General features: G+C 40.2%; 2 protein-coding genes and 1 long non-coding RNA gene across 3 annotated transcripts; all 3 read left to right on the forward strand.

Annotated features, from left to right (window-relative positions):
• Positions 1-2,417: 2,417 nt before the first annotated feature.
• fam149a (family with sequence similarity 149 member A) lies at positions 2,418-14,395 on the forward strand. Its single transcript, XM_069194293.1, has 13 exons — positions 2,418-2,533; positions 6,581-6,691; positions 8,830-8,962; positions 9,052-9,194; positions 9,640-9,762; positions 10,552-10,719; positions 11,587-11,765; positions 12,515-12,663; positions 12,866-12,969; positions 13,433-13,717; positions 13,858-13,981; positions 14,169-14,297; positions 14,387-14,395. Exons 1-13 carry the CDS (start codon positions 2,418-2,420, stop codon positions 14,393-14,395), a joined length of 1,773 nt encoding a protein of 590 aa, XP_069050394.1.
• A 376-nt stretch (positions 14,396-14,771) lies between these two features.
• LOC138241028 (uncharacterized) lies at positions 14,772-20,178 on the forward strand. The gene is made up of 3 exons (XR_011190233.1): positions 14,772-14,850; positions 16,003-16,152; positions 17,926-20,178. It is a non-coding gene; the product is annotated as an uncharacterized lncRNA (long non-coding RNA).
• Positions 20,179-20,943: 765 nt separating this feature from the next.
• LOC102683375 (cytochrome P450 4V2) lies at positions 20,944-33,055 on the forward strand. Its single transcript, XM_006629975.3, has 11 exons — positions 20,944-21,396; positions 22,270-22,382; positions 22,855-22,940; positions 24,358-24,548; positions 24,833-24,902; positions 26,375-26,501; positions 26,893-27,084; positions 28,851-28,953; positions 29,069-29,203; positions 29,881-30,060; positions 31,870-33,055. Exons 1-11 carry the CDS (start codon positions 21,213-21,215, stop codon positions 32,028-32,030), a joined length of 1,542 nt encoding a protein of 513 aa, XP_006630038.2. The 5' UTR covers positions 20,944-21,212; the 3' UTR covers positions 32,031-33,055.
• Positions 33,056-72,089: the final 39,034 nt, after the last annotated feature.

Raw genomic sequence — 72,089 nt, forward strand, 5'->3', positions numbered from 1 at the left:
AATTAACTTAGAGACAGTGAAGTTTTTTTATATTTATGGTTAGTGATGTACAGAGGTACAAAGATAAAACCGTGCTGGTGTCTATTTTTTAACAGTAATGAGAAGTCTTTTAAAAACAGTGACTTTATGAAGTCATAAAATCAACTGGCCTACTTGTGGAGACTCGCAGATAACAACTACCTGGTGACAGATTAACTGGCCTTGAGATATCTTTATGCTCTATAGTATATATTCCCTGTCCGATAGTATGGTTATGTTGTTGTTTTGACATTACCAGTGCCGTGCCTGAGGATGATAAGTAGGTCAGGACAATGAGACTGGAAATGAAAAGCATTAAAATGATTCGAAAATATGGAAATATCATTTGTATCTGTATTGATATGGAATGTCATTTGTGCTAAACTTTTATGGTTTTAATTGATTGTGTGACTTTTTCATCATTGCTTTAAATCACAATATCACAGTGATTAGATGAGGTACAATTTGCATCCTTTGTCAAAGATTACTGACCATTAGTTTTGATATGTTATATTCTAACCAATAGAACTTGGTTAGAATATAATAGAATAGCCAAATAGAAACCAGTAGTTTTATTTTTTATTATACATTTTAACTTTATTTTAAATGTTGAAGAAGCTGTTCATTTTCATCGTTGTTTGGGGGCTATTTTATTGTTATATTGCGGGGATATTCAAACAGATCTTTTGCTCTCTCAAAGGTAGTTTACTGTCCTTACAGAGCAAAGTCATAATGATCAGATAAAATCTCTATGCTGCTATTAAGTGCCTTGAAAAGCTTAGCAGATCTGTGAAACTCATAATATGATATTAAAGGATACCATCAAGTGTTGCTGCTTAACACAACCTGGAAGTATGAGGTGAAATGAGCTCATAAATATCCCTACAGTCTCTTACTTCACCGTGTGGGGAGATGTGTCTCCTGGGCTTTGGAGAAGGGACGAGTTGTCAATTCGCCTGGCTCAGCAGCCTCTAATCGTGATATTCTCAGTTGGTAGCCACTCAGTAGCTTCTTTTCTATAGGGCTGATATATAGATATAAAGAGAAAAACAAGGTATTGACCCCCATTGGATTTCTGTTCCTTTGAGACTGACATCATTCTTACGGCAGAGAGGCGATCTTTCTCAGCTTCCTTGGACTAGATCATATGCAAACATTGTTAATAAATATAGAGGGCTATTACAGTTCTTATTTGGTTGTTAAAAAAGGAGAAATAAAAGGAATGCTCAGAAAATGTGCATTTAAAAAGGCGTACACATTTTTATGTAGTTTAATTAACTACATGAACATCATTTATTTTAATATATATATTTTATTGACATCTAAAAGAGCAAGGGTTTTGAATAATATATTCTATTCATTGCAGGAAAATGAACTTGTAAATCAATATCTTTTACAATCGTGACCTGAGAGAGAGGGAACGCTTCACACAGATGCTGTAGGAAAAACACTGGAAGCACCACACACACACACAGGTGCACAGTGTTGTGAGCACTGCCACACAGACGCTCCTGATGCACAGATGCCCACAGGAGACTTCCACTCCCGAAGGAGAAAAGGAGATACAGCAATTGGTACAAGCCCACAATGGCAAACAGCAACCAGAACTCCAAAATCCTCACAATCGTATTTTCCTTTTCAGCTGTTCACTGCATGTAATGAGCAGAGCCGAGGCTGAATTCGAGTCCAGTGTTTCCCTACGGGCATCCAAAGAGCCGTCTGAAATATAATTACTGTAGCGAAAACAACACTCCTCGCTGCCCTTTGATTGTTACCTGAGGAGAAAAGCCGATCAAACATGGACATAAGCTAATTGGATCTTACACCGAGAGAAGGGTTGTTTTTTCATGCTTTTTCAGTTCCACCTGTAATTGCTTCCTGGTCCGTGGTGTCGAGAATCCCTTCCTGCTTATGCTGTTCAGCATTCCGCTTTCACAGATGAGCAGGTCACAGCAGCTTCTGCCAGCTCAGCTGTTGCTTTGGTGTGGACATTTTAGGTTGGTGGGTGGAGACAGGCTCCCAGGATGGTACTGAAACCCTACCTCATGCGCTGTGGCGTAGTCCAAGCACCAGTCCAGTGAGTCACAGTGGGCTGGCTCCCAGCTGCAGATGCTGGAGCGCAGCGGGGCCGCCCTCAGGAGCTAACGCAGACCGCAGTCGCAGGGATCTCCGAGAACTGGAGGTGATGAGCTGTCCGCTGCCGACTCCCCCCCCCGCAGCCGCTCCGTGTCTTCAGGTCTCTCAGAGGGAATCCACAGGCCCGTCCTGCAGGGCCTCTGCTCAGGCCAGCTGACTGCTGGTGAGCGTGGAATGGCAGTGGTGTGTAGGGCGCTGCGGTGCCGGGCAGCGGGGCGAATGACCGAGAGGGGCCCCTAGCCTCTCCTGGACCCTCTGCCCCGATGCGTCTCGCCGCCACCAGCCTGGTGTCCTGCCTCGCTCCTCATGTCCGGCTGCCTCACAGCGACGGTACCGGGGCAGGGGAGGGCCACGCGGACCTTGGGCTCGTTGTCATCGGGTGAGTGGCTTTGATTCTGGGACGGCGGGACTGGCCCCCTGTACCCCAAACGTACATGACTGAAGATCGTATTCGTCTCTTTCTTCCCAGTTAATATTATTTGCTCTGAGGTTCTCTGTGGAAGATTTTTCTTGAATTTTAAACGTATCACGCAAGTATTACTCCTTTGACTTTTAATCACCTTAATGTGGCATCTGTTGCACATTCATCAATGTGATTATTGTCAGTAGGCTTTTACTTACTGAAGCTTTTATTCAAGGGATCTCATATCTGTACCTATTTATACAGATGGGCATTTTACTGGACCAGTTCGAGATAATTTCTCCACTCAGAGGTGAATGAATTGCACTTTGAGTTTCTTTTCAACAAGTCTTTGTAGTTTATCCCTGGTTATTTCTTTTAAAGTTATTTTTTTAACATATTTTAAAAAATATTTTAAAAAATGATCTGAAAACTCCTAACGTATTCTTACCAGGCTGTGATTAATTTTCAACTACTTTATGTATGCATTGGCTGACAAATAGGCGCCGTCCTTCGGATTAGACATAAAACCGAGGTCCTGACTCTCTGTGGTCATTAAAAATCCTAGGGCGTTTCTCAAAAAGAGTAGGGGTGTAACCCCGGTGTCCTGGCCAAATTTCCCATTGGCCCTTCACAATCATGGCCTCCTAATAACCCCCATCTCTGAACTGGCTTCATTATTCTTCTCTCCTCCCCACTGATAGCTGATGTGTGGTGAGCGTTCTGGCGCACTATGGCTGCCGTCGCATCATCCAGGTGGGGCTGCACACTGGTGGTGGTGGAGGGGATCCCCATTACCTGTAAAGCACTTTGAATGGAGTGTCCAGAAAAGCTCTATATAAGTGTAAACAATTATTATTATTATCTAAATGTCCAAAAATAGGTGCATAGGTCCAGAAAACACTGGCTGCTTCCCAGAACTTTTCAACAGTCGCAGGTGTTGTTATTTACATTATTCATCATCTGCACTTAATTGTGCTCCTGCCTTGTAATGTTTGAATTATTCATGGCGTAAGAGCCAGGTGGAGCATTTTCATTGAGTGAGTGAAAATCGACATTTGGCAGGAATAACAGTTTGTGCACTTAGGCAGTTCATTGTGTAAATTTCCAGTTAAATATCACTTTTTGCTTAAAGAGCATTTAGCCTGTAGAGGGGTAATGGTAGCCGGGCTAAATGAGCAGCACAGCGTTCTGCTGGTGTTAATCTCAGCAGTTCCCTTTAGTTTCTGTTGTTAGATAAACAACCAGACACATTGCCAGGTTTAACAGAAAGTCCTACACCGACAGACTTCAGAAGGGAACTTTTTAGTCTTCAGTCTTTAACCTTTCAGTGATCAGAGAAGACTAAAAGGAGACCTGCTTGACGTTTTCAAAGGCACTGATGAAGTCCACCCAGATTCAACAGTGAAACACCAGAACCAGAGGGCACAGCTGGAAATGATGGAGAATTTAAAACGGAGAGCAGGGGCCACTTTTTTACCCACAAGTGGTAGAAATATGGAAGCTGCCCAGTCATGTTGTTGAACCTGATACCCGGGCTTCTTTCAGAAAGAAAGCTTTATACTTTCAAAGCAAATGGGCTGAATTGTTTGCAGTCTTTATTATGTTGTGCCTAAGATGAATTTCTGTACCTCAGGCACTATTGCTGTTTGGGATTTGCTGTTATTTTTGGTGTTTCTATACCAGTAGCACTATAATTGTGCGAGAATATTCAGAGTCACACAAGATATTTGTAAAACAACATTAACAGAGATAAAAAGGGTGTGTTCATACAGATTTACAGAATGTTTTCGTTTAACTAGAAGAAGAATCCTTGTCTGAAGCACTTTGACAGAGCAACACAGGAGATCATCCCAATTTTAACCTCTTCATTTGTTTCAGCCTTGTAAGAACTTCACGGTACTTTCACTTTTGGGAAAGAATCTTTCGAGACTAAAAAAAGTCAACTCGTATTAACACACATTTCACTATCCAATTTTAGTAGAATGTAATGTCCAGCTTTAAAAATCTGAATCTTAATCATGACCATAATATCTATTGCATGTGGTTTTTTGAAACCCTAATACCACCTGTGTGTTGCTTTCATATCATTTTACCCGAGTGTGAAATGTACTGCTGGTTTCTATAACTAAATATAAAAGGTTAAAGGCACAAATGTAGCAAGAGAGCAAGGGATAACATAGCAGTGGAAAGGTACAAAAGTGCATGCCTTCAATTAATGTAAAAAAGCTTGCAACATGCTCATATACACCATATGTACACGTTTCTGTGTAATCTTTTTTTAATCTGTAGTTGAATCAGTGTGATGTTTCACAAGAATCAGTCATTGATTTGAAATTTGTAGGATGTAATTGGATGTAAATGAATAGTGTAAATGGCAAGAGAAGAACTGAAAAGGACTACACAAGTGGGATAGGCTGTTTGAATTGATGTGCAGCTTTTTTCAGCAAAGATAGACACAGCTGTGTTTCACAGGGTTAACCAGCTATTGAAATCCAAGCTGCACTGTTGACTTTGCTCCTTTCTGAGAATTCAACCACTTGCAAACCTTTACTAACAGCATTTTCTGAAGTGCAGTAGTTCGTATTTCAGAATAGGTTAGGTATATTAAACACTGTACAATGAGCAGTCTTTAGACAAATATTTATATATACTGCAGCTCCACACATAAGGTCCATGATTTTAAGAAAGAGGTTTTTAATGGTTGTGAGTGAGCGTGTGTTTGTGCTCTGTTGTGGACTGGCGTCCTGTCCAGGGTGTATCCTGCCTTGTGCCCTTAGAGGGACTGGTGTCCTGTCCAGGGTGTATCCTGCCTTGCACCCATTCTTGCTGGGATAAGCTCTGGCTCCCCCGCAACCCTGTATGTGGATAGAAGTGGTTAGGAGATGGATGGGTGTGCCATTCATGCGACGGGTAAACAAAGACTACAGTACATTGCATGCAAGTGTAGCGAAAAAAAAGATTAGATAAAAAAGGTACAATAAAACAACTGAAAGTGCAACCTTCTCATGTGAGGTATTTGAATCAGGTTAATAATAATAATAATAATAATAATAATAATAATAATAATAATAATAATAATAATAATAATAATAATAATAATAATGTTTCTTTATTAGCCATATACAATTTCCTGCATTAGGAATTCGTCTTTTCGCATACCCCAGCTTTTCTCCATGGAGACACAGACACACAGACAGGGAGAGAAGCTTGGGGTCAGAGCGCAGGGTCTGCCATTGTACGGCGCCCCTGGAGCAGTTTTTGAAGAATTCAATACCAGTATATTTGTATGCCTGTTTGCTACAACACAAATTCCTTGCATTTATATAGCACATTTCACCACAAATTATTCCACAGTCCTTTATACTGCATATAGGAAGGGTCCCACATCACCAGTTGAATTAAGGTGGAAATTTACATGGTTAAAATGGCGTCATTAGGCTCGTATGACATTTCAACCCAACCTATTTCAGTGCTGAGGCTTGTACAATAGCCTATCCTGATCGAAAGCTGAGACTCGTATGATAGCCTATCCCTATCGAATACTGAGGCTTGAAAGGTGGACTAACCTGACCTAATGGTGAGGTTTGTACAATAGCCTATCCCAACTGAATAATGAGGCAGGCACATACGATAGCCTATCCTGATTAAAAGCTGAGGCACGTAGGATAGCCTATCCTGAGGTTTGAACACTGAGATTTGATAGGTGGACTATCCTGACCTATTGCTGAGACTTGTACTATGAGTTATCCCGCCTGAATGCTGAGGCTTGTCCGATAGTCTGTTCTGACTGAACTCTGAGGCTTGTACTATGGCTTATCCCAAATGAATGCTGAGCCTCGTAACGATGGCCTATCCTGATCAAACACTGAGGCTTGTACGATAGTCTATCTGAAATGAATGCTGAGGCTGCTTGTACCTGATGGAACACTGGAATCACTACACCTCTTAACATTGAGAATTAAATCTGAAAAAAAAACTAGTCTAACAAATCTTGTGTCTCTGCTATTTGTATTCTTATTTCAGAAAAAAACTATCAAAGGAAATTCCTGGGCCAAGTTATCCTGAGAAGAACATTAGCTGTCTCCCCGTTCACATCACCAAGAGTGTCGTTGGAGCCATCGAGAGTTACCACAGGTATTCACGCCTACTTTGGCAAATCTCTTAAGATGTGGTGGTAATAAAAATGCTGCATAAAAATGTTTAGTTTTAAGTGTAGAAAAACATGCAGTGTAAAGAGGTCAAGAGTGAACGAATGTTTCAGAGGGATAATGACAACCAATTCATGTTCACCCTTGCAATTATACATCATAAGTCTTCCTGATGTTAGTTCTTGACAACTACATATATAACATACATAAACCTCTCTCTTCACGTTCATCTTATGCTTGGACCCTGTTCCCAGCAATTTTATTCTTACCTGCTTTTTACTGCTGCTGGGCCACAGCTCCTGACTCATCTCCTCCCTGTCTTCCACTGCTGCCCTTTCTGTTCTCGGAGACTAGCTGAACTGCAGCGGACTCCTCACAAGCAACGGAATAAATGAACAGGTTTGCAGAAATGTACGTAGATCACTTAACCTTGGGCTGAAGGAGGAGCTCAAAACAAAACATTTAACACCCTAGTTGAAGCACTCTGCTGGATCCTTTTAAATAATTCTGAACCCCTCTTTCTCCTTCATCTTCCTGAGGATTTGCCCAGCACACCCCCCAGGGAACATCACTCACTTTGATTTCCTTTTTCAAAGCCTGGGTGGTGCTTGTTGCCACGGTCAAGGCAACCGATGATCGGTTACGTTTTCCGCCTTCCAGGTTCACGTCCAAGCACTCGTCGTTGCCCAATTACCTCAGCTATGCTAATAGTAATATGAATCATCCCACGAGGTCGGGCATTCGTCTCAGGTCTTGTCTTACCTCGGCTGATCAGTCTCCTCCTCCCGTTACCCCATGACCCTCACCCCACCTTGACCTGCATGGCAGATCCTCGACTGGGACGGCCCCACTTTTATAATGAGTTCCTGTCGTCTCCCAGAAGCCTTCAGCCATTGTAGGCACAGACCCTCCCACTGGCCTTGGATGCCGTTATCATGTTCTCAAACTCATTGGCTCGTAGCGCTCTGGCAGTCCTCTCTCATCTTCTGAGTATTGCTCAACATATTCAAATTCCACGCAACTGCCATGGCTCTCTTTGGGGCTACAATTGGCAACAAATATCCATTCCCATTCATTCAGACAGCTCTGCGGACATCCATATCACCAAACAGGGTATTGTTCTCCAAAATCCACATTCTCCGCACAACAATTCTCTGGCCAGTCATTTAGGATTGACGAAGCAGCTTTGTTTCGGGCATGGGTGGCATTAATGTGTACTGTCCATCAGAACCAATTCTGACTGCCTAAAATGAGAATTGACTTTCCATCTAATCCTCCACAGGAGTACAACCAGTCAGACCATGCAACCCAAGGCCATAAGGTTTCCTCATCTTTCCATTTCTGAATTGATGAATTTTGTGTCCTGTTTGATTCGTTTGGGAATCCTGGCTTCCCTGTCGTATGGACTGATGCTAAGCCACATCTCATTATATCTATTAATTAAGCCAAATCTCACTATACATAAGCACTCAAATCAACATCCCCCAGTGCATCTAATTCCTGGGTGGCGTTAGTCTTCATGCAGTAAGGATAGTCAAGTGTGTGTGAAATTGTGAGATCGTGTAGTTTAATCCTGTCCAGGAAGCTAGAGGTAGATGATACAGTAATTCAATCAGTTAGACTGGCAGAACAGGTGAGAGTGCACAGAGCTCACATCGGTGCCCCAAGAGGAGATGAGGAGACGAAAGAGAGAGAGACTATGTGGGGACAGCAGAGTCTCACTCTCTTCATTTCAATTGGCAAGAAATCAATATGGTGGAAACAGATTTTGGCTTAAACCGTAAAACCTGTGAAGTCTCACATTCTGCTTTTTCTTACTGAAGAGCCAGCTGCAGAATTGGATTGGATGATAGCATTTATTATTACTTAGTAATAAAAATTTACAATGTTTTTGAAGATGAATCTATTACAGTGAGCCACTGTGTCAGTTCGTAGGCTGTAGAAGGAGTAAGTGGAGATTAACTTTTACTTTCTAGTATATCAAAAAACAAAGTGTCAAAATCTGAAGTATGAGTTACTTAATGTTAGGTAATTTGAATGCAAACGACTTTGTTCATATCATGAGAAGACATTAGCTAGGACATCTATTCTTTCAATTAATTGCTCCTGTGCTTGTTCCGTCAGTATCCGCACTTTGTCCCAGTCATCCAGTGGTCAGACAACACCGACGACTCCCAATAACTCGTGGTCGGGGATCCAGAGCTATGCAACAGGACTCTCAACAGAACAGAGCTCGGTCTTCTCCTGGAGAGACGATGTACGTGCAGCGGGCGAACAATTCAAACAGCCTAGTTTACACCGATGCTCTCCTCGGCTCGGCTTTTTACTGGAGCTCGTGTCTTCCAGGAGTTTGACAGAGTCAACACCCAGCGGGTCTGTCAGCTGTTCTGGGACATCGATGAGATGCTGTACGAAGGCAAGGTCGACGCCAGAACGCGGGGCTTGCGAGCCGAGTGCGGAGAGTGGAACCAAAACTCACCCCATCTTAGGTACGGTGGCCGTGGAACCCGCTCAGGGACTCCTGTGGCCGCTCGTTCTTGGGTGGTGTGTGCCGTCAGGCCTGGGATTTGAAACGTGGTCCCTCGCAAGCTGTGGGGCAAGTCCGCAACACCAAAATCTTGGCCCTCATGGCCCCCCATCCTGTGTGTATCGAAACTGAACTTCTTGACACTGTCGTGTATAGTTAATGACATTTTTAGCTTGGTCAACCGTTCCGTATTTAGTACTGTGGTACTTTCATTTGACTTCATTCGACAGTCTTTAAGAACTTTGATATCACTTCCAAGTCCATCTAAAGTCCATTTATTATTTCTAGGGACTTATTAGCATGCAGAGTGTCAGTCTGTCTCGTGCTGTAACTCAGAAACATGCAACAGAAGACCAGTTTGTTTTTAACACCTTGCTTTCATGCCTCTTTTTGCTGGCTGCATACAGGATATTGGGAAGTCAGATAGCAGAGCCCAAAGACGAAGGATTTCGGCTCTTTCAGAGAAGAGCTTCTATTCCCGAGAGTGCACTCTTGCACCCTTGCCAGGACACCATGGCAGAAAACAAAGAGTAAGGCCCTGTGTTTTGTTACCGTTGCTGAAAATGCATTTGATGCTTATTCACAGATCGCTTAAAGTAAGAGAAAGTGGTGTTTCTTGCCTTATTGAAGTCAATTGTTTTACTCGGCTGCACTGTTTTATCCTCCAGTCTAAGCATCCTTCTCGCCTCTATATGCACTGGTTACATGTATGCGGAGAGGTAGCGGAGCGGTTCTGTCAGAGGAAGATCCAGGGCGAGTGCTGGGGTCAGCGAGAGGTTAAAAACCACCAGGCCTTTCCTCGGGGAACTGCAAGGACGATGGCTTATGATAATTTACAAAGAGGCCTTATATTTTTAAAGGCTTCATGTTCTGTGAACAGATTGCTTCTACAGTATGTCCTGTTGCTGGAGTTGTGTTACAAAATATCGAATTTCATGTTATTCACATGACATAATATTATGTAGTACGGTGTGTATGCTGCTGGCTTTTTTGGAGGATGTGAGAGATAAAGTTATACAATATTTATCAGTATTACCTTGCCTATAAATAATGTTGAAATATTCATATAGTATCATCTTTAACAATTAGTATTGAAAATAGTGTTTGCTTGAGCTGAGCTGGCTGAAGGCTCGGTGCCTGTTCTGTAGCAGAACTAGAGACCGATTTGCTAGAGTGGACAGGAAGAGTCCTGCGGCAAACCCACTGCTACAGATCCAAGTGATCCCATGACTATATCCCAGTTTTTTCCAGTAACTCAGATATGTTTAGGAAATACACTCACTCTGGAGAAAATCCTCTTTCCTGTCTTTTCTCCCTAGTATGTCTGTTGTGGGGAGGAAGCTGGTTCCTGTTACTTCACCACTACATGGTACGCTGGGCTGCAGACGGAGTCCTTCAGAGCCTTCTCCTTACGCCTTCCTTGAGGAAGAGACTTATGAAGCAGAAGGACAAATAGAGGAGTTCTTCGCCTACGACTTGAAAGAAGTGTAAGATAGTTGTTTGTAGCTTCATACTCATGGATTTCCCATTAGGCACTGTAGGCACAGTCCCTAGGGCCTAGAGCAATTTTTGGGGCCTATGAAGGAGGGAAACACTAGTGACTAACGAAAAACAAGCTGAAACAACATGCTTGCGATTAACTCTAGATGCTCCAAATCAATAATCATGCGCTATCTAGCAGCCGTTCTAGAAACTAGAAGTATCGAAGTGATGGTCGCTCAACTCACTCCACCAATCGCATGCTTTAGCATTAGAACAGCTTAAATTGCATCATGTCCGTCGACGTCATTCAATTGGCGTTTACCCCTCTTTTTGCACATTTCGGAATAAAAGTGCCTAGGGAATACGAACACCAAAATCCGGCCCTGATGAAGTCACAAAAAACAGTGGGTGCGGACTTGTGCAGTGGGCCACCTCTCACTTGGAGGATTGCAAGTTTGCGTACGTACAGCAGTAATCAGAAGTGGCGCCGACGATGATGTATCTAACCCAACCAGCTAATTGTGCCCTGGCTCTTGGGGATCCCGGTGACCAATGGCTAATGGCCAGCTTAGTCTGGTGCTTTCTGGACCATAGAGCTAATCTTATGCTTTGTGCAAGTTTATTAGTCAAACCACACTGGAGCATCTTACATCACATTATCCCAAGTATTGTGTTACAATGAATTTTGCATTCCACAATGCACAGGCACATACACACATACTTTATATATGTACAATATCATACTAAATATGTTTGCAATATCAGTCACTATTGTATTTACAGCACTATGAACTGTTTTCCCATCTTGCTATGAACCATTAGAAACATATGAGATTTTGACCCGATACCATCAAATTGCTCTTTACTTCTAGGGAAGAAGATGGTTGGGAATTCAGGAAAGCTTTGAAGATTAACAGTGGTGTCCCTCCAGTTTCTCCCCATGCTTGCATTAAGGATGGAGTGATTGGAGAGCTGTTTGATGAAGTCTGGAAAGATGTTGTGCACTTTGTAATGGAGCTCATACAGAAACATTGGGAGAGTGATCTCACAGGTATTTATCTGGACATAGATTTACAGCTTAAAGAATGATTAATGGAATTTTAGGTTGTAGTTTCCTGTATGTCTGATAAATTATGTATACAGTAATACAGAAGGAAGAGGACAAGTTAAGAAATATGTGTAATACAATAATAGGAAGGCATTCTTTACAAGAACATCCAGTTTCGGATTAATCTACTTCCATGTCCAACCTGTATGAATATATTGATACACATCTGAGGCTCATCAGTGCAAATTAAGTTCAAGTAAACATGGGCAAAAGATCCAGTCTGACTTTCAAAATAGTCAGTATTACTCCACTGAATGCTTTGTCCCCATTTTTGCTAGTGGTTTACAGGAACTGAAACAAAAAATATTTTTAGTAAATCTGCATTCATATATCATGCTTGTTCCCACTTAGAGCTTTTAATGTTTAAACATTTTTTGTACTTACAGTACCTTTTGAAAATGAAGAGTGAATTCTGCAATGCAGGATTTTACTGAAGGAAACTGGAGAAGCCCTGACTGATTTATTAAAAGAACTTCTGTTTAACATTTTAAGAGGTCACCAGTGTTGATCATAATTTGCAACTACCGAGTTTCTTTTTTTTTAAAAACAAATGCTGAAATACACAATTGCCATTTAGTTCGTTTTGGGATTATGTTCATCTTAATTTATGGGACCTCCATGCCATCCTGTTCAGGTGTCAATAACCTGTATGGTTACGGCTTTTCTACCCTCTCCTCATTTCCACTGTCCAGCCCTTGCAGGGAAGGTCATGGAGACAGCCGGCTTGCAGCACTGTGACAGAGACTTCTCCGAGTCTGTGTTCCGCACTCCGGTGAAGGCTTTCAGTGTTTCTCCCTCCAGGGGCTCGGAGACAAGGAGTATGCACACCTGCTCAACGCAGGTAAGGATTCTTAAAAAGAAGAACCTAAAGAAATAGCTAAACAACTGAAACAATAAATATAAGAGTCTTTTAGCTTATTCTTTGGCGCAGCTGATCTAAAAAAACGCCTGCTTTGCAGCAATCTCACCAGCCTTTAACATCAATATCACTCTTTTATTTTGAAGAGACCTCTTTCATCTTTGCTCTGTTTCTGCTCTAATAGGCCCCTCGCATCCCAAGTGCCTTAAAAAGGAATTTGAATGGAGTTATGACCATTCAAGCCAAACCTCTCCAACACAGGCACCCTGGATTGGGGGAGAAGACACAGTAAGTTGGGTCACTAGAAAATAACAATCTAACAGTATGATCCTTTTAGAGTATGAAGATTTTACAGTAGAAAAACATTTCCATTGTTGGTGGCTCTTCCAAAAGGTAGTTTGGTGCTAAATCCAAAAAGTAAAACTAGACAAAATTATAGTATGTATAAAAATAAAATACCTCACCCACTGCCACTTCCTTCCTCAATTAACAGGAACTTAAATCAATACCCCTTCCGGTAGCTAATCTGTCTGACTGTACAGGCTCTGAGGCAAAACTGGAAATTCAGTAAAATACTGTAGTAAAGATTCTTGCAATTAAATTATAAAGACCGTGTCAATTCCACTCTTCAGCGAGTAGCATCCCAGCGTTACAGAGTTACAACTAAAAAAATAAAAATGATTGCAAAAGTGTAATAAATGATAGTGATAATCATAGTAATGTGGCTGCATACTCTCGCACTGCTATACAGAAACGAGACAATGATGGCGGCAGAGGAATTATGCTGTCGGAGAAGGTCAAAGGAATCGATCTTTATCAAGCAGCAAGGCCCCTCGCGACCTGTGCGTCTCGGCAGGTGTGAGCACCGTGACCCAGCCGGCACGGGCCAGGCAGCAGAGACCGGGCACGCCGTCCCCTCCCCCTCCAGAGCGCCGTGCGTGGGCTCGCGGGGGCCGGCAGCCCAGCGCAGGCTGCCTAGACCCCCGCCAGACTCGGTGGGCTTCCGCAGAAGCGCGGTCCTCAAGGGCACTAAGCTGTAAGCAGGTTCCTCAACAAACACCTCGCAGTCCTCGCACCCTTTTCACTTCTTCCCAGAATGTTGCTTAGTGCACGTCTTGGGCTGCTCCAGAAACCGCCCGTGACACGACTAATAAGTGTTCGACCTCACCGTTCCAGGTGCGCCCTCCCGGAGGGGTTGTCCTTGTCACCCGAATGTGCCAGGCGGAACAGGAAATTTCCACCCATTCATTCCGAAGTGCCAGAGCAGAGTCCTTCAGTGCCTGCTTCCAGACACCTGCAGGTTGGACTAATAAATGTGTGTGTATGTACTGTAGATACTGTATGCACAGTGCTGTACAGTGTATGAACACGTGGCTGTGTGTAAAACAAAGCTTTCCTATACTGGCACGAGATTAAGAGTAATCCTGCAGATACTGTTACCTGTTCCTGCTCCAGCTGGAGCGCTAATCTCGTCTTGTCCACTCTAGAGGAGAGGGAGGGACTTGTCCAGCAGAGTGTCCAGCGCAGTGCAGGGAGACTCAGGCCCTCGTGCTCCCAGGGGGCAGGCCCTGCCTCTCGAACCTCTCTCCAGACCCAGAACGAGCTACACATTCAGGGTAGGCACTTCCAGTCTGCACTGCAGACAAACATGTTCTTTTAATGAGACTTCCCTTTTACTGAGTCAATATCGGTCGATTTTGTTAAGTCAAATTGATTGCATTAACAATAACGTTTAATGAGAAAGTGCCTTTCCAAACCCAAGGATGCTGTGCACAGTGATAACGAAAAAGAACAAATGTACAAAATAAAAATATACAAGAGCATAGAGGGTTATATAGATGGAATGCATGGCAATCTGACATAGACCCTGGCAAAAACAAAAGTTTGAAGTTTGAAGTTTGCCTTAGAGAGAGAAAAGCATCTTAGAGCTGATAGCTAGTACAGTACTGGGCCAGATGAACAGAACTATTTATTTTAGGGTCTTTCTGTTTTCTGGCATACAGCATGTGTTATGTCAAGCACTGTGTACACGATGTAATGGTGAATAAACCATATCATCATAAAAACAAACGTCTCTCTTTCCCTTACAGTCAGATGCATCCTTTAAAAGACTGTTTACTCCTGTGGATTTTGTTTGTCAAACTCGGATTGGAAGAGGACCTTTTGCAGGTAACAGTTAAATTCACATTCCCTATCGGCTGTGAACTGTAGAGATGATCATTTAGTAGGTCTGAAAAAAAGAAGCAATTTGGAGTGAGTCTTCTCAGATTGCTTTATAATTGACCTCGCCTTACCCCTTTTGGAATTTGTACATTTCTGTCAATAGATGTAAAGTATATAAATCTCTTAGATATGAAAAGCAAAGTATTCTTCATTTAGAATTAAAAAATGTTTAAGTTGTTTAGGGTACAATTGGTATCAGTCTCCTTTATGGAGTGACTGTATTAAAATCAGAAACTGAATATGAATTTTACAGATTGCACAGTGAACAGTGAACTTTCCAAGAGGGGTGCCCAAAGTTTGCGGCTGTGTTTATAGTGGTCTCTTTGCCATCGCCTGGGATAAGCGGTACCTGTCATAAATTTGCCAAACTGTGTGATCAGGAAATCAGTCTTGATCAAAATTTGTACATCCCTTCGGGACAGTATCTTTTGCAGCTCTGACATACTCTGAAAGCACAGGACTTTGCATTGTAAAAACACCAGTGTGAGACTATACATTAACACAGTTATAAACAGCAGTGTAATCTTCAGTGTAACCTGTTTAACCTTAAATTTTGTTTATAAACCTTTCATATATTTCTCCCTTTGAGATGATTTTCCTGCGGGCGACTGCCTCGCTTCTCCTATCTGACATCTTAACGGGAATTAAAAGGTCAAAGTTTCCTAGTGTGAGTTCACACTCCCCCCAACCCACACCCCTTCACCAGAAAAAGGGCAAAACATCCTCCTCCACACGACCAAAGGGCGGTCGCCCGCGGTGTGCTTCCCACGATTCACGACTCGATCAGCCGATTAAGGGTCATGGTCGAAGGTCGTTTCTTAGAGCGATCGCGTTTTTTGTTTTTTGTTTTGGACTACGGTCCAAATGAAAGGTGTGTTGCAAGACGTCACCTCCACACACTTAGCATGACGGACACATCAAGCATCAGAGTCAGGGACCTTCACAGATCCACGGCGGGGGACTGCCCTCTGCCCCTGTGTACGGTATAAAATGCGATAACATGCTGTGTATGCTGTAGCTCTGGGGACGTTTTCTAAGCCGCTGTCCTCTGCTTCTTCCTGTATGTGCCCCCCGCCGGCCCTGCTTGTGAACCGGCAGGAGGGGGCTCCCGCATCGGCGTGACTGGGGTCAGCGTGGGCATCTCCTGCTCCACGGCGAGCAGCCTCTCCGACTGCGCCGCCCCCCACAAGGGGCCCTGCAGCCACCCCCCCGGCGGGGGAGCGGCAGGGGAGTGCCAGCCGCCCTGGGGTAATTACAATCTCCGCGCTCCTATCACAGGGGTCGCTCCCTGCGTAGACAAACAGCCTCGTCCAAGTCCCGCAGAGCCAAACCTGCTGCAGCTTCAGTAACCTGCCGCTTTCTGATGCAAGGTGGGCGAAAAACAAACTGCGTCACTGTCACCTGTGACTTCATCGGTAAGGCTGGACCGAAACCATTCCGCGCGAAGGGTCGTGGCCACATTTTAAATGGTAAATTTGTTGAATTGTAGCTCTGTAGGGACTGTCCATAAAAAACGTTCTCGCTGTCCAAAAACAGCAAATAAAAAAAAAACATCAATATAGAAATCATAAAAATCGCCTTCTAAGAGTCCTTTTAAAAGCTGTGATGTGCATTGAAAGTTACAGTTACCAAAACAAATGCAGGGCCTGTGACTCTCTTACAGGCTTTATTATGATATTTATCAGTATTGGTTAGTTACTCCAGCTGATGGACTGCCTTATTCTGCTGCTTGAATTATGTCTGACTGTGCCACTGTGCAGACCTTGCTTGTTGAGTCATTAAGCTTTTCCCACTTCCCTGTCGATGGAACAGAAACCCTGTTGAGGGTTTTAACTTTGTATTGTACAGTACAGGCTTGCTGGCCACATGGACTTTGCTGGGAACAGGCAAAGTAGTTTAGGGTCATTACCCTCTGAAACATCCACCCCTGCATGCAGAGCCTCTTATCTAATGCTGTAAAATATGCAATAGGAGCCCAACACAAGTAGTAATGTTCAATGCCATTAATAAAAGGATTGATCTTTAGTAGAATTGCAACCCCATAGCAAAATGTGAAATGTCTTAAATGTTCATGCGGCACAGTATTCGTTTCCAGCTTTCACCTTATACTGTAGGTCGTTCCATTATTGAAATTAAATAATGTTTATTGCATTGCTAGGGACCTAGTTTACACATGTATTGACCACAGTGTCACATGCTTCAGGCCTGCTGTTCAGTAAATAGGAACTAAAGAACAGGTACAAGCAAGAGGAGGCCCTTCAGCCCCTGTAACCAGTTCGCCAATTAGTAAGTAATTGATGTGAGCATCCCAGGGTCAGGGCTTCACTTACATGACTGAGCAGCTTGTTCCAGACTCCCACGACCCTCTGGGTAAAGAACGAGGGAGAAGAGGAGCTCTCCTGTTCTTGGTTTTAAATACACTTCCATGGCGTTTCCACCTGTGTCCTGTGCTTCACGTCACACTGCTCATTCTGAGGAAATCCACTGGGTTTACTTTGTCCCTGCCTCTGAGGATTGTGAATGCTTGTATCAGGTGCCCTTGCCATCCCAAGTGTCCGAGACTCAAGAGATTCAGTTCTTTCGGCCCACCAGCGTCGGGCATTCTCTGAAAGTCCCAGAACACATCTGGTGGCTCTTCTCTGAACTGATTCCACAGCAGCAACATCTTCTCTATAACAGTGACCAAATCTGTACACAATATGTACAGATGAGGCCTTCCTCAACAGTGTCTTACACAACTGCTATAAAGTAGTGTGGTAACTGTAATCGGATCACCTTGTTGTGTTTTTCAAGTCTATTGTGTCACTCATGGTTTGGGGTCTGACATGTCTTTAAAATCCTTAAAAGATTCACGGCAGCACAAAGCATGCTAAAACGTTTTCACTGGGGACTACGGTTTCAAAGCAGAGAAGCAGTCCTCCAGATCCGTTATAATTACAACATTAGAAAAAAAACCTCAAGTTATGATGGCAACAGAACTGTATATTTTTACCGTAGTGATACTTTTTTTTCCCCCTCCAGGTCCTCATCTTCAGCCTAGAGCTTTCAGTAGGAAACCAGCGACTGGCAGAAAGAAATTCCAGATGGGATCCTCATAAGAAATATTCATTTTAGGACACAGTAAGCAAAATGAACACTATTCCGGAGCACAGGGTCTTGAGAAGCACCGGATCATTGTAGGGAAACCCCTCAGGTGTGCTGCCATTCACTTACACAGCAGGCCGCACTGGTGATTGCAAGGCAGGACTAAGGAAACATGACACACTTTTCGGTTACAGCCGTGTCAGAAGGTCTGGAAAAATGTCGTTCCAAATATGACCCCTTCCTGTTGGTTGTTTTTTTTTTTCTCTGATGGACACTGCCTGCAAATCCTTGAGAACAAGGATTCACCACGATTCATCCACCTGGTGGTGGAGGGGATCCCCATTACCTGGTAAAGCGCTTTGAGTGGAGTGTCCAGAAAAGCGCTATATAAGTGTAAGCAATTAATTAATTATAATAATAATTATTATTAATGCCTGGAATCACACGTTAGTCAGATCAGCTGTGGTCACCAGGCCTGCTCCGGACGCACAAGCACCAGTCATTGTGCCTCCTGGGGCCTCACTCACAGTGCCTCTGCTGTCTTTACCTCCCCAGCACGCTGAGAGGAGGCCCAGTCACAGGGCGTACTGTCCAGCGCAGCCCTTCGAACAGACTGGGTCACTGCTATGGGACCTACCATTCGCTAATGTTTTGTTAAGAGCAGTGTGTATTTGATAAATCAATTTGTCTTATACTGTTTGATCGGGTGCAAACTATGCAAGCAATCAGATTTACCTCATAGTTAATGTGCAGCTGGGTAAAAAAAATTACAGAGTTAAGTAGAAACCTGATGTTTGGAACCTGTGAATGCCACATCCTGTATTCACTACAGGATTTCCTGATATGATATGATTCCTTTGGCAGAATGAGAGTCAGTCACAAACACTGTGTATTTAATATAAACGTGATCAGCATGCGGTGGTTTAATTATGGATTACAGATTTTCTTTGTGAATAGTTTGTGTATTTACAGGGAGACAAAAGTGTATCTGTCTGATTTATACTTTTGATAAACGTACTGGGAGTTTGTACCAGTATTATGATTCACATCAGCTCAGATATTTGTTCCTTGAGGGTTTTTATTAATTGGAAGGGCTGCTTAGCATAAAATCTGCCTAATTAGTAGCACAACAACGGATAAGGGTTTGTCTAGTTGGTTGAGAGCAAAAGTGTGAGAAAATGAACAAGAGTGCAGTTCAACCAGACCACTTTTTGTTTAAGTACTGGGACACCTGATTGATTTTTTTTTACAGTGTGCTCAGTAATACACAAGGGAACAAGGACAGAGGCCTTTCGAAAGGAGAAGTGTGTGGGACTGGACATACTGTACGTTTTGCTTTACACAATGAGTGGTGGGTGTCTGATCAGGCTAGTGAATCTGGAGCACCAGGATCATTCCACATAAGTTTGGCCTCTTTAAATACTTTTGCTGTGTAAGCCAATCCAAACAAAACCTAGACACCTGCAGCATGGCGTCAGGGTTCCTTAATGTAAAACCCATCTTTGATTGGACCTGAAGCAGTATGGCAGAGCCACACTAATCTATCAGCTTATCTTGTCAGTTTAAATTTAGCAATTTTTTTAAATGTTGAAGCTCAAGACATCTTTATACTCAAATTCTTAATCTTGCACGTTTTTTTGGTGAAATTGGTGAAATTTCCCATCCAGCCAGTGCTGTGCAGGATCACACGGGGTTGTGTTTCAGGAAACCAGCAGTTGTCCCAAATTCCCAACCAAACTTGAGCCTGAAGCACTTTTATCAAACTGGAGTACTGAGGTAAATAAGTTGATTCACTCTCCTGAAATGGTTAGATTTACAATGACCTGGTGAAATCTCTGAGATTCTCTTTTCTTTTCCTCAGTGAAGAAACAGAACTGCCCAAAAGAGAATACTGCTTTGTAGTGTCTATGCGTTTATAAACTGATGTATGCTGTAATGCCCTTTCTTGTAATAATTACTGGGGACTGTTTTAGCTGTGACTTTAGTGGATGAAGTGAGGTGTAATTGTTAAGTATGATGACCTACTATTGGGAAAACAACTGTTATACAGTAGCACTCATTTGTTTTTACAAAATGAGAGTAATTTAGTTCCATGTGAATTGCCAAATGTCTTTTGTATTACTGTACATGTATGATCAGCATTTCTTATGTTCAAATATTTTGTATGATTTGTATTATTTATCACAAGCCATAAAAGCAGTTTTGTATTATAATAATAAATAAAAGTCTGTTGAATATACACTATTTAATCCACATAACACTGTTTACCTGGATGATGTACTACTTTTGTTGTTGTTTATTAACACCACTACAGACAATATCAGCCTAATATCATTCACAGCACACGTCTCTTGAGGGGTCTGACGGTGCTGTAAACGTGTAAATCAAAAATTACATTGAAGTATACAAACATTAATGTATGTGCTAATGACAGTAATTATATTCTGCACTGTCTGTGATAGCTGATTTGATACGTGGATCGAATAACTATCAAAATATGCTGTAAAACATTAGAAATTCAAACTACTGTAGCTCCAGTAGGGAAGGCTGATGGTAGATTCTATTGAGCTATTGAGCAGCCCACCAGATCCCAACTAACGTGGAATTGGTTGTAAACGACAGGAGTTTTCGTATTACTAAAGAGACGCATGTATTAAGAACGTGGTACACGTGGGCTGCTATAGTATAATAAACCCAGAAGGTATGAAAGTGCGCAATAATATATATATATAAATCATTGCTCCGACCAGCGCGCCTGTCCAAAATCCACCCACAGACGCCCTGGCGCTTCAGGTGCGCTTTCGCACATGGGCACAGGCGAGAGCTCGGAAACTTAGCCAGCACACACAGGGCAGGGCTGCGAGTAACCAATCGGATACAGCTCTGGCTCTTGTGGTTGGGGGCACCGGTGCCCCCCCCTGCACAACAAATCGGGTTTCGAAAAGAAACACAAAACGGGGCTTCTAAGCTGATACGGCCGGCGGCACGCTTTGCGCAGGGTAAACCCCTTTAGCCGAGCGCGCTGACGAATTCGATGACAGCGTAGCTGTACCGTAGCTCTGCACAAAAAAAAGAACACGCAGATAAATGTCCGCATAGCTTCCTTACCCACGAAAGAGTTACTGTATAAAGCCCAGAGATTCGGTCCTGGCCTCTCCCACATTTGCGTCGTGTGCAGAAACAGTTCCTGTAACTGTTCGTGGGGCGTCACTACCAGAACGGAGATGGCAGTCGAGATCAGCGGGCTGCTGCTCGGCTCCGCAGTGGGTACCCTCTTCCTAGCCCTTTTAACTTATAAGTTACTCGGCAGCTACGTGCGAAAATGGAGGCAGATGAAACCCATTCCTGGGTTTAGCCCTACTTACCCCATCGTAGGCAACGCACTTCATTTAAAAAGAAACGGAGGAGGTAAGGGTACTGTAATTATACCGGTTTATTAATGGATAATACAGATAATGCATCGCGTTGATACGAAACAATTGTTCAGGCATTGTTGCTTTGCTACATTAGCTTCTTGAGGTCATGGACGAATTTGCATAGATCGTTAAAAGGCTAGCGTCTCTTTTTCTTAGACTTTATTGGCAAACTGTTTTATCATTGAACTATTCTAGTACTGCAACCAAACAGTCTCCAAAACAACTCTGATGTAATTTAATTTCAGTCACATTACAATAGGTTCACTTTTTTCCACAGCTGTTTAGGGAATTGCTTGATTTGGAGTCTTATACTTGAACTTCACAACAGAAGCAGAGTCCCAACAAAGATACTGCATTTTAAGAAGTTTTCTGTTTTATCTGAGGAAAAAAGACTCACTGGGCCTGCATGCATCTTGTTAATAATCACATCATGAACACAGTCTTTCACAGCATCATGCTTCAGTGAAACCTGTCTGATCCTTTGAACCTTGTTCTTCAACGGAGAAGACTTGATATGCACATATTCAAAATTCTCAAAAATTGAACATTTTTTTGCAGAAACTGTTTGTTGAAAGTGTTGAACTGGAGGCACTTCTTTACACAAAGAGTTGTGGGAGTGTGGAACAAGCTGCCTGATCATGCTATTAAAGCCGATGAGTCCATGCTGTAAAAACAGCTGGATGAGATTCTAGGATCAATTAGTTACTAACAGTCAAACAGACTAGATGAGCTGAAAGGTTTCCTCTCATATATACTGTACAGTAACATTTCTTACAGTGTGTTATTTAACAAAGTCGTTTATGAAATGCTTAAATGTTCACTATAAAGTTGCCGTTAAATCTGAGCAATATTTATTGTTCTTTAGATTTCTTTAGCCAGCTGATTGAATTTACAGCTGAACGCAGAAATGAACCCTTGCTGAAACTATGGATTGGGCCAATACCTTTTGTCATTCTGTACCACGCAGAAAATATAGAGGTACTGCAACAACTGTTTCCTTACAAATTGTTATGCAGAAGAACTGATTGCTGTTTGACTTACAGTAAATTTTTATTTTCTGTAATTTTATTTTCTGGATTTATTCTTCACTAATATAATTATTTATAGACTGTAAAAATCTTTAATGTGCTAAATAGTTTCCAGATTATGGAAGACTGAATTGTCACTAAGTGTGGTAAAAACAGATCAAAGATGACCCACTTTCAGGGTGAACTTTTATGCTTAGGAGGAGATGAAAATATGATATAGCAATATGAAGATAAAGATTATAATGATAATTATGTTTCAAGGGGCAAATTATGAACAGCTAATTACATACAAAGGGCGATAAAGAGATAGCTTGCCCTGCCTCGGTGTATAGTGTACCTCTGTCCTGATGAGCCTTATTTCTAAGTCAGGAATAGTTTGTGTCTGTACTTACTTTCAGTCCCTTCTCTGCTTCTCTTTCCAGATGATACTGAGCAGTTCAAGGCACATAGATAAAGCCTATGCTTACAAATTTTTACACCCCTGGCTTGGCACAGGCTTGTTAACGAGGTAAGTTGACACAAACGTGATTGCACGTAACAATGAGAGCAGTTGTGTAAAATGTTTGTTTTTATCATATGTAGAAACTATTTTATTACCTTGGCACCCACAGTACACACATTGTAAGCCACAAAAGGAATACAGTATACAGTATATACTATATAATGACTTAGGACTGGGGCTTCTTCCAGGGACGCGTGCCAGACATATTTAAAGAGTGAGATAAAAAAACTTGAAAGTCGTTCGTGTGCCAGCACCTTTAGTTTATAATGTACAATATGTTTACGAGGGCAGTCGATTCTCTGGAGTCACCTGGATAATCTTGCTGAAGTAATACTGTGTCTGGATAGATCCCAACTAGCCACTGATTTGTGAGTGTGAGAGCTGCCTGAAAAGAAAATGCAACACCGTTCCTGTTTTCCCTCCATCAACGAGTCTGTTTCCCATCCACTGGTCCTGGTGAGAGTCTCAGAAAGTTTTGCTCTCCCTGCTGGGCTCCATTCTTCCTTTTCAGTGTCTCTTTAAGCTCTTGACATAATGGACAGTGAACTACAGTATAAAAGCTGATATCAAGAGAAAGTGCTGTAGACTCAAAGAACAACAAAGCTTTCAGTATTCAAGTAAACAGTAAGGTAAAGGAAAAACCTATAATGAAATTAATATAACACTGCAGGTTGCATAATGAAGCCTTTTCCCCTCATGCACAATAAGATACAGTAAAAGAACAATGTTATTCCACTCTCCTGTGCAATAAAGGATGAAGTGTTTGCTTTTGGCTCAGAACAGTTTGAATCTTACTGCTGAAAGGAAGGATAAAGACAACAGGGCTACCAAAGTAGCTGTTCATCTTTGAGGTCATCATTGATGAGGTCATCATTGACCTCGACAGCATTGAACACCTGCAGGATGAGATTTATCTGGCCTCAACACCGCTGAACATCCACGGATGGGATTCATCTGACCTCATTGGTACTACACACCCGCAGGATGAGATTTATCTGGCCTCGAACACCGCTGAACATCCACGGATGAGATTCATCTGACTTCATTGGTACCGCACACCTGCAGGATGAGATTCATCTGACTTCAACAGCACTGAAGAGGCAGGAAGAGCCAGACTGATCCGTGTTTTAAAAGAGCACATCCAGATACTGTCTAGCAAATTGTTACCACTTAATATAAAACAATGCTTAGAGCTTAACATGTGTGACTAGAGTACATAGAGTGTGCAGGAGAATAACCACAAAACGTGTCCTCTGTTGCACTTTCTTGGAGAAAGTAAAGTATTTTTCATATAAATTGTTTTAAGTGTTTCCCTTCTTAGTTGTATTCCAGATTGTGCGAGTACTCTCAAAGCTGTAATGCTTCTGTCGAAGTATCAATCCACATATCTGTCAGTAGATGTTTATCTGCACTCTGTTTATAGCACTGGAGATAAATGGCGTTCAAGGAGAAAGTTGTTAACTCCAACATTTCACTTCTCAATCTTGACGGAGTTTCTAGAAGTGATGAATGAGCAGTCAGTTGTGTTGGTTAAGAAACTGGAGAAGCATGCTGGCCAGGGATATTTTAACTGCTTTAATCACATCACTCTCTGTGCATTGGATATTATATGTGGTAAGTTATAAATTATTTATGCTTTTTTCTTTTATCCAGCCTGACCTGCACAGGTCAGAGATACCTTTATTTGTTTACCCTTTGAAATATTTTAACATAAACATTATTACCCATTTATTTACCGGGGTTTGCTTGAGCAATCTGGGTATTCAGCTGTGTCCATTCACCACATTGCTTCTTTTCAAACCTCACTGATATAAAATGCCAAAAGCTATTGTGCAAGCTACTGTAAAACTAGCTCCCTATTCATTGTGTTTCTTTGAATTCATATTGGTTTCTTTCAGAAACTGCAATGGGCAAGACAGTCTGTGCACAGAGTAACTCTGACTCTGAGTACGTCCGAAGTGTTTACAAGTAAGTGCGATTAATGCTTAATGGAATAAAAGTTGATCAGATTTTTCAGGTTTATCGGACAGGAATGGTGTGCTGAGGACATTAATTGTGTTAACAGGTTCATGCTTTGGCTTTTTCACGCAGGCACATTGAGTAAATAAGAGTAGCTATCAATGTATGTTTAGTGAGCTGGGATTGTGTTTACTTTCAAAGTCCCCGTATTTAGAGGGAAGGCTTTGAAGAAGGCTCACAGACATGAAAATCTGAGACATTACCCTTGCATGCCACAACGACTAGCTTAATTAGTTTAATTTCCTGAGTGTAGTGAAACTAAGATGGCCTATTAAGACTGAAGATTTTTAGTTTTTCAATTTTAGTCTTACAATTTTAGTTTTTCAAAAATTTAGTCTGTCAAATTAAATTCAAACAAAAAAATAAAAGTCTATTTATTTTGATGATTTATATTATACAGTGTACAATAAGTAAGCAATGCTGCGTGTCACGATTATAGTTCCCCCTCCTTAAGGGTGCTCCAGCCCTTTCACTCAAGGCCTTATTCTGTGCACCTGATTCCCATTCCCAGCCCACCTTAAAAGCCAGGCACTGACGCTCATCCGGGCTCTGCATCTGATTTCCGTGCCGTGCGAGTCGGGGACCTGGAAGCGCCTGGTCCCGTTAAGGTTTTAATCCCTGTTCCTGTTCCTTGTCCCCTGTCCGCCGGTTCCGACCCGGCCTTCGTGGTTTTAACTTCGTGTTTGATGGATCTCCTGGTTTTGGACTTTCTCGTGTGTTTTTGGATACTCTAAGGATTACTCTTTGGGATTGTTCGCCTCGGCCACACCTTCCCCGTGCACCAGCGCACCTTGGACACGCCCCCCTGTCTTCAGCCCCGTATTCCTGCATGACGTTTCCCCAGTGTTTCCCCACTTCTTCGGATTGTGTCGTCCTCATAGGGTCCGGAAAGAACTGTTCGTTACACTGCGGCAGTATGATGCATTTTCTTTTTTAAATGTTTTTTTGTAATTCCGAGTTGTGGTAGTTCTTGTTGTGTGCTCATGCTTTCTGATGAGCTCCAAGGTTAATGTGGGAGCAGTATCTTGGTTTCATGGGTAAGCTCAGATGTATTAGGCAGTGTTTAGAGTCCAGATTCCATCTAGAAGCAAGAGAAAGCCGTAAAAATCGAGATATATAAAAGCAGATGTCACACATAACCATTTAAGTCATCGTCACACGGTTAACTCATGTCAAAACAAAGCTTTGTTTTCTTCCACAACGCTTTTTCCAGTTTAGTGGTTGGTCACTTTTTTTTAATTTGCTAAACAGGGCAGGATGAGCAGCTGCTCCCTTAATGTACTGTAACATTGACATTCAATTTTGACAGTATTAACAGTGTGTTTCACGTGCAGATTATTAGAATGCGTGCATGTTTTTGTAAAGCCTCAGCATCTGTTTGGCACGTCAGGAACTAACCCAAGGACACTCTGTTCGTGCAGGATGAGCGACATCATTCACCGCAGACAGAAGATGCCATGGTTATGGTTAGATTTCGTCTATTACATGTTTGGTGAAGGAAAGGAGCATGACAGGAACCTGGAAATTTTACATTCCTTCACAAAGAGTGTAAGTGAAAGCCTTCTAATACCTTAATTCGGGGAGTTTATCATGCATCACACTGCTTTGCATGCACTCTCTATTATTACCCATAATCATAAGATGTTACAGTTTCATTTTACATGTATTCAAGACCTGCCCCTATGTACAGTGTGATGCACACCTCCTAGGTACTGTGCATGCTTTTTTGTGGACAATTATTTAATGTTTAATTTTTTGTACAGGTGTACATAGATTATTTTCCAACGTATTTTAAAATGCACAGTTGCCCTAGCCCATTGTATGCAGGGTAACATTGTTAAACCAGGGGGAAATTGCCAAGCAGCAGGCAAACGTGTACCTACCTATTAGAGTGCTGCAGTGAATGCATGTCAGCACTGTTAGATTCTTCACTCTACAGGTGATTGCAGAGAGGGCACGCAGCTTAGAAAACCCTGAGGAGGAACCCAAAACCTCTGACAGCGAGCGAGGTCAGAAATCGGGAAGGAAAAGGAGAGCTTTCCTAGACCTGCTCCTGAGCACCACTGATGAGCATGGAAAGAGGCTGAGCCATGAAGATATCCAAGAGGAAGTCGACACTTTCATGTTTGAGGTTAGAAGCCATATAGAAATACAGCTTCGCTACAGCAGGTGTCCCTCTGATTCAGAGACCATGAGGTGCTGCAAAATCCCATCCTGGTGCAGTGTGCACACACGAGTCTCTATAGTGATGTCGACTATACATCTTGAGGAGCACTGAGAGAGAAGCCAACCCCTAAAAACAAGTCATAGTCGCAGACGAAAACATTTGTGCAGTTAGCAATACTGAATGTGTGACTGCTGCACATGTCCAAGCACAAAATGTGCAGACCTAAACACAGTGACTTGTAATCTGGGCTTGTACAGTACATAACGCATTAATGTGGTTCGAGGGGTTTGAACTCATTAAAATTCACAGTGGTTTATAATAATAATTGCTTACACTTCTATAGCGCTTTTCTGGACACTCCACTCAAAGTGCTTTACAGGTAATGGGGACCCCCTCCACCACCACCAGTGTGCAGCCCCACCTGGATGATGCCATAGTGCACCAGTGCACTCACCACACACCAGCTTTTTCAGGGGGGAGGAGAACAGAGTGATGAAGCCAATTCATAGAGGGGGATTATTAGGAGGCCATGATTGGTAAGGGCCAATGGGAAATTTGGCCAGGACACCGGGGTTACACCCCTACTCTTTTCAAGAAACATCCTGGGATTTTTAATGACCGCAGAGTCAGGTATCTCATCAGAAGGATGGTGCCTTTATATAGTAGAGTTTCCCCGTTACTATACTGGGGCATTAGGACCCACACAGACTGCACGGTGAGCGCCACTATCACCTCTTCCAGCAGCAACCTTAATTTTTCCCAGAAGTCTCCCCTCCAGGTACTGACCAGGCTCACACCTGCTGAGCTTCAGTGGGCTGCCAGACGTGAATTACAGGGTGACATCGCTGCTGGCTTGAAAGAGTACAGCGAAAGGAGACTTTATTTTGGAAAAATCGTCTCTGAAACACACAAAGACTTGCTGTTCAAAAACAGCCATTATCACCATACAAGTCTTTTTTATAGAAAACCAAATATAAACTGCACTGTTGTGAGCATTATTACTTAATTAATCTCCAGTGTGACTATTTTCAAGTGATTAAAGGCAATTAACAGCCTTTAGTGGTAGGTAGGCTGAGTTTTTAGTCATTTCCTGATCCATCCTGTTACAGCAAAATAAAGAAAAAAAGCAGTAACACATTTCATTAAAAGTCAATGCTATTAAAAACAACTATATTTAAGTTTCAATTCTATTTTTCCTTTGTTTTAATACAAACTAGTCAGTATACAGAGCTCTGTACATTTTTGTTCGGTAAATTCTGCTATATTTTTATGATATGTAAAAAGAGACTAAAATTAAAATCTGCACTTGTCCCTTGTTTCATTCTTATACATCTTCGAAGTGTTATACTGTAGAGGCTTTGTTATTTTTCAAATGTGAACATGTTCTTCAGTAAAGAGTCAAGAATATGGCTGAATAAGAATATTGTGAAGGCAATCATTTATTAGCCCACGGCTGTAAGAGGCACAAAGCTCACTACATGTGCTGTAATGTTAGTTGCCAGGGTTACAAATGTGCTGGTAATAGCGAGCTCTTGCATGGTTAATCTACCCTAAGTTTCTTGGAGTCGTGAATATCACCACTCGGTCGGTTGCTGGATATATTGTATTTGTTCAAAAAAAAACCATCGAAGTCAAATGAAGCAGCCACTTTTGTCTTAACCTCTCTGCCACGAGTCATTCTGCATGTGTATGAGACGTCTTTTAGCACCATCACTCTCCCCTGGCCTCAGGGTCACGACACAACAGCAGCTGCGTTGAACTGGGTCCTGTACTTGCTGGGCTGTCATCCAGAGGAGCAGAGGAAGGTCCAGGAGGAGCTGGATGAGGTTTTTGGTGCGTTGCCGGCGTCTGAGCCCGTGATCGCCCCACGGAGAGATCGTTTTAAGGCCCTTGTGAGGGTGCAGCTCATTATATTTCTCTGTGTTCTCTCGCGACGCGCTTGCCTTAGGAGCCTCTGACCGCCACGTCACAGCAGATGACCTGAAGAAGCTGCGGTACCTTGAGTGTGCCATAAAGGAGTCCCTGCGCTTGTTCCCCTCTGTTCCTTTCTTCGCCCGCAGCATTTGTGAAGACTGTCACATCAGTAGGTACCAGCACTGCGATCTGGCGGCGGTACTGTATTTCCACAGGCCGTCGTATAACCTCCTGCACAGAAACTGGGCTGCTGCCGCAGTAAAGGAAGAAGGGGGGGATTTTTTAATGTCGCAAAGGTCACATGAAGACCGTTTTCTGTGCTTCACAGGGGGGTCTTTCATTTGAACAATGTTCTCGATTTTGCACAGTCCTTGTAGATCAGGGCAGCTAAAAGTGATCAAAACAGTTAAGTAAAAGGGAACAAAGGAAAAAAGCAAGGTGATATGCAATACAGTCAGACGGAGTCAGTTTATTGTTAAATTCATATTTGAGTTGAAAATGTTTGAAATAATTTTGCAATGTGAAGTTCACAAGGCTTACTGACTGAACCGGCCTTTGAGATGTTCTTCATTTTGCAGGTCAACAACACATTTACATTACATCCACTAGTGTAAGGATACAGATTAAAACTAAAGCTATTTAATTTGGAAACTGCAAAGTCTTGTCAATTTCTGCATTAAGGATGTGCAGTGCTATCCTTATGTGAATTCGAAAAGCCAGTGTTTCATAAATGAAGCAATTCCAGGTACAGTAGCAACATTCTTAGCTGTTGCTTTCTGTGTGTTGTGAGGTGCTGATTCGATCATTTCCCTTTTATTTTGTAACTTGAATTTCTGTTCTGCACAGATGGCTTTAAAGTGCCCAAAGGAGCCAATGCTGTGATCATCCCATTTTCTCTCCACCGTGACCCTCGCTACTTCCCAGATCCTGAAGAATTCCACCCAGAGAGGTTTCTCCCGGAGAATTCTTCCAACAGGCATCCCTATGCATTTATCCCATTCTCTGCAGGACTGAGGAACTGCATCGGTATGTACAAATGTCCCTAAGGAATAATGTGTACCTGTTTTTGAAAGCCGTTCTCCTGCTGTTTGGGTATCTTGTTGTCTATTGCCTCTGTTGATGTGTTGCTGCTGACCACAGCTCTTGTCACAATGATTAAGGGCCATCTCATGATCTGTTGGATACTTTCTGTACGTGCCCTAATTTAAAAATCACATGCACAGTAAGACATTTGGTTATTTAAGGCTACAAGGAAAGGCAGACTATAGGCTATAGCCTAGTTATGCTAACATGGTTCTGCTCAGCAAGGGGAAAGTCAGGGAGTCGTCTGAACATGTAAGGTAAAAAGTGACCAATCTCAAGAAATCTAGGAATGGTTTCACAAAATATGTCAGGTATCCTAATTCAACTGTGAAGTCAATTACTCAGTGTCCATTACTAATAGGATGGTTGATATCCTACGAGGAGGAGGACTTAGGAAAGTGATGAGCAGTCCGTCAGGTCTGGGAGCTCGACTCGAAAACAACTACAACTGAGAAACTCGAAAACACTGGCATCTTCATGATGCAGGGCCTCCGTGATTATCATTCGAGATTGATTTCAGGAATCTGGCGACAGTGGCAGAGTTCCCTGGGGAACAGGAAAAGGAATGATGAATTAGCTTAATAATAACTTATTGACTCCCACGTCCAATAGGACCACATGATGTGATTACATGAAGCACAAATAGAGTTTTTCATGCTGTGCGACAGCCTCACCAGGAGTGTGCTTAACACAGACAGCCGCAGCTCATTTTGAGAAAGGATATGAAGAGCAGAAACTGTTTTTTTCTGCTTCAGGGTTGGTTTGTATCCTCTGGTCATGGTGGCCTAATTATAACAGAGGAAAAGACAGATTCTAGAGTTAACAAGAAATGATCGTCATAAACTGGTGCCTTGGTGTAATACATGATAATACAAAATCTGCATCGATTTCAATCACCACAAAATTAAAAAAATATAATCTTGATTTCTGGGTCAGTCATCACAGCCTCTAAAAGAGCTGAGGATCACAAGTGTAAATGGCCCAGCTGGGAGGAGCTGAGGAGGGTCTTCATGGAGGAGTGATCGAATGTCACGTTACACTAGTTTAAGACACTAAATGGCTACAGGAAGCTTCTCCCTCGGCCGGAGAAACAAAACACGAGCCCCAGGGATTAAAAAAGTTGAACACAATGCATTTAAAACAATAAATTGTTATCGACAGATTGGTCTGTTTAACACCCAGGAGCTTAATTCAGAAGTTAGTCAGAAGAAATTAAACATGATCTCTTGACCATGTGTTTGCTTAGTCTTTGAAGTTCCCTTCCAGAAGAATGGAGGCACTTTGTTTATCCTACAACTTTATTAAGATCACTGCAACTCAGAAAAACATTTGAAATCCTGATTTATTTTTAAACGGTATGTTTGTTTATCTATAGCAACCAATCAGAACATTGTCAGACTTTTATATTTAATCTATTACCAAAGTATGAACAAGAAGACGCTGAATACATTTATTACACATAAAAGACTGACTAATTCAACCCTTTATAATTTATAGTTATCATATGTAGATATATTAAAGCCATTAATATCACCAGAAACTCTACTGTTCCCCTCTTTATAATTACACTTTGCCTATGTAAGTACCTGGCTGTTGTTCTTATCAAGGTCCTGTGGATATCTTGATGATTTCCTGTGGCGATTTTCACTGCCATTTGGAAAAACTGCATCCTACTGGATCTCTCAAATTGTAGAAACAAAAAAATCAAGAAGCAGGCAAAAAAAAAACATCCTGTGTGTGTCTCTGGGCTAGGTCAGCGCTTTGCCTTGATGGAGGAGAAGGTTGTCCTCTCTGCAGTGCTACGCCGTTTCCAGATCGAGTCCTCCCAGAAACGAGAGGAACTGCAACTTCTGGGAGAGCTCATCCTTCGTCCGGAGAAGGGAATTTGGATTAAGCTTCAAAAGAGAAGATAGGAACTGTACAATGATGGTTGGGGAATAAAACTAAATTCCTCCTAGTATATAAACCTCGTCAGTGCTCTTTATTTCTTTTACTAAAACAATGTTCTATTTCTGCGTGGTGGTTAAATAAATTAGGATAGTATTTTTAGAATGATGTAAAATGGCCTGAAGTAGAGAAATGCCACATTTTTAGGGTGCACTAAGGCTAATTAAAAAAATAACTAACATTAACAGATTGATCGGTTACTATTATTTAACATGTAAAACATATTAAAAGGCAGAAATCTACTGAGAGACAATGTGTGTAGGTTAAAAGACAAATACAGCAGCGATTTGGAGTGTTCGCTGGATGTTATTTTGAAACAAAAAAAAAAGAGTTGCGCGTTATTTTTTTCCCCAAGTCAGTTTGCTCTAAATTGGCCCTGCAATTTAGATAGATAACTCTGTGGAAAGTGGCGATGAGTCATACATTTTCTTTACATTTCAGCGTGTTCACAGCTGCAGGTGGAGTACGCCTAGTCATGGGCAGCACGCTGCGGTTTGTGTTTCCTATGGGGTCTGGTTGCTCCACCCCCTCCTGCTGGTGAGGTCTGATTGGCTGTTCTTGATTGACTCACTACACACAGGTGTCTCGTCCGAGAGGAGGGCAGACCCAGGGTACAGCGTCGTTCTGATGACGGGTGAACATCTACTGTAGCTTTAGAAGCTCAGCATGGCTGCTTTTTAATTCTAGTCATTTGACAGATTGTGAACTAGACATATTAGACGTAAACGGAGAAAAAATCCACCCTCTTTCAATCAAACAGTACTTGTAATTTTGTAATTTCGCAAAAACATATTATTTACGCACAGTATACTTTGTTATACGAACAAATATATTATACAAACAGTATATTTTGTAAAAACTGTCTTGACTGGTAATTTCGTTATTTTATCATGGAGTTATTTGTATGTTCAGATTGATCTGTGCTGGTAATAGCTACTAACAGTATATTGACATAATACAGCACTGTGTAAAATAAAATCCTTTTTACATATTCTCTGTGATCTTCTTGCATATCTGTCCAGTAGTGGAAAAATACATTTGGAGTACATAAGACAATTAGGAGGTGCAAATAATATTTTAATAACTGAAACAAAACTGATGCTTTAAATAGGATTAATTTATTTGTCCTTTCCAATTGCCTGTAACCTTATGTTCAGGATTAAAATAACACGTTCTCCCTGTTCATCTGCAGATATATGGCCATGACAGATTAACTCAAAGATATTTTCCGTTGCACAAAGCACCATCATTAGCTGGAGAGAAAGAAAAGATCCACAGAAGTGAAGCGGAGGAACTGAGGAATTCAGCTTGAGCTAGTACTGTCCTGTAAACTCTCAGGAAAGCTTGTAGCATCACAGAGCTGCCACTCCTCTTTCTTACGTTGTGCAATAGGTGTCTGAGGGGCACTATCTGAATTCCCTGGCACTGCCCCTTCATGTCATCATTAATAGAACTTCATGGCTGACATGAAGAGATGATGGAATTTCAACATCAGTTTTAGATCAGCAGCTTCAGGTTTTTCTTCCTCTTACTCGTGACACAAGATACCCCTCCACCCTTTTTCGAACCCCTGCGTCCAGCTCAGGGTAGTCGGGGAACGGGAGTCTAATGACTCCCTGGACCGCAGTGAAAAGTACGAAATTTTGGCAACGGGGAAAAAAAAAAGTCTGGAAGAAATAGGTCTTGAACATGGGCATCCCGACATGTACAGTATGCATTCCTGAATCCGGTAAGAACAGAAGAAAAGTCACAACACCATGAGGTCATTCACCCCATCATGCTTGTTTGCTTGCTACTAGCTGATTGAGGAAGGTGATGTTGTCCATAATGTAGCTGGGCAGCCTGTCTCAGTCTCTCAGGAACCTTGGGTAACGAAGAGGCACCTGTTCTCGGTTCTCAAGGAACTTTGACAGTTTCATTGGTGCCCTGTGGTTAGGTTTTCTGCAGAAGTTATCTGGGTTGACTTGGTGCTCTTGAGGATATGGGATACTTGTATCAATACCCCTCCTAAATCTTCTCTGTCCAAAACTGATATGTATAGTTCTTTTATATTAAAAACAAACAGTAGGCTCCTTTTCTGGCAACAGATGTATTTTTTTTAGGTGGCCTGTAACCTCTGCCTATACTGTAACTGCAGTTCACTTTGTTCTCCCAGTAGTGCCGAAAGGCAATAACAGGTCTCGTTATGTGAAAGGAACAGAATGAGTAACTGCACCACAATTCCAGAAGCAGAAGCTGTTGGGTGAACGTCTCCCTACCAATAGCTGCTATTCCACACGCAAGAGTGAGGAGTACATTGGTGGTGGTGGTGGAGGGGAGTCCCCATTACCTGTAAAGCGCTTTGAGTGGAGTGTCCAGAAAAGCGCTATATAAGTGAGAGCAATTATTATTATTATTATTACAGCATAACCTTCAATACGGTTTACGTTCAGGTGCCTGGACAACCGATGAATACAAACAAGGAGGCATCAGGCAGACTGCACCAGGTTTCTTCATCTTTGAGATTACAGTTTGAGGTTTAGGTTTCATTTATTTATAGTGCTTGACTGGCTCTTCTGTATGTGTTTAAGACTAGAGGGCCTGTTTTCAAGCGTGGAAGTGTGTGGAAGGAATTTCGGCAGGGTGTTGTAACAAGTGACACCCACAAGAGGCCACCCAAGGGTAACCTTGGAAAGCTGGTTTGCAGTGAAACCCTACAGCCTTGAGTGAGCTGAAATGCCAGCAGGCACTGAGGGGGTTCAGGGCTCATATAACTAATTATCTAAGCAGGGAGGAAACTCCCATTTTATAAGCTCAGGGGTTCTAGAAGGACAAAGCTGAGATGGATTACTGTACGGGTGTTTGGCTAACAGAAGGAGGTATCCATAACCAGGCTTACCGGGGTAAACAGGGTGATGACTGCACATCCAATACTGGGATCTTTCACAGTGTGAAATAGAGAGCTCGTTGAAGCATCCTCAATAATAATCCAGACCTGTTATGGAGCATTTCAGAATCATTAGCTAATAGTATCAGTTCTTAACCACAATGGGGCACCCTCGTACTGTACTTACTGTCTGAACAAAATAAAATTAGTGACAATCTGTATCAGTTTCATAGTTCACATATCAGTAGGAACACTTTTAGCGTGTGATCAGGTTCCACTCTTGACAGCTCAGTGTTAACTCCGGCCACCATGCATAAGAACAGCAAATACACCTGGTAGTCTATACAAGAACTGTCATGTGTGTCTGAAAAGAAGGCACTGACAAAAAGAGGTTGTTCCATATAATGCAGACAAACACTCAAATGGGCTAGAAAGGACAAGACAAGGTTTATGTACATTATTCCATGCAATACTACTGGACTGTACATGCAATACTGTTAAGGTCTCCTTCAATTAAATTAAAATTGCAGCATAAAGGGCAAATTATGAGATTTAGTTGTCTTCATTAGAAGTAATGTACAGAACACAAATGTGCCATTAGTTTTCCATGAGCCTCTGTCTTCCACCAGTCTGAGCAGACCACTAGGTTACCTTTCTGTAAATTGCTGTAATTGCTGAAGGAGCAAAAGTGAAATAATACTCATTATTCATTCAGAAAATAATTACACAGCGAACTCAAATTTTACAAGTGCAAAAAAAAAATTCGAAGCATCAACTGGTCCCTGTCTGAATTCCTCTATTTTATTTCCCTGTAGTCTTTGTTGTTGATATGCTCCCCCCAGACGCAGGGACCGGGTGAAAAGAAGCTCACAGTGGGCTTGGATACACAGATACTGGATGGGGAAGCATCTTCCTGTGTTGCAGACTCAGTTCAATCTCTCAGTTTCAAGCTCATACAGCAGAAGAAAAAAACAACCAGAAAACTGTGAGCTACAGTATAAGAATTTAAACGTTTCCAGAAATGATAGCTTTAAAGTAGGGATACGGCTCTCTCAAGGAGAGGGGACAGAGCCTGGTGGGTCTTGTTCACGGCGGCGGTGACGTGAGCCCAGGCCGTCGATCTGGGCGACACCAGCAGTGTCGCGGACGCTGCTCCGGACCCTGTCCGTTCTCGGACGAGGCTCTTTGTTTACCGGTCGATTCTCCTGTGGTCGTGAGCACTGAGTAACAAGCATAAGACAAACCTGGCCGGTACGAATGGAGGAACTGATGTTGCTTCGCAGGTGGCAGGATGACGGGGCTGTCCTGCAGAACCTCGGAGTCTTGTCTAGCACAAGAATTTATAATAATAATAATAATAATAATAATAATAACAATAATAATAATAATAATAATTAATGACACTTACAGTACCTGTATATAGCGCTTCATAGGTAATGGGGATCCCCTCCACCACCACCAGTGTGCAGCCCCACCTGGATGATGCAACAGCCGTAGTGCTCCAGTACACCCCCACACACCAGCTCTCAGTGGGGTGGAGAGCAGAGGGATGAAGCCAGTTCTGAGGTGGAGATTATGAGGAGGCCATGATGGGTAAAGGCCAGGGGGAAATTGGCCAGGACACTGCCGGGTTACGGGTTACACCCCTACTCTTTTCGAGAAACGCCCTGGGATTTTTAATCACCACAGAGAGGCAGGACCTCAGTTTTCGAAGAAGCACTTTTTATATCTCTTGCACTGAAACTTGCAATGCGATTCTCTGTTTCTGGTTTCATTTGGACTGAGGGCTGCCAAGGATATGGAGATTAGGAACACCCCCTTTACTGCATTTAATGTGTTGCTGTTGTGCAGCAGTGCCCAGGAGAAACCTATTTACCACCCTATAATGGCGCTGCTGACAGTATCAGGGCGCAACAGGCGGTCCCTCAAGGGAGTATGTGAGATCATATAGAAAAAAAAAACATTTAATCACATCTGTAATGTTTTCCCTTGATAGGCTGTGAAATTTACACTTCACTTTAGGGTCAGTGAACACTGCCTATGAAGGAAATAAAGAATATTTAACACACAAATCGGTGAACACTCCAGGGTAAGCAAGTTGCTGCACTGGTTTGTCATTGTGTGAAGGCTACTGCTTTTTTAAATTCTGTAAACACCTGTACAAATGTGCAGAATAAAACAAGTAAAACCCGGCTATCTCCACTAACCATGTAAATGACACTGTGTCTCTCACCTGGTAGTCTATACAAGAACTGTCATGAGATTTCAGAGATGCCTGTTTGTTATGCTGGGTAGCGACACAATTGTGCACATCTGCACCCTGCTGTCCAACCTTGCTGTCCAACCCTCCAGAATACTAACAGGGGATTGTGCCTGCTGCTCAGTTGTGCCAGTTACAGTCATCACACATGATGGTTAGGTTTTGCATAGCACAAACAAAATAGGGCTTTCACAGTAGCCCTACCTTAATCCATTTTTGGAAATAGTTCCGGGTTTCAACACATAGAATCTTATGCAGAAAGAAAATATAATATAACGTGAATACTGTGTAGAATATAGCTATGCATGCTCCACCAGGACTAAGCGATTCTGATAGACATTTGAAGCATGCAGTCTCTGTAAAAAGGGGACCTAGATTAGCATTTGTTACATATGCTAATTTCATGCTTTAACCAATGGAGTCACAGGCTCCTTGATGATCAAAGCAAGCAGTGGAGCCCAGAGGAAAAAGCTGCTTTGAGATCGTTGACTGTTTCTCCAAGGGGAAACTCTTTTCTGGGGTGGAATGGGCTGTAAAGTCAATTTGCCTTTGGAAAAAGATAGATATAAATATATATTGAGGCAGGAGATCGCCCTTCATGTCAAACCTATTTTGTGGCTTGCCGCTAAAAAAACAAATTAGACCTTTAAACGCAAAGACTTCACCAAACCAAGGATGTGAAGTAACGCGGACATGCCAGAGAGGACACCTCACACGGTCCACGAGCTCCATGCAGGGCCTGGAGTGATGTTATATTCGCAGGCACTGCTGGAATTTGATTCTAGTCAGCCATTCCAGCTTGGCAGGATTAGGAGAGATTACCCAGGGTTTTAAGTGTCCTGTTCTTCAAAGCACACACTTCATCAAACACTCCTTCTTTACCTGTAGCTTCAGGATGGAGGGATCAATTGTATCCGAAAGATAAAGAATTCTGTCTAATCCTCCCTTCCTAAAATAAGCACATGGGTTGCAAATCAAGTGAGGATTGAGGTGCGGTTTTTCTGAAGTACAGAAATAAGTACTGTACAGACATGAGTTGTTTCAAAGCTAAACTGTTACTGTCAATAAGAAAACCATCTTGCAATCAGGTTAAAAAAAGGAGAAATAATTATGAAAGAGAGACTCTTGCCAGAAAGAAACTCAGTTCAGATTAGTCACCCTGCAGAAAAGAGAAGCGATAAGCATATACAGTTCTGTACATTACATGATTACATCACTGTACTTGATTAAGTTTATAATGGACAAACGTATACTCAACATACAAACAATTAGTTGATTTTATTTTCTTCTATTTTTGTATGGTTCTTTTTAGAAATCACCATCACTATGGAACTTTAGGATATTGGGGGGATTTTTAGGTGCTGAAAAGTATGGTGTGACATACACCAGTATCCAGTATTTTGCTTGTTTGGGGGGTACACTGCTACTGTATGAGTGACGCTATTGCGTATCGATGCTTGGTGATGTCCATATTGTGGGCTTCAACTCATCTGACTGAAGCCCTGATCAGCTTGCTTAGTTTGATACAGGATCCATATCTTTAAAAAATGGCAGAATCGAAAACTAAAATAAAAGTATTGCTTTTGATGGTATGAAATATCAGGGTGTGGGGAAAAATGTTATTTATTAAGATGTTATTTTTATTTCTGGGATTCTGGAGTGCTGGAAACAAATCTAGCCAAATGGAAAGCATAGTTATCTGTGAGCTTGTGTCTCTAGCAGAAGTAATGATGACCCGCATATGAAATGCCTGATTTGCTTCAAAAGCACTTCCAACCTAAAATATTTATATTGACTGCATTTAAGAAATCCAAACTATTATTTGTGTGGTGCAACTGTAGTTTTAACACTAATCACTTTCATTAGATTGAGGTCAGCCTAACTTCAGTTTCCCAAAACAGGAAGAATCCTTAATGTTTCACAAGATGTGATTTATCAAAAGTAGATCAAGTACTGAAACAGATTTTCGTGTGCCTAGAAAAGGGGATGTATATAAGACGTCTCATGAACCAATGGAGTTTGCCATTGAATTTAATGAATCATAGAACATACGAAAAGCTGCAAACAAAATGAGCCAAATAAGCCCATCAAGCCCATTCGGACATCAGTCGCTAATTCATCCAGGGATCTCATCTTGCCTTTTCAGTTGGATCGACAGCATTCAATAACTGAGTACTCTGTGCCGGTTTGGAATACTTGGTGAGATACTGTACATCTGGCTTAACCCCCTTGGTTAATGGGCCGGCTCCTGGTCACAGGATGAGCAGGCTCGAACCCCAGTCACACTGAGTGAACCAAGGGCCAGCTGTGGGGTAGAGATGGGGAGGAGGAGGAGGTGGGATGCTGGAGACGAATGCGCAGGGAGGTGTTTGTGGCTGATACACACAGCTGATTTTCGTAGTGTCGCTGACGAGGGACATCTCTTCGAGACTGGCTTGTCATTGTTATCCCTGAACTCCCATTTCTTGAAAGAAGCCAAGGTTGTTGGCTTCAACAGCGTGGCTGTGCAGCTTGTTCCAGACTCCCACAACCCTCTGGGTAAAGACATGCCCCCTGTTCTCAATTCTAAGCTTATCAATTGAATTTCACATAGGTGAAAGTTTCAGTTTTTGTAACCTGTCAGGATAGGGTGTTCCTTAAAGCCCCAGAATGTATCAGGTTGCTGATTTGCAAAACAGCAATATGTGTTCTATAAAGAGGCAACCAAAGCTGTACACAATATTCGAAACGAGGCTGTGCTAGTGAATTAGATAATTGTAGCACAACATCTCTTCATTTCAATTGTACATGTATCACTACAGTATATATCCGAACAGTTTTTGCCTATTAATTGCTTTCCCATTTTAAGAGTTTATTCTTAAGATTGAAAGAATCTTTATTCTATAAAAAGGAATAATAAACACGATCAGTTGTATGTTTATAGAATTGTTTTTTAAAATGCTTGTATTACTGTGCTGGAGCTTTTTATGTTTGCAGGAGAATGCTGCTACATGTCCCTTGTTCTTACTGGCAGGCACGACAGTGACTCTCCTGGCCCCTTGGGTTGTTATTACTTTTGCAGCCTGAATTTCAAGTCTTATTATCATAATTGGCTGCCTCTGTCATTTAAAGTTGTTTTTAAGATGTTGATTTCAGCACAGAACATTTTATTCTAAAAAACTCAATATTAATATTGCTATAGTTTTCCACAGAGGTTTGCCACAGAGGATTAACCTAATGGGAGTCTTGCCAAGCAATGATTTAGTCATGGCCACTTATTAAAGCCACACTGGATTTAAACGGGCCCGTTCGACAATTTCCAAAACTGTATTGTGTGATTATTCGATTCCTTCAGTTTTCAGTTTCCCCCCCCCACTCGTGTTTCTACAGCATTCAGAAAATATCTCAGGTTTTGCTCTCAGCCATTAGCAGGTATATCAGAGCCATCCGAGGGGCAGTTAAGTATAACACCTCTGCTGCTGGACAGCACCACCAGCATCACTGTGCTCCCGGTCGCCATACTGGAGCGCAGGGTGGGAATTTCTGATCCAAGTTCTGGCAATCTCCTGGTCCACCAACATCAGTGACAGTAGTAATGTGGCTTTCCATGGAGGTCTCCGATCCCAGTCCTGACCTGACCCATCTGTACTGACCTTCTGAGAGGTGACCGCTCGGTGTTTGTTAATCATGAGATGTGCTTTGCCTTCTTTATTTCTTTATTTATTTGGTGTTTGGCATAGTCCCTCCTCCGCACATGTCTGGTGTAGGCGGTTCATGTTCATAATCTTCACACTCATCTTGAAGTTTGAAGTTTCTACTACAGAGGTGCAGAGCAGTGGTTGTTGCACCTGTCTCCCTTCCTGGTTCAGAAGAGCCTCAGTCCAATTAGACTCACAGGTCTTACAGGCCGGGCGCAAATACAGTAACTTTTTCTTGAAGTATTGGAAGACTTGGAAATTACAGTAAGCAATGTTTTCAAGTAAGGGATCTCTGCCCCCCTTGGGCTGAAGAGTCTTCAGAGCTGCGGTACACATTACTTCATTTAACAGCTCGCTTTAGTTGATCATGTTGAAGTTGTTCCAGGTCTTTTTTTACTGTTCAAAAATGCAGCGCTGTCACAGAGATGGGCAATGTCTGCATATTACTGATTGTAACACTTCCAGTGCTTACTCGAGCTTTCTGTTATAAGGCCCTGAACAGTTTTTGGTGATGGGAAGAAAGATTGCAATTATAACAGTGACGTTCATATGTCCATGTTATAAGGCTGTACTGATTGCCTGAAGAAGTCCAATCTGTCACACTTGTGCTGATCCGTTAGTGTCTGCAAGACTCAGTGTGCACAGATATGCAGTTGCTTTATGTGTGATTTCCTCAACCAAGTGTGTGCTAATCTCTTGACCATGTGCATTTTCTGTGAATGCACTCAAAGCAGTATTCAGCCTTTCTGGCTTTGAAGCATCCAGCCACCTTCTTCTACAATTTTAACCCCTTCACTCAGCCACAAACTCGGATCCAGTCATGCGCTCATGGTTGAGTACCATGTTTGAAAACCATGTACCTTTTGGTATGCATTGACTGGTTTTCAAATATATTTTTATGAATACACCTCTGGATACCTCCCAAATCTCCCTTGCAAAAGTGAAAAATAAATGGAAATTATCAACTGAAGCTGAGAGGGATAACAATGACAATCTCACACAGCTGCCCGAATCACTCTCACTACCAGACTACTGTAGCTACATAAACTGAACTCAAGCCCCTCCCTTCACATTCTTCTCAATCATCCCTTCTTCTTCCCATCTCCACCTCACAGCTGCCCCAGTTCACTCAGTCTGACTGGGGTTCGAGCCTCCTTGTCCTGTGGCCAGGCGGCTGCACATTAACCATGCGGGGTTAAGCCAAACTTTTCGGACTACGTCTTCCAAACCTTCACAAAGCATTCAATCCTTGGATCCTGCTGGCCCTAGTGGGCTCGCTTTTAAATGCATTGGGTTAAAGAGAAAACTGAAAAATGAATAGACTAAGTTTTGCATTTTTCATTTCCACTGGTGCAAAATGCCTCCATCTTGAGATCATGGCTGCTCGGTTTTGGCAGTTTGGCACAGAAGAGTATGTAATTAGAGGAAGCTCGCTGATGACTCTTCTCCCTGTTGTGTCGTGAAAGCAGAGGATAAACTCAGAATCACTGCAAGCGTCCTGAACTAAATTAGACAGCCATATGGCTAGAGCCTAGGTACCTAATTCCCTGAAGTTGTAAAGGCACATTATCTAAAGCCTTTGCAGAATTTCACTAGCATGTTTTTACAGACAACTAAGGTAACTTGAGGCTGTGTTAATCAGAGTCTGAAAAAAATGCATTAAGGTTCCCTCCGGTGTTATTGTGTTTTAAATGTCATTATATAATTTGCGCTAAATGATTGCTGAATGAAGTGTGCTGGGACACTGTGCACTTGTAGAGATGTTTAGATCTCTTACAGTCTTCTTACTCTTCTAAATAATTTAAATAATAAATAAAGTTCTATGTTTAAAGAGCATCTGAACAGCATACACACATTTGTAATTTCTAAATGTACTACATATGTGTGATTGTACATCTGTCAACAAAAATGCCTTTATACTTCCATCTTAAAGTTTTTGGTTGACCCAGTTGTACCGTTAACAGAATGTGTTGGCATATCAGCCTTTGCACATACTGTACTTACTGTCAGAAACACACAATAAGTACACTTGTAAATGATTAAAAGCCATCTCTAGTTCATTTGGTTGCTGGTAACTAATCCTAGAATCGCATTCTACAGTTCCTTGAGAGAAGCCAGTGTATCAGCTTCAACAATACAGTTGGGTAGCTTGTTTCACATTCCCACAATGGCTTGTGTAAAAAATCTGAATTTTTGCACTCCCCAGTAGTTTGTACTTTTGGCCTCTGGCTCACGTTTCACCGTTAAAGCTAAAGACCTCCTCTAGTGCTTTTAAGGATTTTGAATGCTTAAATCAGGTCCAATTACAACATTCTCTGTTCAAGATTAAAGAGTTAGAGAACAAAACTATTTTTGCTTGTGTGAGTAGGATCAGTCTTACTAACTCAGTTGTGTTGAGTCACTTTATGTTGAAATGGGTCTCTATCTCTGTTTTCAGAGATGGACAAGTTCTTTGCATCTGAAACCGAACTACCTGTTATGCCTAAGTTACACCTAGGTAATGTTTTATTTAATAGAAAAGAACCAAACAGTGAGAAATTAGTTGCTACAGTATATGCCAGTGATGTTACTTGCTTCTGAAATAGCTCACTGAGGTAGATGTGTAAATTTAAATTCTCAGTTTTCTGTTACTCTTCAAAGCCTGTCCCACACCCTTCTTGTACTTCCTGGAGTAACTCATGATTCTCTTGATAGCAAGTTTCACTCAGTTTCGAGAGTTCATGCCACAACAAATTTATATTTCTCCTCTTCAACACTAGCAAAAAGCTATATTGGTTCCTCAAAAAATCCTGCAAAAAAAGCACATGTCCGGAAATGCCACAAAGTTTTTTTTCAGGAAATGCATCAGAGCAGGATGGAGAAATCTTCGATTATCACTCCTCTGCCATATTCCCTCACAAATGTCTGTGACCAGGATTATGATACACTATTGCTGAATGTTCTCACCTTGTTAAGAACTCAGCTGGGATGTCATATGCAGTAGCTGGGAGTTGTCACATTAGGCTTTATTGTAAATGATGGAATCACTTCTTCTCAGTTTTTTTCCTTCTGAGAACCATTTGTCTTTTCCAAATTTGAAAGTAACTATTTCTTGCATCTTGCATTCATAACCATTTTTTAAACTTCAAACATTTCTTAAAGATGATCTACATGTTGATGTTACCCTAAGATAAATGTTTCATTAATACTGTAGTTTTAAGCACGCACTACTGCAAAAACACATTTGTAAACAGCTTCCAGTCTGCAGACAACTATCATTGGTAAGGGTGACAGAAATAGGATAATTAATAGTGTATTCTGATACTGCTGCATGTTCTTTGAGTCAATACTGTATAAAACATTTGCTCACACTGCATCACACACATGTCAGAAACCAAGCATAAGAATCTGTATTTGAGTTTTATTGCACTTCACAGCCCAAACAAATTTTGATTTTCAACTCAGGAACCATAGGAATTGAGATCAACCTTAAGATGACTATTTTTAGAAATATAATGCTTGACATACAATATAATAGAAAAACAGTTTGAAAAAAAGACCAGGAAAGTATATTTATAAATGTGGTAAAACGGTAAAACCATAATTTACTCACACTTAATATCTCACTGTCTGATTTTGTTTTTATGTTGTTCGCAATTACATCTCCGAACTTAATTTTGTAATTGTGAAAAGTTCTGAAAGATTCCAATGTATAAATCAGCCATTAAATACGGTACATGCAAATTGTGTTTCTAGCTGGAAAAGTTTGCTTCTGCGATTAAGACTAAGTGCACAATGACGCATGGTCTTGTTATTTGTTACTTACACTAAGCAATTTTAAACGACTTGACATGCCAGCAAATAAGAAGCAAATTAAATGTTTTTAAAGGTTATTCCACTGTCCTTTTGCCTTTGACAGAGAGGTGTGTTCAGAATTGATGTTAGCAATTCCATGTTCTTAAATTGCTCTCGGGCTAATGCGCAAGAATAAATGTTTTCAGAATGTATCCAGAGGCTGCTGAGTGGTGAAATTTCTCTCGCATGTTCGGCAGACTTCTGACCATGTCTGCTCAGTGTCACGGTCTTCAGTGGATTATTGGAAATGAATGATTATAGCGCAAGTGCAATCTAGAATATGAAGGGTATTGAGCTGACATTGCTGAATAGGACATTCTGTGTTTCTTGAGACTAAATTCTGAAGGTGCTCGCCCCATCAGTGAACATGACATCTAGATTCCTATTGTGCAATTAATAACTGTAAAAAACAGACAAGAACAGTGATGCCTCATTTGTTGTTGTTGGGGAACTTCGGTGAGGGAAAGTGGTTTGTGTTTTGATGGTGTATGGGACATTTTTAATTTTAAGCCATAAATCAATAAGTTGCAGACATATTCAGTATTCACTAATTTCCCTTTGACTAATATGGCTTTAAGAGTATTGTAGTATAATGAAGTATCTATTCATCTAGGAATCTCCAGAGTATGAAGGAAAGCTTCATACTCTGGAGTATAGAGAAATGTTATTAACAAGAAGTGTCTGTTCAGCTCACTTGGCATCATTGTCTTTACAAGAGGTCCCATCACACCTTCACTGCTTGTTAGCTTTTAATTAGAAGTTATGAACCTTAAAATGAAGTGCTGTTTCCTGTTTGTCCACCAGATCTCAATCCACGTACAGACATTGTCTTGGGCTTCTTCCTCTTCTTTCTTTTTCTTTTCAGTTAAATTAATAATATGTTATTTCTGGCTCTGGCTCCTGGACGCTGAATTGGAAGAAGTGGTTTGAAAATGGATGGACAGATACATGATTTTTGAAAATACTAAAAGTCTTATTGCTGCATGCTACAGAAGTGGAAACTAAGTAACATTTCCAACTTAGCAAGACATTAAGAAGTAATTTACTTTATGCATTTATTTACTGTAAGTTCTATGTCCATAAGGTCTCAAAATACCCATCTGGGCTAGCTCGAGAACCTATCCAAATCTAAAATATATTTTAAAATTGATAATATTAAATAATATATAAATACTGTATGAACTCATATTGAATAGCTTGGTCACTTTTACCAAGAATATGAAAAACAGTCAAAAATGCTGGCGGCCAGCACTAATCAAAATACATTTATTCTTCTGCAGTCTAGACACTGATCTTATAAGAGCCACAGCAAAAAAAAACATTTTTGCAAAAAAAAAATGAAAAACATGTTTAAACGTCTTTGAAATAGGGCAGAATGTAAGCTTTACACACATTAAGAAGTCACTTCTCAGACAGAAAATCTTCCTTCACCCCCATAACTGAACAGGACCAGATGTGAAAACCCAGGTTTCAAGGGTATGTGTGTGGTCATTTAGCGTGTAAATTATCTGTGTAATCTGTCAGTTTCTGAAATAATGAAATTAAAAACTATTGCTAACATTGTAAAAAAACACTGCATTGGTCTTTGTTTTCCAGTTCCAGAATTTCCATCATTAATTCATAAAACAAGAGCAAACTAGTCATGATGAAGACAATCCAGAGATCCCTGGAATGCATGACAAAAGAAGATTAAACATTATCTGAACATTAGCTGTAAATCCAGAGCTGTTCTTTGTGCTGTGGCACCTATGATTGTGTAATTTATAATTAAACATGCACCAACATTTCATAAAGCTAAATCTAAGTTTTATTTGTACATATCACAATTAAGCAAAATTCACAATGCTTAAAATTACATCATGAATATGATTTGCTCTCATGCATTAATAGCTCAGATCATGTTTATAGAGCTTGGTTTGACCCATAATACTGTATAAATAATCTAAAAGATATTAAATAACCAGCTAGATTATACAGTACACCTGCAAAGTTTAAATAATTAAACAATTAAATAATGCCTTTGCTCTTCTTTTTAGAGACCTATTTAGTTTTTTCTTTCATTTATTTGTTAGTTTGACAAAAAATTGTTCTAGTTAGAATAAGATCGGCTTTGCATATATTAGAGAAATAAAAATAAACAATCGTACTGTACTATACTTCCTAATTGTTTCACTGATAAAAGGCAGAAACAGAGACATCCTTCAGTATATCATCACTTGAATTAAATGCTGTGAGGCATTAGGAATATATATTTCAATCCTCTCTGACAGAAGCTCAATCCTAGCAGGATAGGAGCTCTAAGCATTCAGCAAAGTCTACAACGGAAATCCACACAAAAGGACGATTACAGGTATGGATTAGATATTTCAATCCCCAGCTGAATCCCACATGAATCCGATCGAAGCGGTGTGGATTTCTTGAAGTCTGCGGTGCCAAAAAAGGAAACGAAAGTCAGAACTCAAACTCCAAGATGTGTGTGCTGAAAAAAAGACTAGACATTCCACAGGAAGTTATACCAGAAAGTAGTTTCAATGGAAAGTAAGCTGTAAGGTAAATAAAGAACAGTAGCAGCAACAACAACAACAAAACTCATCCAAATACTTCCGTTGTGATTGTGATACGGTGGAAGTTACTCTGCATGTGATTTTGAAGAGGAACAAAGAAAGGTTTATTCCACTTTCCACTGAAGAGTAGAAAGAAGAGACACTCTTGAGGAGCTAGCTGAAGAAGATTTATTGGCACTTGCTGTGAAAATCAAAGGACACACTAAAGCTGGCCATACCAGTACTGTGGTGCTGTCAAGTCAAGAGTGAAGTCATCCTCATCATCATAATACTCACGGGAAGGTCAAGAGGCTGGTTTTTATATTTGAAGTTGCATGATTATTGTGCTCTTGGGGGGCACAATAATGGGGGGGGGGGTATGTCTAAAATAGGGAAAAAATTGAACAAAGTCAAGATGACACAGGAAGTATACTGTGTATTATGAACAGGGTATTATGAATACCCCTCTATTGGAAAAAGGGATTTAATGCTTTTCTACAAATCCACTGAAGTGTCTCCCAGTTGTTATTGAAAATCAAGTACACCTTTGAAATTGCTTTCGAATTGATCAAAGAAATGAAGACGTATACTGAGTTTTTGAGCACATTCTTTATGAGGAACATGAGTAGTTTAAAGTCAATTAGGTTTCCTTTTAGTGATCTCAATAAATACACCCTGTTGGTAAAAGAACATCTACTGCATTTTATGAGTACACCACACATTTATTTGCATGGATCCTAATATAGAATTTTGTTATCTTGAAATTAAGATAATATAAGGGTCTACTTTAATGTAGTAGATAGACAATGGTGTATCATTACTGAAATCATACAGTAATAATACAGTTTATGCTGATTCAGATAGAAAGATGTGGAATCAATAGGCATATAAGTTGTGTTTGCTGATTTTCTAAACACTTTAGAATATGAGAGTCAGGCTGTGACTTTCAGAGCAAGAAAAACATTTTGTTGCAGAAACACAAACAGGTGATTTTGATATGTACTGTGCTATTTCTCTGGTCATAGAAAACAGTTTTTTATTTGTGTTCTGGAGATAACCAGTCTCCAGTAGGTGGCACTCTTCAGACCAGAAGAATTTCTAAACCGGTGTCGGAGTATGGAGCAGAGACAGAGAGCGCAGACTGTGCTGTAGGAGGGGTCAGCCTCCAAATAAGACATAAGAAGTTCTGACTACTTGATTATTACACATCCCATGGAACCTTCGTAAGAATTGTTTATGTTATTCTCAGTTTCTTGATTTAATTCCATGCTGTGATTTTACAGTCTGGCCTTCCTAATGTTAGTTTCTCTGAGGATGACGTTTACAATGCAATTTGAGCAGCCTCACTAAAGTGAATTCTCAGATTTAAAAAAATCTGAGACTCTTACACTTTTATTTAAACAATTAAAGTCAAAAGCTGTGTCACCTGATAGCCATGGGTGTCCGGGTTAAATAAAATTAATCATAATTAAGTTTTCTGCATGAGCAACTGTCTGTCCTGGAATCCTTGATGATAATGAAGTCTAGAAGCAATGAACTGCCTAATGTCAGTAAATTCAATCAAAGACAGAAGGTCACTTGCTCATTGGGGGAACAATTAGCTTTGGAAACCAACAAAAATGTCTGCAAATGTAGTGCTGTCTCATTTGCATCTACAGTATAGGTATAATGAATATTCCATATGGAATGTATTCAGTTGGCTCTTAGTTGTCCCTTGGCGATAATTTATTGTAACCAAATGATACGGTCTTATAAAAGGATACTATTGCAATCTTACAATAAGAATGTATAATTTGAATTACTGCTATGTACTGTAATTCAGCTGTCTGTAAAATTACTAGAAAAAGTAAAATTACTAGCACTTATGAAGTGAGAGCATCATTGTTTTGAAAGGGATACTAAATACAATATACTGTACAACATACAATATAGTTATATTAATAGATCGTTAAATTATCTTTGTAAAAAACATTCAAATGTAAATTTGGAATATATCGCCAATGGTCGACAGAAATTAGAGCAGCAAAAAAGAGAAAAGAAGCTGCAGAAATAATACAGCAATATAAAAATCTGACGTTTTTGCAGTGCATTGCTACAGTAGTGCTCAAGGGCTATAATGCAAATCTTGGACTTCAAAAGCCTTGGAAAAGGAAAAATCCTTGGTCTGGGTTTTAACGTCATCAGGGAAACAGCACATTTAAAGGACAAAGAGCTCTAGAGGACCAGAGAACAGCGAGTGAAACCGATTTCTCGCTCAGGCACACTTAAACCAGGGCCTGTCTCCTCCTTCATTGAGCCAGTTTCCAGAAATACACCCATGCAGCACTTAAAAAAATACTTTTTAACTAATGTACTACATACAAAAATGAAATGGCCTTGCAGGCAACACAAAGCAGACAAACTCACAACTAGACAAAACTCATTATTTGAACATGGATAAGAATAAGACGATGTGTGTCATATTGCAGTTCATAATAGAGGAGATGGATGCCTAAAATTAGCAACAATGTTTAGCGATATGGATGAAGACTAAAAGAAAAGGAGTGATTTAAAGCTGTCATGGTTATTTTTTTAGTGATTAATTATCATGACACCCTACTCTCAGTAGACCCTAAAAAGCTACAGATTGTGTAGTTTAAACTACATTATGTTCAGACTTCAACAGCTGAAGCCCTCAGTTATCATGTCACTCCTGTCCTGGGGTCCTTGCACTGGCGTCCTGTCAGATTTCAACTTAAAAGTCCTTCTGCATATTTTCAAGACATGACTCTCTAATTTCTAATTGATATGTAATCCGTGTATTACCTTCCACATAACCTTGACTCTACCAGTTTTGGTTTACTAAGTTTGTCTACACTCTGTGGGTGACAGGGTCTAGTATTGTAACTCCTTTCATGGAATTACACAAGAGTACTTCAGTTACATTTCACGAAATGTGCTCCAATGCTCTGGAACAGCATCTGGGAAGTATTCAGCCACATTTGTAGCTCTTATTTCTGCAAATCACTTTGGGATTCTCTGAAAAGCATTGTATGCATTGTATGTTATTACTTTTCAGAAAGACCAGTGATAGTTTCCTCTTGCTTCACTTTCTTTGCTTTGCAGTTTTCTTTAATGTTACGCATGTACAGTACATTGTAGCAAAAGAGGGGCTGCACACAGGTGGTGGTGGAGAGGAGTCCCTATTTCCTTTGTGAGTGGAGTGTCCAGAAAAGTGCTATATAGGTGTAAAGAATTAATTGATTGATGCAAAATTTATTTTATTCATGCAACAGTATTGCATCAGGCTTCAAATGAAAAAATCACCTGTAAGATGCATTATTAAGAGCCCTCCTCTGGCCCATAACCAAACCAACTTACTGACTTAACACCCATGTGAGAAAGTGCAATCTCCACCCTTACCCAATTACTCTCTTATTACATAATACGCCTCTAGTGATCCTGTTTACAAGTGTTGGAGACCATTAAGAGCAGGTCACCTGAAGTCTCACTCTGTGAGTGGGTCCGTCTGCCATGAGTATCTACAGGTCCTACTCTATGATACTGTATACATAAACTCACAATCCCATTTTCATATTGGTGTCACTGTGGTTTATACAGTAGAAATACAAATCTATACTTGCTCCTTTGCAGCCTACGCATGCTGACGCAGCTCCCACCTGAACTACTCAAATCTATATACTGCTACATTACTCTCTCTGCCTCACACCTGCAGAAGGCTCAACAGCTGAACTATTGTTTCTTCTTCCTGCTTTTAAGAACAGAATTAATCTTTACTTCTTCTGCTGTAGCCAGAGCACTCTGACACAGCCCCCCACTCAAACCTCTTCAAATGAAACGCCAACTGTAGTTTACAGTATGTCTTTGTCATGAGTAGCTTCTACCAGCTCAGCTTCCCTTTTTTATTGATCATTTCTACTCTTGCTTGTTGCACCAGTTGATGTTCACCATCTGCCAAGTGCTCGCCCATCTTAAATTGTATCTATTTTATTTTTCAATTTAATTTATCACTTCTGTTTTTTGATCTGCAAATTAGACTGGTTTATTAACTATGCCAGAATCTAGATCACTGTTCTAAATTAGGAAGAACACTACTTATCCTTGTGGTACTCCACTAATTACATAGTGCCAATTAAACATCTGCACAACGTTAATGAGTCAGCTGAAAGTATAATTTCAGGTGTTGTTTTACATTGAACAGCTGATCAGTATTTCATGTATTTCAGCTGAAGTGCACAATTAAATTAGTATCCTGTTTCAAAATAGCTGGGTGAGCACACACTCTGTCACAGTGTTTCCCAGCCCTGGTCAGAAGCATACCTGTGCCTCCTCCTCATTTTAAAAGACTCATCAAGCACTTAAATTGCACTGTTTGCTTGTAGATTAAAACCTTCTCAGTTGTTAAATAGTAAAACAAGGTTAGCATTTAACATAAAACCTGTTTCAGCTTTCCTGTCCCTTATAGTTTTATCATTTCAATTAAATGGTTGGCGTGACCTACTGGACCCATCAGAACCATTATCAGACTTATTTCATGTATATATTATATATCAGTGTTATTTCCACCTGTATTTGATCATCAAAAACTCACATTAACAATTAGAGTTCTTCTGTCTACAGAACGTTTGTAAATGACACAAAGGAGATTTCAATTGGTTGAACTGAGGCTTCAATAAGATTCTCTAATCAAGAGCTCAATTGCAGTGCAAACAAATATATATAGGACACCCTAGGTCCTCCTGGTACACCAGCTTCCATTAACCTGAGATCTGTGGATTCGTTTTCATTTTGTAGCAGGCCAGATTGTTTTATAACTGTGTATTATGTATGCGGGGCTCTGAATGAAAACTTAATTAAAAAACTAAAAGAAAATGTGTCAAAATAATCAGGGCAAACCGTATTCAAACCCAAAGGCATTTCACATAGATTTCCAAATTACCTGATGTACATTGAGTGACAATAATTCACTGAGTCAAAAAGCCCGAGTGTGATTTTGAGGCTCATAAAATTATTCATTAATTATTCCTAGGCCATGTAACAGTCCTGGGGCAACCTCTTGAACTTTTTGGGATATTTTTTAGGATGGTTTGTTCAGAAATGCAGAGTTGTTCAGAGGTAAAGCAGGACTGGGGTTAATGGTGCTGAAGTTAATTATTGTCAGAGTGGAGAGACAGATTTCAAGGGATCAGAAATGTTTCTACCCTGGAGGGTTTATAACTAATTGAAAATCATAACCTCCTCTTACACACACCCTGACGAGCATGCTTGTAATTCTCTAGTGCATTCTAGAATGCAAATTTAATTAGGAATGCTTAATCAGTTGTTTCTGCCTTCAAATTTCCATTTCTTTTGGCTTCTAGGTCGCAATTATTCCCCCCCAAAAAAACCAGATCTCTCAAACTCCATTTTTCAGTGTAAACTCCATGAAGAAGATTAGAGTATGTGGTTATTGTTTGCATTTTGGAAACAACTGGAGCTTAAACTAAATTGATAAAGTCACCTCAATCTCCTCATTTCATAAACTACTCTGTACATTTGTGCAATTTGTTATTTGGCAGAAAGTGTTCTTGAACAGCCCAAAGTCCACTGTTATCTAACGCCGGTTAAGTGCTAGAGGGGCTGTCAATACTATACTCAATGATATCTGCTAGGCATGTACAAATTCAACTTTATTTTCTCTGCTTCTACAAAAATCTTCTAAGTAGAGTTAGAATGATCCCTGCTCCTGTTGACTGAGAAGGAAACATCTGTGCCCACTGTTGTGAGGATAACATTACTTCCTTCATTTGTTTTGCAGCTGAGTCCGATACATAAATGTCTCATGAAATATGAATTATTTGCAGGCATTTCAGGCTCGATCTAATTGTTTTAACCATGGTACTCTAGGTGATGCCCTATCTCATATGAGGTAGGGAAGGGCACAAAACTGCACAGCACTTGCCGTTATATACTGTATTACTACAGATATGGCCTGAAATCATGACAAATGAAAAGCATCTGTACACAGCACGTTCATTACAAAGCGAATAAATCAGGTCATAAATTAAATAAATAAGATGATTGCAATCACTATGGAAATACTTTTACATGCCTCTCATACAGTTCTTGTCTCTCTGTGATCCCGAGCAGTTCAAGAATGTTAATGGTGTGGTGCTGTGTTATTCTCTATAAAGTTTTGCTTTAGTCACTGATAAGCACATTGGGGTATTAGTGCAGAAACTGACACACAGGGATGAGCACCCGCTGGTTCATCAACCCCGCTTACAGCAGCAACCTGGCACTGACCAGGCCCACACTTGTTTAGCTTCTAGGATCTGGCCACAAGTAGATAATGTGACAGCGTATGATGCTAGCGTTAAAAAACTGCAATCTTTATACCTACAGTATAGACATTTATTGCAATGTTTAACTAGCTTCTCTGCCGAAGATGATGAAAGATGAAAAGTGCAGTTAACAATCTTCTTTGAATTAGTGCTGAGGGTATAGGATCATGCTGTATTTCCCACAGAGGTGTTTCCCACTGCTTTCTTTTCTAATAGCAAAGATGACAAATGAACAGAAAAAATCTGTTCTTGAAAGTTCACAGCTGTCCTTGCCAAACGTCACAACTGTCTTTTACTTTCACACTGCTGTATTTATGTTGTCATTGCCATAGCTTCTGAAATTGCTGGAGCATGATCAGCTGGATAGGATAGGGACAGAGCCAAAATGCCATCTGTATTAAATGCCTATGACTAACGTGTAGGACTGAGAATGTGACACACAAATTAGATTCTTGAAAGCATGAGGATAAGAGCCGTGGAAATTCTAGCAGTGCTGGAATTCACAGTGGAATCCAATATTCTGGCCTCATCTGTTTCTGTATTTAGAGGGCTTGTGTGACAGACAAATATAAACTAGAGCTATGTAACCATTCCTACTATATTGGTCAATTGACCCAGAATTGTCAAACCAATCCTTTGGATGTGATGTTAAACCAAGGTTCTGTCTTGTTGGTCAATGAAGATATCATCTTCTTTTTTCTTCTTTATTTCATTGTAGTATTATAGAACTAATTTTAATTCTAAGCAACTAATAGTGATCGTATACAGTAGATACGCTATATACAAGTTGCAATTGCATCGCCAAAAGTCACAGCCAAACATAGAACACTTAGAACTGGCTCAAAAGGAAGATGTTACAGCCTAACTCATACACTGAATCAGAATGTTAAAATTATTTGTTCTTTAAAGTTGTGATAAAAAGGGAAAAATTCAATTTGAGGACCTATGGTTATAATGCCATACAGTACTTAGAGCAAAATCAACCTACTGTATATACAGTATATTATACAACATACTGTATATATAATATTGTTTTTATTACACTTTTCCTATTAGCTATTAGTAATTGTAATATATTACCTGTACTGTATATACAACATGTGTATGTACAACATAGTATAATATTTAGTATATTAATGATAATGCATAATTTAATGTAGATACAATTTCTGCATATGTGTCATCACAGGACAAAGTGATCGCTGGACTCATGAAGCAGAGTCTTTGTATGCCTGTCTCTTTTTTGGCCCACTGTTTTACTGTGCAAATTTTTGTTTTATTTTTCCACATGGAGGAACTGTGGGCAAATGTGCTTGTGTTGCATTTAAAATGCCAACGCCAGGAGCGACATAAGGGGAGTGTCAGTCTATACCCATTTCTCAATGATCTGTTTCCGTAATGTGAAACATTTGTTTTGGTAATAATATTACTGTACTGTATACTGATTCCTTTGATATCAAGAGCTGATAGGTACGTGTCAAATTAGTGACACACATCCATCTGTTTTCATTCAGCTTCACTCTTACCTGTCTTTTAGTACTGTCATCGTATGTCCAACATACAGTACTGTACTAGTAACGTTTTTCTAAGGGAAGCCAGCGCTTTTAAATTATTTGCAGCACTAATGTTCTATAATCACCTGTACATCAAAAATCTCCAGCCTTGATCTTGGAGAGCCCCCTCCAAATAAATAATCAATTTCTAAGCGAGATTGAAAAATGTCACTTTTTCAGTTGAACAAGTAATTTGTTAAAAGCATCTAAGAGATTGGAACTGTGGTAGCTCAGACAGCATTGGTGTCTGGCTCCTGACTGGAAGGTCCTGGGTTCAATCCCAGGTAGGGGCAAACGATGCTCTGATTCCTTCCAGACGGCTCCCAGGTCCACTCAGCCTGCTTTCCACATGAGTACCAGACTGGGGGTTAATCCTTCTGGGGGCAACAGGCTGGCCAGAGCGTGGTGCTGACCACATCACCTCCACCTCCAGTGGATGGTTGAGAAAAACAGTGGCCCTTGCCCCCCCATTCCCCAGGGGCCTTGATGGCCTGAAAAGGGGACCTACCCTACAGTACCTACCTATTTAAGAGATCATTTGGACCCAAAATCTGGAGACCCTTCAGCCTTCAAAGAATACAGCTGCTTTTACTGAACAAATTCCTTGCTTCATTAATAATCACAAGGAATGTTGTTCAAAAATCTGTTAAAAAAAAAAGGGTGAATTAGGCCTATTTTTGGATGCTCCAAAACACGTGTGGGAGATACTTCATTTACAGCGTGTAGTTAGTGATCACAAATTGCAAGTCATGCACCAACAACACCAATCACTGACAACTAATAACAATCAATTTATCATTACTCTCTGGAATTGGGTCGTCTGTCTTTACTGGCAGTGCACTGTAACTAATGATTTAAGCAATAGGATTAATTCTGAAGTTTACAGGAGGTAGAAGAAGGTGCTTTCATACTTATTGGATCATGAAGCATGACAACGATCCAAAACACACAGCCAAAGCCACCGATGCTGGTCAGAAAAAGTGGAAAATCTTAAACGGCTCAAGCCAACATGTCCAGATGTCAATCCAACGGAACATCCTTTTCACATGCTGAAGAAAACTCAAGACGGAACACCCCCAGAACACAAAAACATTTACTGGGTAAAACTGTCTATATTTCAACTTTGTCATGGGGGTTAAATAATATTAATATTAGATGATACAATATGGCAAGTGCAGAGCATACAATGCACAAATGGTTTGGGTTACAGCTCCAATTTTACACTAAGCCATCATGGGATTAGGAAAAAATGCAGTATTGTTCCATTTGTCCTGAACACAATTTGCTTCACCCCTGTTGACCAATTATTCCAGCTGTGTGAGCTTGGGCCCATTTGTTTCACGCTCATCCTTCAAAAACAGGCAGAAGGCGCTCACATCATTTCAGACATTCTGTATTCGGAAAAGCCTTATATGTCACTGATCTTGAATAAATGATCATATATTTTTTGATAAAGTCAAATATATAATTCTAAGTCGGAGGAGTTATTGCTGCCCTATTATTGATCTATATACATTATGTTTATGCATCAAGTTCTTAATGGTATAATGTACCACACCGTGATTTTCCTTCCAGCACCATGGTAATAAACCTTTTGATAGGCATCTCTGGATTTTCTCTGTCTTAAGTTCTTAAAAATTAGCTACACTTTTCTAAATGCTCTTGGCCTCGGTCACAAAAAAATAACACACATCAGCACAGTCTGGAGCACAGTTTTAAAGGATCAAACTCCAAGTTCTTTCTTTCCAAACACTGAATTATTTTAAAAAAAAAAAACATTCTGTCCTGCATGTGCAGATTTAAAAGGCAGTGAATTACAGAGTGCTTAAGTGTTATTATTTGAAGGTGAAAGTACATCACAAACATTTAACATGTATCTAGGAAAGGAGAAATTGAATATATTTTGCTAGTATTTTCTCTTCTACCATGAGTTGCTTTCCTCAGGTTGCTGTGTGAACTTAAGGATTGAATGAAGTTGCTCCTTTACAAACGTCTCTACAAGTTTATCTCTTGATGCAGCATCTTAAAGGGTAAGATTGAAAGCACAGGAATGGAGCCATGGAGGCTAAAATAATTAGCCATGTTTATTTAGTAGTTTTTAGCACTACAACAGAAAAAGAATGGTGATGGCTGAGGTCAAATGTCTCAGAGATAATAATAGAATATCCCAAGAAGATGGAATGTATTAAGCGGACACTTGACACGAGTGTCTACTAAAGATGATGTGATGCAGTTAGGGATCTCTGCCTCAGTAAGACTGTCATCGACACATGGGATTTAATTACAGTACCTCTGCCGGGCTGTGGCTCTTCAGGAGGAGGAGCGAGTGTGGGGGGGCGGGGGGGGTGGGTAGGTAGGCCAGGTCTGTTCACCCCAAAGCGGAGTTAGACAGCTCTATGAGCAATCCTAAGTCATCTTCATAGACCAGGTTCTCTGGATGTCATCCAAGGAAGGAACTTTCCCATTGCCCCCCGTCGACTCACTGGGGCATTCGTTTGACGGTCTGAATAGCAGGAAGGAATAATAATTTGAATTAAATAAATTACTCCAGCGTCTGTTCAGAAAAGTGCCAAATCAAGGGCTTACTTGAAGCTGGGAGGATTTCATCTGCTGTGACTGAAGGCAGCGCATTTGGGCACTTTTCATATTGATCAGGATAAACGCAGTTGACTTTTAAAGGGCACTGTACGATGCTTTCTTTGTAATGACAGTTTTCTCAGAAGGCATTAAGTAAAAAGCCATTTGGCAGCATATGATCCATTCGATGATAATTGCCCGGGCGTCTTTTTAGCCAACTGTCATTTTAGCTGGTCTGAAACACCAAAAAAAAACCCTGGTCCCATATTCTCAACTTATGTGGTTATAAATGTAATGGATTTAGAATAGAGTAATGAATGCCGTAAATATGAAAATCAAGTTGGTTGAAAGATAATATAATTTAACACTGTGCTTCTGAATTCTGCTATTTCTATACTGCACAGTGCATCTTGGACAGTTTCCATAATGCCCAGGCACTTCGCACACGGGATTGCTCTGGGCAGATATCAAATTAACTTCTGTACCTATCGGGGCAGTCAGTCATCTACCCATACCCACCCAGACAGACGGGGCAGATTAAAGACTTTCAACAGTGCTCAGGAAAGAGCTTTAAGAGGAAGCAGAAGTGAAATGGCATGGGTGAGCCAGGAAGAAAATGCTAAATTGATATCTTTGTTCTAATTGCAGTGAGGCAATACAAATCACGGAGCACCTGAAGATAATGAAATCCTGTTAATGTACCGGACAGCGGGGGGAGAATAGTCCATTTTCTGAAAGGAGAAGAATAAACAGGGGCAAATTTAACCACAGACAATCGGGCACGGCATGCTTTTGAACTCCAATAAGAACATAAGAGGGCCTGTTTAGTAAAGAGTAGCTACAGCGATTGATCCAAGGACCCTGAAAGAAACTTCTCTGGGCTTTGCCGAGCTAGAGCTCAAGACCCGAACCCATGAGACACTATAACTCTCCACATTTCTATAACTGAATTAAACGCCTAATAAAGTCTTTGATATTCTGTACAACGTTTAGAATTTAATTTGGTTTTACTTTTACGCTTCTCTCCCGTTTCTGTTTTGTTTTTGATGTGTGTGTTATTGTACAGAGCTTCGAGCTTCTTGAGTAGCCTTTAGAAAACAGTTATTACTGTATATGTACAGAATATTTGTTTACTTATCCTTATATAACTAGTATATACCATAGGCATTTTGAAATAGTATAAATGTACTGTGTATCTACAGTATAGATTAAAAATATTTGGCAAATTTTAAGACATGCACTACTTTCACCTTCGAGTTAAAACTCACTTAAATTATTTAATTCCTTCTACATAAAAATTACAGCTTCAGTTCTTACTTTTGTGTCAATCCTGGAGCAGCCTCAATATCCAGCCTTTACCCCAGGCACTAGAAAATGAAAAACTCATCTTATTCCCTACGGCACTGCTTCACCCTGGTTCTAAGAGCAGAAAAGTAAAACTGATTCTTTCAGCTGAAAGCAAAATCTTGGGTCTTTGATGTTTCTCAGCCAGACAAGATTCAGATTAACAGCATCAGCCAATTGCATGGTTTGAGTAACATACAGCACAGTAAAATGGTGTCTGTGTCTGTGCGCCGGTGGTGGAACAGTATACTGTATGTGACTGTGACCCTTTTCTTACTGAGATTTTTTGCCATGGACCCAAGTCATGATTAGCGAGAAAGAGCAGTAATTGTCCACTGAACAAAACATAAATGTATAAAAAAGGGTATGGCAAGCTCATACGTCAGGACACATTTTAATAGAAGTCATTTTATTAAGTCAGAACTACAGTATATGTTCTTAAAATAAATCAATATGGGAAAGTGGACAAAATGGAATAGGCTGGATTTTAAAAGTCTCAAAATGAATTTATCCTCAAAGTAAAGAGACTTGTACTGTACATATTGATCATGAAAATTAAATGGAATCATCTATTTTGATCCAATGAATACAAAAAGCTCATTATTGCATTTTTAATCTTCTTGATATTGATTTTTCCTCTCAAAGTTGACAGTAAAAGTACTTAAACTGTACCCCACTAAAAACCTAGATTGAACGTTCTACATAAAACTGCTGAAGTTGCACTGTTTTCTCTACACATCCTAAAGCATCAAACCTCAAGGCTATGACTAGATGTCTTTATGACATAATGTCATCTCATGTGCTTCATCTTGAGAACATTGTTTATGGGCAAGAGCTGTTGGAGTCACGCACTATTTCTTCTGTGGCAAATTACTCCCCTGGCCATGTAGTCATACCTCACTATTGATCATTAATCAAAATGCCACACTTCCAATCCTGTTTCGAAAGCACCACTTCCATGTACGCTGCGCAGATCACCTCAGCTTCATTTCTTCCGTTTCCTTGGTCTTTGTGGTGCTGATGTCTTTTACTCTTCCTTAGTGGAGCTTCCCGGTAAATGGGGAGCATTTTCACCCAATAATGGAAACAATTAAACGTTTGTGTGTACAGCCTCATCTTCAGAATGGTTCAGCAGTGCACAGTGTATTACAGATCTTTCAGCTAACACTAGGTGGAATGATCCAATGAACATGATCATAAGCACACACGAAGAATGTGTATAAATTCAGAACCACATTAGATATTTTAATGGAACATAGCTGTAAAGTACAGTATACTTCACATGAGGCAGCAGGGTGGCACTGTGGTGAGCATTGCTGCCTTGCAGCGCTGGGGCCCTGGGTTCGATTTCTGGCCTGGGGTGCTCTTTGCATGGCGTTTGCATGTTTCCCTTTGTTTGTGTGGGTTTCCTCCAAGTCCTCGGCTTCCTCCAACAGCCCAATGAAATGCTAGTGGGTTAATTGGCTTGTGCTTGTGTTTGAGTCTGTGTGTGTCCTGCAGCAGACTGGTGTCCCACCCAGGGTGTACCCTGCCTCGTGTCAGTCTCTTGCTCGGTAGGCTCTGGCTCTCGCTCAGTCTGAATTGGTGAAGAAGCGGTTAAAAAATGGAGGGATAGATAATTCTTAAGAGAAAAATTAAGGCATGAGCTAATACTTTTCATAGAAATACATTTTTAAATTAATTAATACTTAGTTTGCGACTGTTACACCTAAAACAAATTGATTCTTGCAAATGAGAATTGAATGATTTCATCCATATCTGATTAATGGAAAACAACATTTTAATGGAAATCAATGGTATTAATTCATAGACTCATATTTGTTGGTTTGAGGAACCTTTTTGAAATCTGATGACTGGAGGGCTTTAAAGTGCCCTTTAAAAGTAATGGAAAACAAAGTTGTAGAAACTTTCAGAAAGTTCATGAAGGATTTACAGGTTAATATATACTCTATAGAACACAGAAAAATCTGTGTTGTGTCATACACTGTATTTCAGCTTCCTCTCATAATTATGTATATCCCAATTATTAATTTTAGTTTGTTTCTTTTCTTTGGCAAATGTGTTTTTAATATATTAAAGTCAGCAGTGAATTGAATCAATTATATTGTTGGATTACCTGTGTACTTCCATGTAAGAGCATGCTAGCGTTTTTAGTGCACTTTACATTATTGATGTCATGCTTTTGAATTTCTGAATTACACACATTTGAAAGTGTTTTTTCAAGTACAAAAACAGCCAAAATAGAACCAAAGAAATAAATATGAGGTGTCAGTTAAAAAGGCCAAATCACTAATAAGTTATTCATATAAAATATCTATATAAATTGGTTTTGTAAGACAAGTAGTACTTCAGTTTTACCATAAAGCCAGATAATACAGCTTCAAAAGAAACACAATATTGTAATATATTAACACATTGTGAAAATATTTCCAGGAGGAATTGCATATTTTATTAATTATAGTTTAAACATAGTACTGATGAACAGGCTTGTATTACACTGGGAAGAACAAAGTAACATTTAGCAACAGCACAAGAAGTTGTATAGAAACTATACAGTCTCTTTTTAGTTAAAACATTTTCTGTTAAAATTGCAGCAATGTCAAAAAAGCAATATCTTATTGCTTGCTGCTTAAAACAGGCAACAAAACGTAGCAGATATTCACATCCAAAATGGAAAAGATGTATGTTACCTGCCTTTCCCATTTAAGGTACTGTTTGTACTGTACTCTACAGACTGCGATGTTTACAGAAACAAACAAAAATAATTATTAACGTCTTAAGCTTTTTCCTGGACGAAACATTTAGGAGCTGTAACTGTTTATATTTTAATTGTGTTTTAACTGTTATTCATAACTGGGCTTTTCATGATGCCCTTTGCTTTATCCAGATCCCAAAGTAGGGGTTGAAGGAACAATTATGAATACTTCCTCTGATTTAGGATTCATGTAGGCTGCATAACACTTTAATGCCACCTGTTCCAAAAGATGTAACAGCTATACCAGTGTTTATTGTCACGATTATAGTTCCCCCTCCTTAAGGGTGCTCCAGCCCTTTCACTTAAGACTTTATTCTCTGCACCTGTTTCCCATTCCCAGCCCACCTTAAAAGCCAGGCGCTGCATCTGATTTCCATATCGTGCGAGTCCGGGACCTGGAAGCGCCTGGTCCCGTTAAGGTTTTAACTCCTGTTCCTGTTCCTGTTCCTGTCCGCCGGTTCCGACCCGGCCTTTGTGTTTTTAATTCCTTGTTCTGATGGATCTCCTGGTTTTGGACTTACCCTTGTGTTTTGGATATTCCCTAAGGACTACTCTCTCGGATTGTTCGCCTCGGCCACACCTCCCCGTGCACCAGCGCACCTTGGACACGCCCCCCTGTCTTCAGCCCCGTATTCCTGCATGACGTTTCCCTAGTGTTTCCCCACTCCGTCGGACTGTGTCGTCCGCATAGGGTCCGGAAAGAACTGTTCGTAACATTTATGAAGTGTCATGCTATGGCTTATTTTACATTAAAGTTATGGTTAGGTTTATACTAGACTTAGAGAGTTAGGGTTTGGGTTATTAGGAAAGGTTATGTTCCTATTATGTGTTAAAGATGACCTTGTGTTTCACTGTTGTATTAGTGCCCTGATTTATATAGTATGGTTTTCAAACTACAGTAAGTAAGATGCCAAGAAGCATTTAATTTTATATTCTCTCAACTATCTTTGCAATGCTCTTCTGTCTTTTCTCCTGGGAGATGTAAATTGCTTTCTAGTTGAGGCTAACCAGCAGAAAAATGTATTTTCCTTTTTAGAGTAACTCTATTTTTGTTACAATACAACTGAGTTCAGCAATATCTGCTGCACAGCACAGTCAGGCCAGCGCCAATATGAAACTCTGATAGGATACACATGCCCTGGGGAACATGATAAACATGATTTAAAGTACATTAGGGAAAGGTTGTATCTATAAAGCAATTATTTTGAGTTCATAAAGGTTCTGACACAATCCCTTAAAAGGATAAAACAGAACTCAACTTATTACTGTTCAAATATTTTAGCATTACTTTTGCATTCTGCTCAATAAAGTCATTCAAGGTTTTGCTGAGGAAAAGCTGTGGAATTTGTACATAAAACAGAGAAACATACTGTATATGATTCATTATAATCTGGCACAACAACACTACAGTATCAATTTTTGGTTTTTGAGTTATTTTATCAGGTTAACAATATATTTTTAGTTAATTATTTAAGAGCTATGTATCTTCTTTTTAAAAAGCGATTTAAATCTAGAGTCAAATTAATATATACAGTCACAGAAACAGAGAAATCCATCATCTGCCCATTGCAGAATAGTTGTAATTTGAATTTTTCAATTTAAGCGTCTCATCCCTCTAGCACTGAATATATACTGTCATTTTTATCTTGTAACTGCACTAGAGTTATAATTTGTTTAAGTATCAGTCTATCGGTATCTGTCTGATGGTAGAACCCTTGCAAGCAAATTGTATGACTTGCCAGGGAGACTTCAGTATGTAATGAAATCATGAAGTTATTTATTTAATTAATTATGAAGTATTATGATGGAGTTAAAAATGATACATCATTTTGTGGAGTGGAAATTTTAATCAAAACTTAAAGCTTCTCAAACTGAACACTTTTATGAGTGAAAGAAGGTAGACAAAACTGCAACGGAAAAACACAAATTAAGATATAATATGTTGATTGCAAGTATTCACCCCATTGCTATGACAAACCTTTTATTAGTCCAGGTGCAAAACTATATTGATAACTCACACACAGGGAAGGGGGGTGAATACTTTTTAAAGAGCCTGAGCTTAAAGCTTTTCAGAAAAGCCTTTACTTAACTGGTTCCATTCTTCACCCCTCTGCTCTTCTTAATACCATCTTCCACGGTCTCCTCTATTGTTATTGTTGTATTGTTGTAATTATAATTGTGTCCTGTCTTGTGAAATTTTCTTATTTATTGTTGTAGTCTTCTTATTTATTGTTATTGTCATCCTGTAAAGCGCTTTGAGAAGCCACCTTTAAAGGCGCTATATAAAATAAAGTTTATTATTATTATTATTATTATTAAAGGAGGTTTGTCCACTTGCTTCGTGTGGTGCTTTAGGGCTGTTTAGTTCAGTCATTCATTTGTTTTTTTTTAGCCTTCCCTATGTAGTAATTCAAAACTATGATATGTTATGATCCAGACAAACCACAAGGATGTTTTCACATGTGAAATGAGGGACTATTCTGTTTTCATACAGTACCTAAACAATAAACTTCTACAATTAAGAGGGAAAATCTAGCGCAAAGTGGAATGACATACTGTGCAACGTAAACAGGCAAACCTCTCCCCAAAAAGCAATCAAAGATAGGGAACCGAAATACAGCACTGAATGTTAGAATTGTGTAAGTAGTGTGGAAATGCTAACCCTACCAACAAAGCCATCCAGCAAGCCAACTCTGAAGCCCTCCAGTCATCAGATTTCAAAAAGGTTTCTCAAACCAACAAATATGAGTCTATGAAGTAATACCATTGAAAATAGCTATTGGAAAATGACCATCTATAACAATGTGTCTTCTTCGGGAAAATGTATATTCAGCTGAAGAATGTCATAAGAATGGATGTGCATTTCAGGCCAGCGTAAGGTTTGGGTTGCTAGAACCATGAAATGTGGTCTCCATACAGTATATACATTAGTATCACGTTAAATGACATAACTAAGAGAGTTTACCCTGCAGAACAAGATTCCTTCCAACATTTGGCCTCACTCAGTTTTGGAATACTGAACGCTGCAATATACTGTACAGCATACAGTAGGCAGCCAAAGGCATCCGAAAAAAAGGTTGCAGATACTGTAGGAGCAAATTATGACTCGTCCTACAGTTCGCTTGGGACCCAAAATCCAGCACCGACCTTAAAAATCGTGTAAATAGTGTGGGAATGCTGACCCTAACCCTAGCTTGGGTTTCAACAGAACAGCCCAGCAGTCTGAAGGCCCCCAGCCGGCAGATTGAAAATGTTCCTCAAACCCAGAAACGCGAGTCTAAGGCAGTTAAAACCATTGAGAAAAGCCGTTTGAAAATGATCGTCTCCCAACAATGTGTCTTCTCAAGACACAATTTCAATCAACTGAGGAATGCTTTAACATTTATATTGAAATGAGCGTACATTTCAGGCCAGAGAACAATTTGTTACAAAAACGATTGAATATTGACTTCATATATACATCTGTTAGCACGTTAAATGACAATTTAGAGAGTTTACCCAGCGGAACAGGATTTCCTCCAACTTTTGATCTGACAGTTCTGGAACACAATTACTAAATGCTGCAATATACAACATGGGCTCCCTATGGGGCCTTATGGAAATTGGTCTTATGTTATTGCTAACCCTAACTCTCGCTGTGGTTTCAAGCGAGCAATTTTACAATCTGTCTCCGAAGCCCTCCAGCCATCAGATTTGAAAACATTCCTGAAACCAAAAAAATAGGAGTCTAAAACAATGAAAGTGATGGAATAAAAGCTTAGGAAATTGATTCCTTTTTAATAATTAATCTTCTTTAGGCAATTTTTTGGATCACCTACAAAAACCTCTGTTAAAAATGGATATAAATGATCATGTTTTTCTGGCCATTGTAGGGTTAGAGTTACAAGCACCAGGTCAACTGCAGTCATACTTCTAGTTGCACTTTATTTGACAAAAGTAATAGAGTTTAGCAATTAGAACAGGTTTCCTTTCAACTTTTGATCTTACTTATTTTTGGAGTCCAGTTACTGAACCATGAAATGCACAGCATTTGACTATAATGAGTCTATTCGGCCTTAAATGGCTCGTACAGCCACAGCAAAGCCTTTTTCATCAAAGAACAATGAACGGAATCAGTTCATTCTCGTGGAATGGTGATTCAAAGTACAAATGAGTGTGGCACTGCCACAAAAACAGTCACAGAAAGCCCCAGCCACCTCACCCCCTGGGTGCTAGATGCTTTCAATTTGTTAGAGCTTTTCAGACTGCACGCACAGCTGAGAAGCCTTCTCCTTCTGAAGCTTGAGTCCTGTCATGCATCTGTGCCAAACAGATCTGAGCAGCCCCTGGGCCCATAACTGAGCTGGCAATATGCTACCTTCTTCTGCTTTGGTGGGATACCTCTGCAGAGAGGGAAAAGTGCCTCAAGAAATAATTAGTAACTCTGACTGATAGAGATTATCATTAGTAATGCTGAGGTGACACGGAACACTTAAGTTAAATTAGTGATCTGATCCTGAAAACTGCAAAGCAAGTAAAAACAAATAGTGCATTCGGCTAGTTAAGATTCTCAGAACAATCCCAAATGCATCATCTGAAGTGAAATTGTTAAAAAATGTTAAATTTTCATTTTCTTTGTTTCAACTGGTTACTGTGTTCTTTCTATATTTTCTATTGTTCAATGATATTACATAACATGTGTCGTTGCAATGTAGGCAATTAACGCACCAGTGATGAAACAGACATGAAGTGGAGAATTAGATGGACTAATGTGCTGTATTCAAGAGATTCTTAAACGTGAATGGATTATTACGCAGCATTGATACTGCTTAATACAAACCCATGAGATAGATACATACACATGATATATACACAAGATACATTTCATTTTAATCACGACAGATGTGTAGTTGGTTTGGAATTTGTTTAAAGACAAAGCCCTGATTTGTGTTTTATGTATGTGCACAGATTGCAGAACAGCAAGGGACATTTCTTCACTTCTGGGAGTTAACTCTGAACTTCACCCGTGCTCTCACGCATGAGAAAGCGAGTGTGTGTGCTCATGGCGTGATCACAAACGGGGCTTCAGATGTAGGTGTGTTCCAGTTGGTTGCTAATAGTAATCCCCTGCGTGGCTCAGAATAATTAGTACCCAAGGGAGGAAGTCAGTTCAGAACTGGGGAAAGAATCTTGTGTGGAATAACTTAGGACAAGATGCAGGGAATGTATTGTCGTGTGCCTTGACTTAGCATTTGACTTACCATTTGTTGACATTAAGTCAACATATCCTTGTAAGTAAAAACGTTGACAGTCAATTCCTGAATTGCCTTTGCAACATTTGACAACTCGAGGAAAATATAGTTACAAATCCTTCTTTGAATTTACATTTACTGGATCTGATTATCATATTATTTGGGATGGGGAGGCAGATTAAAATGTGCTACTGTATCTATTGCATTTCATATCCTTATATAAGGCTATAACATGCTCTAAGTGCTCTAGAAAGCTCATGGGTGAGTAGTGGGCGGCAGGTTAGGAATTGGTCTGGGGAGGGAGTGTGATTAAGGAAGTCCATTCCTTCATTGTGCTCCTCTTACCACTAGGAGGCACTTCTGCCACAATACTGGAGCTCGTTCATGCTGAAGTGGATATTACAGTGTATTAGTGATGAACTGAGAAGCCAATAAGGTTTTGTTTTAGGTGCAATTAGCGTTCATGAGATGCAGTAGCTGCTACGCTCCTAAAACTGGAAGACACAGCTGCAGATTTTTATAAAAATGTATCATCCCAGGTCACTGTCTGTCCAGGTAACTGTCCTCAACGGATTACAATATCATTGACCTTTTCAGGCAGTCCAGGGCAGAAGAAGAGTAGCATTTTAATCCTCCTTGTAATGGCCTAAGCAGTCCACTTCGGACTCCTTGATACTGAACACAAATATGGTAAAGGTAAAAAAATATATAAAATGAGTCAACATTATTCTGAGTTGGCCCACAGATATTGGACATACTCTAGTGTCTTCTGATTTTTGTACCTTCAGTTTTTGGCAGAATGTTCTGTTTTGTTTGGTAGCTGTTTTAACTACTGACATAACTGTTTTCTCATTTATATACAGTACATATTGGAATATGAATCATTTGCTTAATTAAAGGTACAATTACTTGCTATGTAAAATACCTGAAAGCCAAACAAAGTATTATAAGAATGAATTTAATAATTAAAGCGACTATATGAATGAGAGATTGGATGGAACACAAACCTTAACACGCTGGGTTCACAGGAATGAGTGCATATTTTTTTTACTAAAGTCCAAGTTCAAACTCAAGCACAGCTTGCAATGGAGCTTTAAAGAAATCTTGAGGAGGAGGTCAAACCCTAATCTCAACCTCTTCTGCCTGCATGTACTATATATCACACTTCTTGCTGTCTCGTTTGCAAGCTCTTCCTTCATTTAAGAGATGGTACCTTACAAACAAGTTGTCATTCTCCTCAGCTAGTTGAGTTACTGTATCTCAAAAAAGCGGATTTTTTTAATCATGCCTTTCTTCTGCCTTAATTAGGGTTTGTAGGAACTACTGAACTGGTTATGGGGGAGAAGCAGTGTTTCAAATACACTAATACACAAAGGAAAGGCATGACTTCCATCTTATTTATAGAACCAAATGTTTCAAACATTATCAAACAAAAATCTGGACTAAAACACCGATCAAGTCATGTTTTGACACTTCATCCACACCACTGGTTTTCCTGTCGGATATCAAAAGCAAATCATTAATTCTGCTAATTGTGGATGAAAAGGAACACAGTAGCTGAAGACAGAGGATAGTGAAAGACTCCTGGAGAAGGAGGCTTTCATCCTACAGTTGTCAAAGACTGATGCTAACTAAGATTAGCCAAAACCCAAGCAGACGATATTGTGATAAACCGTAAGGGGGCAGCAGAAGACCGTTTGGCAACATCCGAACTCCAGGAGACTAATAATCACAGAATTAAGGGTTATTAAAGGCATGCATTCCCAAGTGGAATCCAGCTGGTTGCTTGAGAAAAAGGAGGAGCCCACGCAGCAGGTGCTGATTAGTAATGATTCATTTAAAATGGACCGTACCCAGAGGGAGTGAGTCTTTACCTAGACCTGATCTTGGTACAGATGTTTAGGCACAGACAAAACTGTACACGACATCAGTGAAAATGTTAAACGTGACATCTAAATCACATCTACATCATCAATTTAAACAAAAAAAACAGTTAAAACCACACAGTTATTTTCCAAGATAAAGAGTATGGCTAGTTCTGTGCCACTCTGAATCTTCACCTCATCTGTAAGGGTAGAACGACTAGGACTGACCATGTGCCACTCTGAATCTTCACATTAACTGCATTCATGAGGGAAAACATGTCAAGAAACTGGAATTAGCCACACAGTCTGGTCTGTTCAAGAGTCCTCATAACTACACAAGTGTATAAAGGAATCTTCCACAGTAAATAAATCAGTGTGGGAATTGCTTATCTTTCTCATAATAAACACAATTGCATTACTGAATATTTCAACTGAAAATTATTTTTTCTACATGAAAAGTTAAGTGTCTCTCATTACAGAAACTAAATATACATATTTTTAACTTCTCTTTTTTAAGAATGCAGTAACTGTTTCATTGTTGGCATGCTAAACAGGATAAATATTTGAATTTCCACCTATATACTGTATATGCTTCAGTATATGCTTCTTCTTATAGACAAAACTGTACACAACATCAATACAAACGTTAAAGGTTACATCTAAATCACAGCTACATCATCAATGAAAAAAAAAAACAGTTCAAACCACACAGTAATTTTCCATGACTAAGAGTATGGCTAGCTCTTTGTCACTCTCAGATCTAGGAGATCTCGTTAGTATGAGCTCTCTAATGAAAGCGGTGAGCTCACTACTTCCAGTAGTGACAGGCATAGGCACTAGTGATGGGACTGACCATGTGCCACAGTGAATATGCATGTTAACTGTAAAGGCACAGCAGGTAGGACTGACCGTGTGCCACTCTGAATCTTCGCCTCATCTGTAAAGGTTGAACGACTAGGACTGACCGTGTGCCACTCTGAATCTTCGCCTCATCTGTAAAGGTTGAACGACTAGGACTGACCATGTGCCACTCTGAATCTTCACATTAACTGCATTCATGAGGGAAAACATGTCAAGAAACTGGAATTAGCCACACAGTCTGGTCTGTTCAGGAGTCCTCATAACTACACAAGTGTATAAAGGAATCTTCCACAGCAAATAAATCAGTGTGGGAATTGCTTATCTTTCTCATAATAAACACAATTGCATTACTGAATATTTCAACCAAAAATTATTTTTTCTACATGAAAGGTTAAGTCCCTTATTAGTACCTTTTCTACATGAAAGGGAAAGGTCCCTCATTACAGAAACTAAATATAAATATTTTTAACTTCTCTTTTTTAAGAATGCAGTAACTGTTTCATTGTTGGCATGCTAAACACCCTTTCCTTTTATACCAGGATGAAAATCTGTATACTGTATATGCTTCAGTATATGCTTCCTCTTATAAAAGGATTTTAAAATGTAAATTAAACATATTTGACAACAGTGAAAAAAGAAAAAAAAAGCCTTTTGAGTTTTAGGGAAATGTGGGCTTTATTTTAGGTTCCTTCAATTGGAGTGGCAATATTTACTTATAAATCACACAGTTTTAATGGGACAGTTGATGTACTGTAGAATTACAGAGCGCAGTACCAAGAATGCCACGTTTTTGTCCAAGAGTCCAAGTCCTCTTTATAACAAACTGGATTCTTTAAAATACACTTGCTTTTCGAAATATAAACTGTAAAATATTAAACTCTAACAAAACACTGACTTTGAAAAGGCCGGCAGCTAACTAAATTCATTTTCTGTGTCCGATTAACAGTCCCACATCCTTAATCTTTTCTATCTTCCTTAAAATCAAAAAGACATTCTGACCATACAAATACACATGTTATTCAAATGTGGCTCCATTCATTCGTTCCAGTGCTCCAGTCACATGTCCAGGCTGTAGACACTGCAAATGGGCTCATCTCAAGACTCTACTCTTCCATTACTGCTGTGTACATCCAGCCATTACAGCTGATCTGTGTGTCCTTCAATGGTCAGAGAAGAAGCATTTAAACTGATCTATTTGATTTGTTTGATTGCTATGAGGAAGGGATGCATCTGTCCCCTATCTCTTTCTCCCTCCTCACACCTGAAGAAGACTGCGCCATCAATACATTGTATTTTTTTCTTTTTACTTTTCCTCACGGAAATATCCTCAACTACTGTATATCAGCATCTGTAATTTGACACCACACTCTGGCCTTTCCAGTAATTCCACCAAACTCCAAGTATTACAAAACACTAAATATTATTTTTACTTGCTATAAAACTCCACATATAAAATATTAGGAATTATACAGTATATTTAAGTTAGTACCTCACACACAATGTTTCAGTGGATGCTTAATATCATTGAGTGTGATACAATGTTTTCCATCTAAACAAATTTGGAAGGCTTGGCACATACTGTACGTACTGTACATGTGCCACATTTAGAACATCTTAAAACGTTTTAGAGGGGTTATTTTGGGTCTTAATCCTTTTTAGGGGGGAACATTGGTACAGTTCATTATTGTTTAGATCTGACAGAGTAAAAAAGAAACATGCTTTTACCTTAAGTACTTACAGTACGTGTAGTTTATTTCTTCTGGATTTTTACAGAGGGCTGTCCGTGGGATGAAAAAAAAGAAAACGCTGCGTGTATCATAAGAACAAAGAAAATGATATACTGTACTGTAGACAAGTGGGGGAAATTTAGCTCATCTGATTTGTTGATTGCGGGCAGGTAAATCTATCCAAGGTTCTCCTTCTGCTGTTTCTTGCAGGACGGGAGACCACCAAAGCCTGTATTCTGTATTCAGTATACTGTGATATGGACTTATAGTGTTGACCAGAGGCAATCCTGCCTTGAGCCGAGGTATAAAAACACAAGGGTACAAGGATAGGAATTGTCTGATTAAGGACAAAACTAAAGTGACTCCTAAATGGATCAACCTGGAAATTATCCCCTATCCAATTGCAGTATTGCTCAGGTCGATAAGCAATGTTACTGAGTATCCTGACACCCAGCACTACAGCCAGGATTGAATCAGTTTATTTGTGGCTTACAGGTGAACTGAAGTCTGGATTTAAAACCCACTCTGCATTTGTTCTGTATGCTAGCAGTTTTCTTGGATAAGCTCATCTTTCAAACTTTCTTAGAACAGGTTTTCTCAGAAGACTCT

Source organism: Lepisosteus oculatus, chromosome 1, assembly GCF_040954835.1.
Source record: "Lepisosteus oculatus isolate fLepOcu1 chromosome 1, fLepOcu1.hap2, whole genome shotgun sequence".
NCBI lineage: Eukaryota > Metazoa > Chordata > Actinopteri > Semionotiformes > Lepisosteidae > Lepisosteus > Lepisosteus oculatus.

Excerpts from the sequence above, each read along its gene's own strand:
- LOC102683375 (XM_006629975.3), top strand. The coding sequence starts at position 21,213 with ATGGCAGTCGAGATCAGCGGGCTGCTGCTCGGCTCCGCAGTGGGTACC. Across the intron at positions 22,941-24,357 it reads GGCACAGGCTTGTTAACGAG|CACTGGAGATAAATGGCGTT; the intron begins GTAAGTTGACAC and ends CTCTGTTTATAG. Across the intron at positions 30,061-31,869 it reads AGGACTGAGGAACTGCATCG|GTCAGCGCTTTGCCTTGATG; the intron begins GTATGTACAAAT and ends TCTCTGGGCTAG.
- fam149a (XM_069194293.1), top strand. The coding sequence starts at position 2,418 with ATGCGTCTCGCCGCCACCAGCCTGGTGTCCTGCCTCGCTCCTCATGTC. Across the intron at positions 9,195-9,639 it reads CAAAACTCACCCCATCTTAG|GATATTGGGAAGTCAGATAG; the intron begins GTACGGTGGCCG and ends GGCTGCATACAG. Across the intron at positions 11,766-12,514 it reads TTGGGAGAGTGATCTCACAG|CCCTTGCAGGGAAGGTCATG; the intron begins GTATTTATCTGG and ends TCCACTGTCCAG.